We start from the raw sequence: 71,654 nt of genomic DNA, 5'->3' as shown, positions 1-71,654 counted from the left end.
CACCTAATGCAACTTTTGGAATCAAAGCAGTCATTTTGAATGTTTTACTCATTTTTTCATGCAGCATTTAATGTAACTTCCTGTTCATTTATGTGCCATTATTAGTTATAGGTTTTGCGTACTATGTATTTCGATAAAATATTGGCAGACCAAGCAAATGCTTTGCTTCGTGTCTCCAGTTAAAAGTTGTTGTTGACCACACTTCAGGAACAACACCTGGCAGCAGGAAGAACACTGGAGTTTGTAGACCCTTTTACAAACTGCAGACTGCCTGCACAGTGTTATTTTTTTTTACATTTTGTCGTGTCGTATTTTATATCACACAAAAATTTTGATAAGATGGTTTTGTACACCTGAGTACACACATCACTCTGAGCCGAGTCTGTAGTTTGTTTGCTCAGCGTTTGCTCAGCGTAATGATTACATATTTTATTACATATTTTGAATCATAAAGCACAAAAAAAAATCATGGTGTGTAGATATTAACTTAATGCTATCAATTACTTTACCCACGTTAGCATCACTGAGTTGGCACTGGGCCCAATTAGCTTAACGTTAGCTGGCCATCAGTACTTTAGGAATGTGTATTCAACTATGCTGAGTTATCTTAATGTTGTATTAACTCCAATAGGATGGTCCCCCGCCAGCGGTGTTGGTGTATTTGTGACAAATTAAAAAAAAAAAAGAGAACATTTGAAAGAGTGGCAGCCCACCATTTCTAAATGAACACAGAAGAAACACTGCTTTGAGTCAAAAACTCTCAAGGGAAAATAAATCTTATTGCTCTCTTCTCTTCTGTCTTGACTGAGGTGGAAGATCAGAGGCCAAATTGGGAAAACCAGCTTCATGGCAGGAATCAGGGAGAGAGAGACATCTTTTCTCTGAATAAAGCCACCGCAAAACCAGTGATAGCAAAAGCTACTGCTCCCAACACCACTGCAACGTAGAAGCCGGACCTTCCCCAGCTATGCGACCTTGATTCTTCTTGTGTCTCTGGTCCTAGTTTCTCTTGCCCTCGTCTCGTAGGTCCAGGTCCCTCTGTGGGTCTTTCAGTTGGTCTCTTAGTATCAGGCGGGTCAGAAGTTGCTATTTAAAACAAAAACATGAACACGCATTGACAGGAGAAGACCAATAAGATATGAAAACGGCTAGCCATCATTTGGTTCCTGACTGAAATATCTCAGCTGCTATTGAATTAATCCAGAAACATTTTTCCAGACACACCTTTTGTTCCCACATTTCTCCCCAAAGCATCAAAATCATATCAAATCATAAAAAATGCAGCTGATGTAAATACGTAAATTGTAATATATAATAGCCATATAAAACACAGGAAGGTTTACCCTGAAATGACATGGCTATCTGCAAATCCTACTTCATAGTCCAGGCCCCTGGTCTGGAGACACGGAGGTGACATTTGTCTAATGTAGCTTCCAGGGCTAATTAACAGCATAAATACAGCCTCACAGAGCTATGAGTATAAAGTCTTTGTCTTATTTCATCACTAATTGAACTTACCAGAGATGTTGACTTGATATTGGCCAAAGTATGAAGCGCCATTTGTGTTGACTTTACACCAGTACTGTCCTGAGTCCTCAGTCCTCAGTCCTGAAATGTGAAGTCTGAATTGACCTTTTCCGATGGCGTGTTTGTCAGAGTGGACTCTTCCTGTAAACTCTTCGTCCTGAGACTCAGCACCAGCAGACAGTTCATACACGACTGAGGCTCCATGACCAGTGTTGCATTCACAGACGATATAGAAGGATTCATGTTCTGAGTGGTATTTGTTGGTGAAGTTCAATTCCAGCGTGATGTTTTGGTTCTCCTCTGCCTGAAAGGAGCTGTGTGTCCTTACTGATGTTCCTGTGGAGGAGACAAAGAGGGTAAGTGATGACCAGATTCACTGAGGACTAGGATTATTTCTGGATCAGAAAGTTTAGGAGTATACTCACCACACACACAGGAGGTCAGTGTGATGAGGAGCAGGATAGAGACCAACATTGTCTTCTCCCAGAGAGGGTTCAGCCCTGTCGTTTTATTTTGGACCACATTAAAGATGATTTTGGACTGTGTTTAAATTATGGACTGTTTGATTTCACAAAAGAGAAATAGAAAACACATGCTTCATCTGCTGCCTCTTCATGTTACTGCTCAACTTTTATAAAAATCCATAAATTAGCCGCATCGTTGTTTAACCAGCAGGGTGTGAAAAAAGTAGCGGTTTATAATTCGGAAATGAGGTTAGGTTTTTTTTTTTTTTTTTTGTTTGTTTGTTTCCTCCCTCTATTTAGAGGTGAGACAACAAATCCTTTTAATATCATATAAACTGGAGGATGTTTGTGTGTTTAATCTTACTTCCTGTGTCCAAAAGGTGATGCTCTGAATATGACTTAGTATTGACACATCTATTAAATCATTCATTTTTTCCAAGGTGAATATGTGTGCTACATTGTGACCAGAAAAAGTCCAACCTGAATCTGAAGCTTCCTCAGTCACCGCGGAGGGGCCGTGATTGTTGTCCTTTGTTGCTTTACTGCGGTGACACTGAGGTGTTGTTTGTTTTAATAACCTTTCTTTCTCACTTCTCGATCCTTCAGACTTCTTAGTGATCCTGTATCTCTGGTACTTCCAGCTTCTGGAGGGCTCCGTCGCTGTTTTCTAAAAGTGAGGAAAACAGTATTAGCTGCAGTCTGACCAATCCGTTTAAAACTGATACAGTTAGGATCGCTTCATGTCGGCCCTCATCATCACACCACGCTTTTTGAACAACCCACTTCATGCTGCGCTTCAACACCGGCCGGCCGGCAGACACGATTGAATGAAAATGAAATGTTAAAGTCTCCGAGACTGACATCGCAAATAGCGCTTAGTTTGAAAACTCTTGCAGAAATCTTACCTTCTCCGAGAGACTGACGAAATGCGGGAACGCTCACAAATTTAAATGGCAAACAGCAATATGACCAACCCAAACCATGGGGCGGGTCAATAAGTCTAAAGCATAGGAAGTACTCAAAAACGGAACACGTGGTAAATAGTTACACACTTTCACTGTGGAGTTACTTTTGTGCCTCAATTCTGAGCGAGTAATGGAGAACTTTGAACGCAGGAAAATAAGTTGTACGAGCGCACTGACAGTTTCTTTCTATGCTCGTTCACATTTTCATACTCCGTGCTGTCTGTAAACAGCCGGTGAGCTGCTGCTCCACCAACCAATCAGAGGAGTCGGGATTATTTATTTTTTTATTTTTTTTTTTAACTCTGGTTGGTTCGGCTGCAATCTGATTGCACACGCTGATAATACCGAAACTACTTACCCTCCTAGAGATGTCCATTAAAAAAAACTGTACATCTTTGAGATCTGCTGTCAACAAAGAATGATTTCCTTGCTTCTCAAAATAAAGTATATTTTAAAAAAGAATACGCCACCTTGGTAGCCTAGAGAATTAGATGCGGTTGCGGTACACATTACAACATTGCTCCCTTGTAGCACTCCACATCATTTTGAGCATTTTGTTTTACATATCTACTATCTCAGCAGTGTGATCTTAATTCTTCATGTTCTGCAGACTGCCTACTTACTGGGTATCTAAAATGTGCAACACTGGAGATGGTAGCTCCTTTTAAATGTGTCAGGCCGGGACTCAGGTAGGACTCAGACGCAGAGGTTTTGCAAGACAGACTTTATTCTGGGCAGCAGAACTAGGGTTATGAAACTTTGTTACGGGGATGTCACTAGGTTCTAAGTATACTAGAAAACAAAAATCGCTGCCGAAGGAGGTTGATAATCCTAAACTAGAAAAACCAAAAAGGGGAAACAAAAACACTACGCAAGGAGAAAAACCCTGACTAATAACACAAAAGAACTCACTGCTACTAAGCAGAGGATCAAAAGGTACTTCAAGAGTAAAATGATTGCTGGATGATGTTGAAAACATTTGGTTTGGGATCCTACAGAAACACATTTCTGTTTTGTTAGAAGATGTGAAACAAAAAAGGAGATGCCACTGTTTACCACCCAACATTAACTAATGCTTCTGAAGAATTTGTTACTTTCATGTGTTTGTTTGAAGGGTCCTGAGCAACTTATTGACATTAATATTTGACATGAAAAGTATTCACGTGTGATGTTTTTAGGGGAAATACAATATAATCTTTCCGACATATAATTATTTTTTGTTTGTTTTTATTTTATTTTTTTTTTAGCAGAAAGAGAGAGAGAAAGAGAGAGAAGGCATGCGAAATAGTGGGAGAGAGGGAGCAAGGGGGGCCACGAGAGAGAAAAAGAGGGGGGCTGTGTGAAGTGGTCCCCAAGAGCAACCTTTTGGCAACTTTTGATCATGGGGACGGATTACGCTGAGGTCGCCTAAAGATCCGGCAGAATCGCCTCCAGGCGGATTTCTTCTTTGGTTTGCTCTGTTCTTCCTCCACCTGTTGTTCCAGAGCTGTTAATCTTTCCATGAGTTCAGCTGTACTGTTGTCTTTGTCACCGTCTTTGGTTTGGACTTGGTTTTCGAGGAGGGAGGACCTTTCCAATCTCCTCTGGGACAGGTCTTCCTGCGCCTTCATCAACACTGACTGGAGGTTGGAGGTTTCCTGCAGGTGTTGATCCAGGAGACGGGATCTTTCTGTCTCCCACTGGCATCTGGACTCGACCAGTTGGTCTTTGGCTATGACCAGTGCAGCTTGGGCTAGAGAGGTTTCCACCAGCTGTGCAGCCAGACATTGTTGAGCCTTCACCCTTTCAGCTTGGAGAGTTTCTTCTAGATGGCGTATTTGCTGAGCAGCATCCCTTTCAGCTTTCTCCTTCATAGATAGCTCAGCAATTAAGGCTTCCTTCTCCTGGTTTGCTTGACTTGCTTGATGTTGAAGCTGCTCTTTGAGCTTCTCTACTTCATTAATTAAGTCAAACTTTTCCCTTGTCATCTCGAAGATGATCTGTTGTGTTGGTTTCACTGGTGTTGGAAGGAGAGCCGGTTTGTTTATGTCAGTGAAAGGAGCTGTAGGCTGTGGTCTTTCCAGGATGTGGGAGGCAACTGCAGGTTGTGGGTTGGTCAGGATTGTAGGCTGGACCTGGTACATAGCTGGAGGCTGTGGAGCAGTCTGGACCTGGTACATAGCTCCGGGCTGTGGAGCAGTCTGGACCTGGTACATAGCTCCGGGCTGTGGAGCAGTCTGGACCTGGTACATAGCTCCGGGCTGTGGAGCAGTCTGGACCTGGTACATAGCTCCGGGCTGTGGAGCAGTCTGGACCTGGTACATAGCTCCGGGCTGTGGAGCAGTCTGGATTCTGGGCTGGAATTGTTGGGGGTTCCAGAGTTTCCTCTGGTTGGTGTTTGCTGGTCGTTGCCAGTTGTTTTGCCTGGGACCTGGATGCTGTTGGTTCCTGCGCGGTGGTCTTTGGCCTTTGTTGTTAACTTGGTAGATACAGACTCCTGGACTGATCTCCACGTAGCCAGCTGTGGTTGACATCTTTGGCATTGGCGTGGGTCTAAGTTCTTCTTTGTGCTGTGTTTCAGTGGAAACAGCAGTTGAAGGAGCAGCTCCTGCTTCCATTTTGGTGGAAGTCTGTGTTTCGTTTTCAGGCTGCAGTTCAGTTGACTGGTCTTCTCTGACTCTTGTCTGGAAACTCTGGTCAAGTTCTTCACTTTGCTTTCTTCGGCTTGTTGCACTTGTGTCCACACAGAGATTTCTGTTCTCGCTAGATCGTGATGTGAATTCACCCGGAAGCTCTGACGAACTGTGCCGTCTCTGGACTGGGGAGCCGTATTTATGTGAAAAAGATCAAAGGCAAAGAAGATGTCACAAATTCTAAGACTCTTAAGATGTCATTGATCCAAAGGAATGATGATGATGTCATGATAAATAGAATCATCAGGTGCATTATGGGATATGGGCTCCATTAAGCTAACAACAAGGAACGCCCCCTGGCGGGGAAAAGACGCTACGTCCTCTGCCCGCCAGCTGCCTTTTTTTTTTTTTTTTTTTTAAACTAGTCTTGTCCTAACTTTAACCAAAATGCCGGATAGTTGCTGAACACAAATCAACGAGGAGACAAGAATGAGTCGTGTCTGAGAAAGAAAGCCCACTTCCCCCAAAGCTGCCATACAGGTGCACCAATCCCTGTTTCTCCACAGCGACCCAAGCTGCCAGCTGTGGGTCATTATAAATGTAGGAAAGATTTAGCTGACATTTGGGATCAGATTTATGTTATAAGGGACCGGGCCAACCTGACCAAAATATTCATGCTTTGTCTCTCCTGCCCTACAATGCTGACTGAAGAAGCCAACTGACACTGACGACCCATAGCAACGTTAGCTAACGCTAGCACTCACCAATGAAGAACTTCTTGTCCTTCACCTCCCAGACGGCAGCATTACTGACCCATCCAGACTGAAATATTGAATTATAACTGTCCGTACTTTTGTATGCTGTCATCCTGGTGGCAGTGTAAGAGGAGGGATTCTCCACCAGAGAAAGGCAAATACGGCGGCGGGTGCCCAAAACTTGCAGTTTAGTGTTTCCTTCTTCAGAGAGATGATGTAAATGTTGTTTGGACATTGACAGCTTCGCGTTGTTGTTCTCCGGCGTTTCCAGCGTTAGCCGCCATCTTGGAGCCGGTTTGGAGCGAATCCACTCCTTCGTTGTTAACCGCTCATACATTCTTTCAGCATTCTTTCAGCATCCGGTAAACTGCCTGATATCGAAGGAAAAATGGAAAAAGCACCTCCTCAGCTCAGAAAAGCTCAAATGTGTTTTGTTTTATTGAATTCATTAATATATGTGCTGATTATTTCTTTAACTTTTATATTTTGAACCGTGCACATTAAAGTTGTTAAACGACCAGTATTTGACGTGAGAGGTTTTTACGGGTACTAATATGATGATTGAAAAAAAAAAATTCACCAATGAGAAATCGCCGGTAATCGAATAATTTATGCAAAAAGTAATCGGTATGAAATCTGACGTCGCTGGTCAACCAACGCCATCATTGGCTGATGAAGCTGTCAATCAAATGTCTGTTTCTGATTGACACATTAATCAGTCAATCACTATGTCAATCTTCTTCCATTTATCCTGGCATCTCCAGCTTCATGAAAGAAGTGCTGAAAATAATTCTGAAGAAATGCATTCCCCACAAATCTATTATCTTAATTTGAATTGAATGTAAACAAATGTATTACTTCACAACAAAAAAGTGCAGAAAGACTCACATTAGTCAATCTAATGAGAAACAATAAAAAAGGTGATGCTCTGAATATGACTTAGTATTGACACATCTATTAAATCATTCATTTTTTCCAAGGTGAATATGTGTGGTACAAATCTGACCAGAAAAAGTCCAACCTGAATCTGAAGCTTCCTCAGTCACCGCGGAGGGGCCGTGATTGTTGTCCTTTGTTGCTTTACTGCGGTGACACTGAGGTGTTGTTTGTTTTAATAACCTTTCTTTCTCGATCCTTCAGACTTCTTAGTGATCCTGTATCTCTGGTACTTCCAGCTTCTGGAGGGCTCCGTCGCTGTTTTCTAAAAGTGAGGAAAACAGTATTAGCTGCAGTCTGACCAATCCGTTTAAAACTGATACAGTTAGGATCGCTTCATGTCGGCCCTCATCATCACACCACGCTTTTTGAACAACCCACTTCATGCTGCGCTTCAACACCGGCCGGCCGGCACACACGATTGAATGAAAATGAAATGTTAAAGTCTCCGAGACTGACATCGCAAATAGCGCTTAGTTTGAAAACTCTTGCTGAAATCTTACCTTCTCTGAGAGACTGACGAAATGCGGGAACGCTCACAAATTTAAATGGCAAACAGCAATATGACCAACCCAAACCACAGGGCGGGTAGAAATTTCTAAATAAACCAGGAAATGACAAAGCCACAAAAAAACCCTGACGAGACAACCTCGTCACGGTGTGACAAAATGATCTAAAGACAGTCCATCTTCATCCAAACCTTCGCCGTGGATAAATGACCGTGTCCAGGGGCCTCTCTTATAAAACTGAGCGTAGGACCGTGACTAAAAGTGTACTACTACTACTACTACTACTACTACTACTACAACAAACTACTAGTTGTCCAACCTATAAATTTGTAATTGTTTATTTCATTCATTTATGATAAGATATTTGATATTAGACAGCAGCAAAAGAGGGCATCAGTAAAAAAGAAAGAAGAAAGAAGAAGAAAGAAATAGAATTAGACAATAAATAAGTGTACAGTTTAGACAACATGAACAAGTAATATAGATAAGTAATATAAAAAAAGTATGTACAGTACAGTCAGTTTAAAAAGTTTTGTGTGTGGTCTGCTGGTTCTGAAGTCTGACAGCTGCAGGAAGGAAAGACCTGCGATATTGTTCCTTCACACACTTTGGATGAAGCAGTCTGTCGCTGAAGGAGCTCCCCGGTGTTGTTAAGATGTCCTGCAGGTGGTGGTAGTCGTTCTCCAACATGGATGACAGCTTAGCCATCATCCTCCTCTCTCCTACCATCCCCACTGAGTCAAGGGGGCATCTCAGGACAGAGTCAAGTCTCTTTCTGACAGGCGTCGAGATGCTGCTCCCCAGCAGACCACTCCATAAAAGATGGCTGATTCCAGAAAAAGGTCAGAAAAGGTCTTCAGGAGTGCCCCCGCACCCCAAAACACCTCAGTCTTCTGAGTAGATAAAGTCCGCTCTGGCCTTTCTTGTAAACTTCTAAAGTCTTTAGGTGACAGCCCAGGTACTTATGGGATGCCACCATCTCTATGTCTGTCCCCTGGATGTTCACTGGTGTCGGAGGGCAGGGTGCTAGTCTGCGGAAATTCACCACCAGCTCTTTAGTTTTCCCCGTGTTGATCTGGAGGCGGTTTCCCCTGGCACCAGTCCACAAAGTCCTGCATCAGTCCTCTGTACTCTTTCATCCCCATCTGAGATGAAGCCGACGATTGCAGAGTCATCGGAAAACTTCTGCAGGTGACAGGTGGGTGTGTTGTAGGAGAGGTCTGCAGGGCCCCTGTGCTGCAGACGACAGTGTCAGACACACAGTCCCGGGTCCTCACATACTGGGGACGGTTGGTAAGATGGTCCAGAATCAATCCAGTGTGTGAGGTGATGGTTCACCCCGGTGTGCTCCAGCTTCTCTCTCAGAAGTGTAGGCTGCATAGTGTTGAACGCACTGGACAAAAAAACATGACTCTCACAGTGCTCCCAGGTTTCTCCAGGTGACAGAGAACCCGGTGTTGGAGGAAGATGACAGCGTCGTCCACCCCGATTCCCGGCTGGTAGGCAAACTGGAGTGGATCCAGTGAAGGGCTCACCAGGGGGCGGAGATGGACAAGGACAAGCCGCTCCAGGGTCTTCATCAGGTGAGATGTTAGTGCCACCGGCCTGTAGCTGCTGAAGTCGTGGTCCAGTTGTCCAGCTGAAGTCACTTTATCCAGTGACATTACTTATTTATTGATCTTTCTAAAGTGAATTGTCTATATTTGTTTTTATATTTGTTGAGCATTTTCTAAAGATTTTTTCTTAAAGGTGCTATACAAACAAATCTTTTTATTATTATCATTATAACCATCATAACCTGACAGAAACAACATAAAAGCAAGAGTAAAATGATTGCTGGATGATGTTGAAAACATTTGGTTTGGGATCCTACAGAAACACATTTCTGTTTTGTTAGAAGATGTGAAACAAAAAAGGAGATGCCACTGTTTACCACCCAACATTAACTAATGCTTCTGAAGAATTTGTTACTTTCATGTGTTTGTTTGACTGAAGGGTCCTGAGCAACTTATTGACATTAATATTTGACATGAAAAGTATTCACGTGTGATGTTTTTAGGGGAAATACAATATAATCTTTCCGACATATAATTATTTTTTGTTTGTTTTTATTTTATTTTTTTTTTAGTAGAAAGAGAGAGAGAAAGAGAGAGAAGGCATGCGAAATAGTGGGAGAGAGGGAGCAAGGGGGGGCCACGAGAGAGAAAAAGAGGGGGGCTGTGTGAAGTGGTCCCCAAGAGCAACCTTTTGGCAACTTTTGATCATGTGGACGGATTACGCTGAGGTCGCCTAAAGATCCGGCAGAATCGCCTCCAGGCGGATTTCTTCTTTGGTTTGCTCTGTTCTTCCTCCACCTGTTGTTCCAGAGCTGTTAATCTTTCCATGAGTTCAGCTGTACTGTTGTCTTTGTCACCGTCTTTGGTTTGGACTTGGTTTTCGAGGAGGGAGGACCTCTCCAATCTCCTCTGGGACAGGTCTTCCTGCGCCTTCATCAACACTGACTGGAGGTTGGAGGTTTCCTGCAGGTGTTGATCCAGGAGACGGGATCTTTCTGTCTCCCACTGGCATCTGGACTCGACCAGTTGGTCTTTGGCTATGACCAGCGCAGCTTGGGCTAGAGAGGTTTCCACCAGCTGTGCAGCCAGACATTGTTGAGCCTTCACCCTTTCAGCTTGGAGAGTTTCTTCTAGATGGCGTATTTGCTGAGCAGCATCCCTTTCAGCTTTCTCCTTCATAGATAGCTCAGCAATTAAGGCTTCCTTCTCCTGGTTTGCTTGACTTGCTTGATGTTGAAGCTGCTCTTTGAGCTTCTCTACTTCATTAATTAAGTCAAACTTTTCCCTTGTCATCTCGAAGATGATCTGTTGTGTTGGTTTCACTGGTGTTGGAAGGAGAGCCGGTTTGTTTATGTCAGTGAAAGGAGCTGTAGGCTGTGGTCTTTCCAGGATGTGGGAGGCAACTGCAGGTTGTGGGTTGGTCAGGATTGTAGGCTGGACCTGGTACATAGCTGGAGGCTGTGGAGCAGTCTGGACCTGGTACATAGCTGGAGGCTGTGGAGCAGTCTGGACCTGGTAGATAGCTCCGGGCTGTGGAGCAGTCTGGACCTGGTACATAGCTCCGGGCTGTGGAGCAGTCTGGACCTGGTACATAGCTCCAGGCTGTGGAGCAGTCTGGACCTGGTACATAGCTCCGGGCTGTGGAGCAGTCTGGACCTGGTACATAGCTCCGGGCTGTGGAGCAGTCTGGATTCTGGGCTGGAATTGTTGGGGGTTCCAGAGTTTCCTCTGGTTGGTGTTTGCTGGTCGTTGCCAGTTGTTTTGCCTGGGACCTGGATGCTGTTGGTTCCTGTGCGGTGGTCTTTGGCCTTTGTTGTTAACTTGGTAGATGCAGACTCCTGGACTGATCTCCACGTAGCCAGCTGTGGTTGACATCTTTGGCATTGGCGTGGGTCTAAATTCTTCTTTGTGCTGTGTTTCAGTGGAAACAGCAGTTGAAGGAGCAGCTCCTGCTTCCATTTTGGTGGAAGTCTGTGTTTCGTTTTCAGGCTGCAGTTCAGTTGACTGGTCTTCTCTGACTCTTGTCTGGAAACTCTGGTCAAGTTCTTCACTTTGCTTTCTTCGGCTTGTTGCACTTTTGTCCACACAGAGATTTCTGTTCTTGCTAGATCGTGATGTGAATTCACCCGGAAGCTCTGACGAACTGTGCCGTCTCTGGACTGGGGAGCCGTATTTATGTGAAAAAGATCAAAGGCAAAGAAGATGTCACAAATTCTAAGACTCTTAAGATGTCATTGATCCAAAGGAATGATGATGATGTCATGATAAATAGAATCATCAGGTGCATTATGGGATATGGGCTCCATTAAGCTAACAAGGAACGCCCCCTGGCGGGGAAAAGACGCTACGTCCTCTGCCCGCCAGCTGCCTTTTTTTTTTTTTTTTAACTAGTCTTGTCCTAACTTTAACCAAAATGCCGGATAGTTGCTGAACACAAATCAACGAGGAGACAAGAATGAGTCGTGTCTGAGAAAGAAAGCCCACTTCCCCCAAAGCTGCCATACAGGTGCACCAATCCCTGTTTCTCCACAGCGACCCAAGCTGCCAGCTGTGGGTCATTATAAATGTAGGAAAGATTTAGCTGACATTTGGGATCAGATTTATGTTATAAGGGACCGGGCCAACCTGACCAAAATATTCATGCTTTGTCTCTCCTGCCCTACAATGCTGACTGAAGAAGCCAACTGACACTGACGACCCATAGCAACGTTAGCTAACGCTAGCACTCACCAAGAAGAACTTCTTGTCCTTCACCTCCCAGACGGCAGCATTACTGACCCATCCAGACTGAAATATTGAATTATAACTGTCCGTACTTTTGTATGCTGTCATCCTGGTGGCAGTGTAAGAGGAGGGATTCTCCACCAGAGAAAGGCAAATACGGCGGCGGGTGCCCAAAACTTGCAGTTTAGTGTTTCCTTCTTCAGAGAGATGATGTAAATGTTGTTTGGACATTGACAGCTTTGCGTTGTTGTTCTCCGGCGTTTCCAGCGTTAGCCGCCATCTTGGAGCCGGTTTGGAGCGAATCCACTCCTTCGTTGTTAACCGCTCATACATTCTTTCAGCATTCTTTCAGCATCCGGTAAACTGCCTGATATCGAAGGAAAAATGGAAAAAGCACCTCCTCAGCTCAGAAAAGCTCAAATGTGTTTTGTTTTATTGAATTCATTAATATATGTGCTGATTATTTCTTTAACTTTTATATTTTGAACCGTGCACATTAAAGTTGTTAAACGACCAGTATTTGACGTGAGAGGTTTTTACGGGTACTAATATGATGATTGAAAAAAAAAATTCACCAATGAGAAATCGCCGGTAATCGAATAATTTATGCAAAAAGTAATCGGTATGAAATCTGACGTCGCTGGTCAACCAACGCCATCATTGGCTGATGAAGCTGTCAATCAAATGTCTGTTTCTGATTGACACATTAATCAGTCAATCACTATGTCAATCTTCTTCCATTTATCCTGGCATCTCCAGCTTCATGAAAGAAGTGCTGAAAATAATTCTGAAGAAATGCATTCCCCACAAATCTATTATCTTAATTTGAATTGAATGTAAACAAATGTATTACTTCACAACAAAAAAGTGCAGAAAGACTCACATTAGTCAATCTAATGAGAAACAATAAAAAAGGTGATGCTCTGAATATGACTTAGTATTGACACATCTATTAAATCATTCATTTTTTCCAAGGTGAATATGTGTGGTACAAATCTGACCAGAAAAAGTCCAACCTGAATCTGAAGCTTCCTCAGTCACCGCGGAGGGGCCGTGATTGTTGTCCTTTGTTGCTTTACTGCGGTGACACTGAGGTGTTGTTTGTTTTAATAACCTTTCTTTCTCGATCCTTCAGACTTCTTAGTGATCCTGTATCTCTGGTACTTCCAGCTTCTGGAGGGCTCCGTCGCTGTTTTCTAAAAGTGAGGAAAACAGTATTAGCTGCAGTCTGACCAATCCGTTTAAAACTGATACAGTTAGGATCGCTTCATGTCGGCCCTCATCATCACACCACGCTTTTTGAACAACCCACTTCATGCCGCGCTTCAACACCGGCCGGCCGGCACACACGATTGAATGAAAATTAAATGTTAAAGTCTCCGAGACTGACATCGCAAATAGCGCTTAGTTTGAAAACTCTTGCTGAAATCTTACCTTCTCTGAGAGACTGACGAAATGCGGGAACGCTCACAAATTTAAATGGCAAACAGCAATATGACCAACCCAAACCACAGGGCGGGTCAAGTCTAAAGCTCAATAACAGCTAGAAATTTCTGAATAAAACAGGAAATGATAAAGCCACAAAAAAACCCTGACGAGACAACCTCGTCACGGTGTGACAAAATGATCTAAAGACAGTCCATCTTCATCCAAACCTTCGCCGTGGATAAATGACCGTGTCCAGGGGCCTCTCTTATAAAACTGTGCGTAGGACCGTGACTAAAAGTGTACTACTACTACTACTACTACTACTACTACAACAAACTACTAGTTGTCCAACCTATAAATTTGTAATTGTTTATTTCATTCATTTATGATAAGATATTTGATATTAGACAGCAGCAAAAGAGGGCATCAGTAAAAAAGAAAGAAGAAAGAAGAAGAAAGAAATAGAATTAGACAATAAATAAGTGTACAGTTTAGACAACATGAACAAGTAATATAGATAAGTAATATAAAAAAAGTATGTACAGTACAGTCAGTTTAAAAAGTTTTGTGTGTGGTCTGCTGGTTCTGAAGTCTGACAGCTGCAGGAAGGAAAGACCTGCGATATTGTTCCTTCACACACTTTGGATGAAGCAGTCTGTCGCTGAAGGAGCTCCCCGGTGATGTTAAGATGTCCTGCAGGTGGTGGTAGTCGTTCTCCAACATGGATGACAGCTTAGCCATCATCCTCCTCTCTCCTACCATCCCCACTGAGTCAAGGGGGCATCTCAGGACAGAGTCAAGTCTCTTTCTGACAGGCGTCGAGATGCTGCTCCCCAGCAGACCACTCCATAAAAGATGGCTGATTCCAGAAAAAGGTCAGAAAAGGTCTTCAGGAGTGCCCCCGCACCCCAAAACACCTCAGTCTTCTGAGTAGATAAAGTCCGCTCTGGCCTTTCTTGTAAACTTCTAAAGTCTTTAGGTGACAGCCCAGGTACTTATGGGATGCCACCATCTCTATGTCTGTCCCCTGGATGTTCACCGGTGTCGGAGGGCAGGGTGCTAGTCTGCGGAAATTCACCACCAGCTCTTTAGTTTTCCCCGCGTTGATCTGGAGGCGGTTCCACTGGCACCAGTCCACAAAGTCCTGCATCAGTCCTCTGTACTCTTTCATCCCCATCTGAGATGAAGCCGACGATTGCAGAGTCATCGGACAACTTCTGCAGGTGACAGGTGGGTGTGTTGTAGAAGTCTGCAGGGCCCCTGTGCTGCAGACGACAGTGTCAGACACACAGTCCCGGGTCCTCACATACTGGGGACGGTTGGTAAGATGGTCCAGAATCAATCCAGTGTGTGAGGTGATGGCTCACCCCGGTGTGCTCCAGCTTCTCTCTCAGAAGTGTAGGCTGCATAGTGTTGAACGCACTGGACAAAAAAACATGACTCTCACAGTGCTCCCAGGTTTCTCCAGGTGACAGAGAACCCGGTGTTGGAGGAAGATGACAGCGTCGTCCACCCTGATTCCCAGCTGGTAGGCAAACTGGAGTGGATCCAGTGAAGGGCTCACCAGGGGGCGGAGATGGACAAGGACAAGCCGCTCCAGGGTCTTCATCAGGTGAGATGTTAGTGCCACCGGCCTGTAGCTGCTGAAGTCGTGGTCCAGTTGTCCAGCTGAAGTCACTTTATCCAGTGACATTACTTATTTATTGATCTTTCTAAGGTGAATTGTCTATATTTGTTTTTATATTTGTTGAGCATTTTCTAAAGATTTTTTCTTAAAGGTGCTATATAAACAAATCTTTTTATTATTATCATTATAACCATCATAACCTGACAGAAACAACATAAAAGCAAGAGTAAAATGATTGCTGGATGATGTTGAAAACATTTGGTTTGGGATCCTACAGAAACACATTTCTGTTTTGTTAGAAGATGTGAAACAAAAAAGGAGATGCCACTGTTTACCACCCAACATTAACTAATGCTTCTGAAGAATTTGTTACTTTCATGTGTTTGTTTGACTGAAGGGTCCTGAGCAACTTATTGACATTAATATTTGACATGAAAAGTATTCACATGTGATGTTTTTAGGGGAAATACAATATAATCTTTCCGACATATAAATATTTTTTTTTTGTTTTTATTTTATTTTTTTTTTTAGTAGAAAGAGAGAGAGAAAGAGAGAGAAGGCATGTGAAAGAGTGGGAGAGAGGGAGCAAGGGGGGCCACGAGAGAGAAAAAGAGGGGGGCTGTGTGAAGTGGTCCCCAAGAGCAACCTTTTGGCAACTTTTGATCATGTGGACGGATTACGCTGAGGTCGCCTAAAGATCCGGCAGAATCGCCTCCAGGCGGATTTCTTCTTTGGTTTGCTCTGTTCTTCCTCCACCTGTTGTTCCAGAGCTGTTAATCTTTCCATGAGTTCAGCTGTACTGTTGTCTTTGTCACCGTCTTTGGTTTGGACTTGGTTTTCGAGGAGGGAGGACCTCTCCAATCTCCTCTGGGACAGGTCTTCCTGCGCCTTCATCAACACTGACTGGAGGTTGGAGGTTTCCTGCAGGTGTTGATCCAGGAGACGGGATCTTTCTGTCTCCCACTGGCATCTGGACTCGACCAGTTGGTCTTTGGCTATGACCAGTGCAGCTTGGGCTAGAGAGGTTTCCACCAGCTGTGCAGCCAGACATTGTTGAGCCTTCACCCTTTCAGCTTGGAGACTTTCTTCTAGATGGCGTATTTGCTGAGCAGCATCCCTTTCAGCTTTCTCCTTCATAGATAGCTCAGCAATTAAGGCTTCCTTCTCCTGGTTTGCTTGACTTGCTTGATGTTGAAGCTGCTCTTTGAGCTTCTCTACTTCATTAATTAAGTCAAACTTTTCCCTTGTCATCTCGAAGATGATCTGTTGTGTTGGTTTCACTGGTGTTGGAAGGAGAGCCGGTTTGTTTATGTCAGTGAAAGGAGCTGTAGGCTGTGGTCTTTCCAGGATGTGGGAGGCAACTGCAGGTTGTGGGTTGGTCAGGATTGTAGGCTGGACCTGGTACATAGCTGGAGGCTGTGGAGCAGTCTGGACCTGGTACATAGCTGGAGGCTGTGGAGCAGTCTGGACCTGGTAGATAGCTCCGGGCTGTGGAGCAGTCTGGACCTGGTACATAGCTCCAGGCTGTGGAGCAGTCTGGACCTGGTACATAGCTCCGGGCTGTGGAGCAGTCTGGACCTGGTACATAGCTCCGGGCTGTGGAGCAGTCTGGACCTGGTACATAGCTCCGGGCTGTGGAGCAGTCTGGACCTGGTACATAGCTCCGGGCTGTGGAGCAGTCTGGATTCTGGGCTGGAATTGTTGGGGGTTCCAGAGTTTCCTCTGGTTGGTGTTTGCTGGTCGTTGCCAGTTGTTTTGCCTGGGACCTGGATGCTGTTGGTTCCTGTGCGGTGGTCTTTGGCCTTTGTTGTTAACTTGGTAGATACAGACTCCTGGACTGATCTCCACGTAGCCAGCTGTGGTTGACATCTTTGGCATTGGCGTGGGTCTAAGTTCTTCTTTGTGCTGTGTTTCAGTGGAAACAGCAGTTGAAGGAGCAGCTCCTGCTTCCATTTTTGGTGGAAGTCTGTGTTTCGTTTTCAGGCTGCAGTTCAGTTGACTGGTCTTTTCTGACTCTTGTCTGGAAACTCTGGTCAAGTTCTTCACTTTGCTTTCTTCGGCTTGTTGCACTTGTGTCCACACAGAGATTTCTGTTCTCGCTAGATCGTGATGTGAATTCACCCGGAAGCTCTGACGAACTGTGCCGTCTCTGGACTGGGGAGCCGTATTTATGTGAAAAAGATCAAAGGCAAAGAAGATGTCACAAATTCTAAGACTCTTAAGACGTCATTGATCCAAAGGAATGATGATGATGTCATGATAAATAGAATCATCAGGTGCATTATGGGATATGGGCTCCATTAAGCTAACAACAAGGAACGCCCCCTGGCGGGGAAAAGACGCTACGTCCTGTGCCCGCCAGCTGCCTTTTTTTTTTTTTTTTTTTTTTAAACTAGTCTTGTCCTAACTTTAACCAAAATGCCGGATAGTTGCTGAACACAAATCAACGAGGAGACAAGAATGAGTCGTGTCTGAGAAAGAAAGCCCACTTCCCCCAAAGCTGCCATACAGGTGCACCAATCCCTGTTTCTCCACAGCGACCCAAGCTGCCAGCTGTGGGTCATTATAAATGTAGGAAAGATTTAGCTGACATTTGGGATCAGATTTATGTTATAAGGGACCGGGCCAACCTGACCAAAATATTCATGCTTTGTCTCTCCTGCCCTACAATGCTGACTGAAGAAGCCAACTGACACTGACGACCCATAGCAACGTTAGCTAACGCTAGCACTCACCAATGAAGAACTTCTTGTCCTTCACCTCCCAGACGGCAGCATTACTGACCCATCCAGACTGAAATATTGAATTATAACTGTCCGTACTTTTGTATGCTGTCATCCTGGTGGCAGTGTAAGAGGAGGGATTCTCCACCAGAGAAAGGCAAATACGGCGGCGGGTGCCCAAAACTTGCAGTTTAGTGTTTCCTTCTTCAGAGAGATGATGTAAATGTTGTTTGGACATTGACAGCTTTGCGTTGTTGTTCTCCGGCGTTTCCAGCGTTAGCCGCCATCTTGGAGCCGGTTTGGAGCGAATCCACTCCTTCGTTGTTAACCGCTCATACATTCTTTCAGCATTCTTTCAGCATCCGGTAAACTGCCTGATATCGAAGGAAAAATGGAAAAAGCACCTCCTCAGTACACTTTCTGGTGCTTTTATGGGGATCTGCACACAGAGGATGACAGGAGGGGTTGTTTTAAAAAATAATGCTGTTCAGCAAAAGCTCAGAAAAGCTCAAATGTGTTTTGTTTTATTGAATTCATTAATATATGTGCTGATTATTTCTTTAACTTTTATATTTTGAACCGTGCACATTAAAGTTGTTAAACGACCAGTATTTGACGTGAGAGGTTTTTACAGGTACTAATATGATGATTGAGAAAAAATTCACCAATGAGAAATCGCCGGTAATCGAATAATTTATGCAAAAAGTAATCGGTATGAAATCTGACGTCGCTGGTCAACCAACGCCATCATTGGCTGATGAAGCTGTCAATCAAATGTCTGTTTCTGATTGACACATTAATCAGTCAATCACATGGCTTCTTCCATTTATCCTGGCATCTCCAGCTTCATGAAAGAAGTGCTGAAAATAATTCTGAAGAAATGCATTCCCCACAAATCTATTATATTAATATATGGAAATGATATTGTGATTGGAATCACAAGAATGTGCTGCAGCTTTTAAAATCAATTCCAAGTTCCAAGTTAATTTGTATTTTCTTGACTTGTCTCAAAATGAATGCGAGCATTTACAATGAAATTTTTCATGTAAAATGAAATCACACAATTGTCAAAAGCTTTCATAGTAAAATCTTAATTTGAATTGAATGTAAACAAATGTATTACTTCACAAGAAAAAAGTGCAGAAAGACTCACATTAGTCAATCTAATGAGAAACAATAAGATGGCAACTGTTCAAGTCAGGCAACAAAACACACAAATGAACAAGAGAAGCCCGAGTTAAGCACAACAAACAAATAATTGAACAGTCATAAGTCAACATATAGTCAACATATATCTGACTTCACTTGTTTTAGCCCAGAACTTAAAAACCTGTGTTCAGAACAGATGTTTTCATGTCATAGAGAAAAGTCATTTTCAAACTCTTTCTCTGTTGTCCAAACTAAAGAAATACGACAAGATCGCTAAACTATATAAACAAATCACACAGCTATTATTTTCACAAAGGTAATAGAACAGTCAAATATGCCAGCCACTTAATGCTGCTTTTATACGGTGATGGTTGAGTGATTATCTCAACTACAATGAGTGAAGGTGTAAAGCATTTTGTGAGTCCTGTCTCCACTTAATGCCTCATTAACAGGTTCTTTGTATGCCGTATGAGTCCTGGCTACCAGTGCATTATGGGAGCTGTAGTGTGTTATCAGTGTGGACCATTGAGTATGTAGTGTGACTGCGGTAGTCCTCGCTTTTAACACTAGATGACACTGTGGCACAAAGATTTGAAAGGTGCAGTCAACCTTTCAAGCTTCTGGGTTTTTTAAAATTGATATAAACTGTTGGTTGAATTGTTTAAATTGTGTTAAATGAACTTTTAAAGCATTAATGGACGAACGTCCTAAGATCTGATAGTACACATTTTTTATGATCAGTGTACAGCAGATCAATGATGTACATTTTTACATCATTGTATTGTGAATGCTTTTTTTTTTGTCCTGTTTCTGAAAATCGACTACATAAGTACATAACATCAGTTTGTAAAATGTTTTTATCGTGTCATTATTATTGGGTTAAAAAATTTGTTTGTTATTTTTTTCTTTTATAGACAACCACTTTATCTGATTTGTGATTCAGGACGCTAAAGGTCCCTCAGTCAAAGGCCTGTCTTATAATTGTCAAGCTCTTATCACGCCACATGTGCTATATGTGTGAGGAGTCTGCTGTAGAAGAAACTTGTTGTAGATTCCATTCTACAACAAGTTTCTTCATAGGATATGATTCATTGGGTTTTAATTGAGTCCAGTTTTAGATTTGGTAGAAAAGTTATTAGGAATTATATTTTTGCTTTTTTTTTAACAATACACTCATCATCATCATCATCATCTTCATCCACTTATCCGGGGCCAGGTCGTGGGGTTAGCAGCTCCAAGGCGCTCCCAGGCCAGTGTGGAGATATAATCTCCATCATCCTCCAGCTCTGCCTCCACCCCAGAGGACGTGCAAGTTGGATTCAGGAGTTCCTCAAAGTGCTCTTTCCAACTTCTGTCTACCTCCTCAGTCGAGGTCAACAGCGAACCATCCTTGCCATAGATGGCTTGGATGTTCCCCCGCTTTCCCCTCCTGAAATGCTGAACGGTTTTCCAGAAACACCTTGGTTGGTCAGGCAAGCTCCGTGCCATGCCCGACCACCAGGCGCTCGCTGACGGGCCCTCCTTCTGGCCTACAAATGTGGGCCCTGGGCTTCCTCCGGGCAGGGTCACTATTTTCTTCCCTCGTTGTGTCAGGTTTAAACCACCTAGAACATTATTAAACACACAGGGAAGAAAGACAAAGGACAACAGCGCTCATTTTACTTGCAAGGAGAACAGACAGAGATGTGCTCAGTGACACTCTCTACCCGCTCTGGAGTATCTCTTCTGTTCTCCCCTCTTTTTATTTCCTTAGGGTGGTCCCTAATTACAAAATCTTGCAGCTCTAAAGGTGAGAATACACAGCTGGCAAGTAGTGAATGAATAGACGCTTGTTATATGATTTATATTCAAGTTATAAGTCACAAGAAACACAAACACATTGGGGGGATAGTTTATGAACGAAGTAATCTCGCTTCGACATCCTCCCTTTCTTCATAAATCTTCTTCAAAGGTAGAGGTATGACCTCTGCTCCTGCTAATAAAAACACAGGTTTCTGCATTCTTGCAGGGTCAGTAAAAGTTGAGCAGTACAGTGATAATCACTTAATGTACATTTATTCTAACACGTTGTTTCATGGGATCTTTTGAACCACTCTTTGTCTGGCCCCTCACCTGGGACCAATTTGCCTTGGGAGACCCTACCAGGGGCACTTGGCCCCAGACAACACAGGCCCCAGGTTTATAGGGGCACACAAACCTCCCCACCACGAATATAGCTGAGCAATTACAAGCTACAGGAATATCGAAGTAAGTTTTGAAATTAGATATGTTAGATAACTGATGCTAATGTTACACTTTTAACTTAATAGTATTTGTAGAATAACAAATTCATGTGAACATATGTACATTTTTCCTCGATATGTGGTACATGGGTCTATCTAACACTGGGTGCGTGACTATATACCATATTATCTGCAGAAAATGCTTTCTCCATATCTATCCATCTATTTATAAATAACATGCTCATGTCTCCCCATATTCCTCTCTGGATTGTTGATTCAGCTGTGTGCGTTTTCACCTTAACTGATAAAGCTAATCAGTCCACCTCCACACAGCTTATAATTCTGAAATAAATAACGCTTCCATCCACCTCCAGAGCCTTTGCAAATATGAGCTAGTAAATACAATCAATCAAGGCTGACTTTACAAATTCATTAATCAAAATTAGAATGAGCAGATGTTCACCAGACAGGCTTTGGCCGCAGAGTCATCAGGCTAATGTAAAGGTTATCACTTAGCATGGGCTAATAAGGATGCACTGCAGGACATGAACTCAAGGATCCTGACTGTGTAGGTGTGTGTGCGTCTTGGACATCATAAATAACAGAAAAACATTAAAGGTCCTATAGCGTATGATGTTATATACCCATTTATTTTTAAATCAGCTCTAGTTTCTATTAACCCAGTGAAAGTATCAAGGTGTTCAGTCCACAGAGAAATGCTTTGTGATGTCACAACGCATTGAACTGTCTCAGTCCCAAGTCTTACTCACCTGGACCCAACATCATGACATGCAAGATTAGTTTTTTTAAAGAACTCCCTCAAAATCGGCTTTATCTTTAAGAGAGAGGAGAGGTAAAACTGCATTGAAGGTTTTTGGTTCTTAAATCTAAAAATATAACTTCTTCTAAGTATTTAAATATTCCAAATAAAACACTAGAAATGGGTCAAATATTTAACCTTTAAAGGCATTGTGGGGAAATAAATGTATGTGCATCGATTCATACCACTCTAATTTATACATATTAAAACTAACAGTACATAACATATTGAATAGTGAGCTCAAGTAGGCGGATTTTGTTACATTTGAACAAAGCTACACCAAAACTGAATGAAATAAGATACATGAAAGTGACATTATTCCAATGAGCATCTTCCCAAAGTCTCAGACTTTCCCTTTCATATTTGAATAATTAGGCTGTCTATTCGTAAAATTACACAAAGTCAAGCTCCATGAAGGTAAAACCAGGAGCATAATTACTTGCATACCTTGTGTAGAAACAACACTGCCAACAGTACACAGTGGAGTTTGTGAGAGCAAACCAGTGTTTGTTTCATGAAAGTGCTCTCATGAAAGAAATAAGTGGTATTCATATCTCCTCCTGGCATAAATTGAATACATGTCAGTGTCTAAATATGATCAATTTTAGGTTAAATCCAACAACAAATATACATAAATGCTGCACATACATGCAGTGGTTAGTTACATGTTTGCGTATATGTGCAGCTACCAAAACAGTTGGGCAGGCTGCAACTACTTCTTAAGCCCACAACTTCAAGGAAGGCAAAGATCTCTGCAGCAGGTGATTGAATGATCTAATTATAAAGTGGTGGAAAGCATTCGGTGATGTTTACTACCAGTAGTTATTACCTGTAGCAGCGCTGCTCAGCAGGAGGGACTCCAGCCAAGGCCACTAACATATGGAGCAAATTAACACAATATGGATTCAGCACTTCTGGGCAAGGACTAGGTTTGGCAAGTTTGAGAAAGATACATGCGCGGCATGCATAAACATGGAAAAAGTCACATACTCTCCCCGAAGGAGCAAAAGCTGTTTTTTGCCTCTATTTCATAGACTGACAATCGGCTCCTTTGGCTTTGCAGCTTCTTCCTTTTTAATGAATCTGTAGGAATAATTCCAGAGACGGAACCAGAAGAGACTGAACACAACAATGCCAAAATTTGAAATATAGTTTGCATTAAGAAAGTCATCCTTTGACATTGGCTGAATCAGAGTGGTGCCATTTGAGCTGTTCAAAACAATGAGATGCTATACAATTAGAAATCATCATCCGATATAAATGTAATTGTCAGTGGAGAGATCGTAGATTTACCCTTTCTTGCACAATGCTAGCATCTGCTGGGCACTAAAGTATATAAGCCCTTCAGACTGACACTATATGACTGGAGACACTGACAGTATGCATTATTCCACTTTTGATTGAAAGGGCAGCTGTTCTCTTTATATCTGTGAAAGGAGAGCAATATTGACGAAGGTTTATTTACATGGTATCTTTAAGAAAAAGAAGAAAAAAAAAAAAAACACAACTTAACTAGACCTCCCAGTGCCTATTAAACCCGCACTCAGGACTGAATCAGACTTTCATGGAATAACCAATAAAGTACTCTACATATCGATTCTCTGGCAACAGTGGGCCAGTGCAAAGGCTTTTAAGTCTGACTTTTCTTCGAATGTCTTGGTAAGAATTGATTTTTGCATCTCTACTATATACTTTGCCTCCCATCTGCTTGCTAAATTGGAAATGAAGGGTTACTGTATTTCCAATTAAACCTCTTTGACTTAATGGACACCAACAGACGGTGAGTAAATCAGGGTGTGCAATCAGGAATGCAGTCTATACCACCCTGTGACCAGGTCAGCTATTTACATCTTTCATCATATATAGCCAGATTTCTAGACAGAACATACAGTTTTGCAGTGATAGAATTCTAGTTAGTTGGCCTAGGAATCTGTTTGACTCTGCTTTGTGACTGAGCATGATTAAATCTGTACAAAAATTGGCCAGCTTTGGTCACAAGCAAATAGATGGATTGGGAAATGCCAGAAGACAGATACAGACTGCAAAAGACCCTCTGATATAACGGTGCCACTTTGTATTATTGGTATATACAGTGGCCCAATCCTAAATGGAGCATTTTCAATAATTGTGATTAGAAAAAAACAAAAATATGACTAAATACTAGATATGTATTGACATTTAGTTATCTTTCAGCCCACTGGAGACAAATTCATTTGTAATTATTTCCTCAGCAAAGGAAAATTGATGCGAAGAACCAATGATTTTAAAATCACTGCTCATTTCAAGAGGTGAGTTTGCCATTTTTATGATGTGTTGTGTTAGGTTGTGCTCTGAGTGTGAGCAGAGACAGTGTTTGAAAGGTGGAGATAACTGTCCAACGGTCACACAGAGTGACATGAACTCCCTGGTAACTTTTGTTTCACTTGTGTCTTTGACCGTACTATTCTTCCTTTTCTTCTTCTGGGCATCATCACTGTGATTTAATATCATCATCATAAAGGTAATTGTTATTCTAAGTATCATAGTAATCTGCGTTTATTGGCTCTTCTGTTCCTCCTAAGCAGCGTGGTTATCAGGACATGGGAGAGAGAGTAATCAGCAATTATCCTTAAATGGATAAGAGAGATTTTGCATTGGTTGCACTTCATACCAGGTGTGTTGTATCCGCTTGTCCCTGGAGAAAGAGGTGACAACCAGAGTGATGCCTCTTATTTTGTCTGCCAAAAACTGCTCCCCTGGTGGTTAGCTGGATTTAATCTCTGCTGCTTCATCATTGTCCACAGACTGACCACAAGAGTCACAGTAACCAGTAAAAGCAAAGAAAAAGAAAAGCAGAAACAGACTGTAAGCTAGGAGAATGGGAAACATTTGAATCATCTCTATTTCATAAAAGACATTTTTGAAGTCTCTGTTGTGCCCTATAAAATAAATATAAAATAAGAAGCAGTTGCGATAATAACACTTGTGTGTGTTATCGATTGACAAGAGGCATCTTTAAGAGCTGCAGCGCTCCAGTGATCTGCGACTAGATTGTCCCGCAGCATCACCCTTGATGATCATTCCTACAATTTGGGCTGATACGCTTTCAGAAAAAAATCAGTAGCTCCAATCATGACTTTAAGAAATGCCAAATCCAATGATGCTCATGCTGCGCAGCTCACCCTGTCGTGTGGAACCTCCCCCACAGCTCAGAGCAAACAGCCAGCAACTCCAATCTCGGGATTTGCCTTCAGTGACGACAACTCGCGCGCTATAGGATATACATTTCTGTTAGATTCAAGTATTTGACACTATATATTGTATATAGAATTGTCTGTGCCACCCAAGGCCCTTCCAATGAATGTGAAAAGCCGCGAGTTTTAACTCAGAATTTATGCAGCAGGACTTGAATTAGTGCAGATACTGTATGAAACTCAGCAGCACAACCACAAACGTTTTCCCTAAGACGACTATCAGCAAGCAACAGCTAACATAATGAAGATGCAGAAGACTGCTTTCTCGGAAGATATTATTTCTATGTTGTACAGTGCTGTATTTATAACGCAGTATTTTTATTCTACATGCTTCTGTATATTCGTTCTGTAAATACTGCCTTTACTGCAGAGCGAGGCCCCTGTTGCCAAGCAACCTTGACAAGACAAAAGTTTTACACTACATGTTTTCAGGCCCTTGGCTTTACCCAACAGGTTTACCCTCAGCCTAAATCCAAAATTTCCATTCAACATTATAATCCTCAGGTTTGGGTGGCGCGGTGGGGCAGTGGTTGGCAGTCTCATCTCACACAGCAAGGACAAATTAGTGATGGAGGAGTTTTGAAACGGGAATTCCTTGTTGCAAAGAAGACATCGTCCTCATCGCAGCCTCTTTGGGATACAGTCCCTGAATTAGGAAAGGTGCAGACTGTCACACTACTGCTACCAAACAACAATGCCACTCTGTTCAGCTTTTGGATGGCTTGTCCTGGTCCCCTGAGGATGAGTGCAGGTGTCTTCTGTAATGCTGCCATAACACCAACATGTGTGATTTGAAATGAGACATCTGGGCAGCTGCACCTGCACTCTGATGTTTCGCCCTATACATATTTATATTTTGTGAATAGGATGCAGGATTTTTGTATTCTCATGAAATAATACAAAGCTGCAACAACACAACAACGCATGTTGTTCTTAAATATAGCGGCAGGAAAATTAATTATAACATTTGGAATTAGTTACAATTAAGCCAAACGATTATTCTGATTCACCAAAGCACATTCTGTTTTAACAACTAAGGCACCAGTCATATTAAACTGGACCATAATGAAAACATCACTCACAGTAACTGGAGTGAGCAGTTTGAAGGTGCAGATTGGAGCTATATACATATAAAAGCTGACATATTTAGTTTTCTATTAAGATCTTCTGATGTGAGCTTAGCCACACAAAACATCTATTAGGAAAAGACTCATCTCAAAGAGTTTCGACATTCATCAGTTGACATTCAGACAAACTGTCAATCACTAGAGGTGCGGGCCCAGATTCAAAACAGCACAAGATACTTTATGAGGTAGTGGGGTCAAAGTAGGGAGAAATACATTTTTAGGTATTGATGTCCTCCTGCTCCTGTACATGTCTTTCAGCACTGTTAAAAGCGCTTTATAAATTGGGAAGCACTACAATTTATGGTAGGTAAATCCAAACCATGCACATATAGGTTCATTTGTGACTCTAAATTGTGAGCATGAATGGTCACTTGTCTCTGTGATAGGCTGGAGTTCTGTCCAGCTGGGACTGGCTCCTGAACGGCTCCTGAAAGCTTGAAGTCAGCGCTGCCAAAGGAGGCTCGAACAGACGAACAGATTTTATGAACAATCAGTGCAGAAACACATTATTCCAAAGGGCCCATTTAGCTTTTCTTTTCATTTACATTTTCAGATTCCACATAGTTGTTGAGAAATTAAAATAATAATAACGATAATTCTGAGGATTGCACTGCCATTGGCTAAGGTATGCATGGAAGGCAGGGACACTGAGTATTACAAGTAAGCTATCAATGAAATCATGAAAGAGCTGTTCCTTTAACCTCCCGCCAGAGAAATGTTCATTGATACTCGTGCGGACACAGACGCATTATATATATTCTCTGGCTGTTACTATGATTTAAAGTCCACATAGATCCTCAAAACATCTGAACTCCCTGACGTCACTTTCAGTATGAACATTCATGTAGCTCATTTCATTATCATGGTAGAGTGGTTGAACATAATCGAGGTAAAGACTTGGTGATCTTGTATTGTTAACCATGCACTCGTCCAACGTCACATCTGGGCAGGTGGCCTCTTGGTAGTCAGCACAGTGCAGGTGTGCAGGAAAGAAAAGCAATATATATATATATATATATATCAATGAAATGAATGTCCTTGGTGCGATTTACATAAGAAGATAGATACCATTCTTACATCAATAAATATGAAGTATTCAAATAATAAACACATCATAGACTTGGGCCACTTGGTTTTTCAGTTTTTTTCTGGTGAAGCTTACAGCGATATCTGTGGCCCAAATCGGACCTATATTAACCATAACTCTCAGATCCACGAATACATCCAACAACACATTACAAAGAACATTTTAAACAAGATGAGTAAAAAGGCATGTGATGACTGAAGGCTGACTGCCTAATTGTCATATAAATAAAAGTGGAACAAACCAAAATAATGATTTCCAATTTGTTGCTTGAAACCTGTTATTATTTGTTTGGCATAAGCATGCAGAGCTTCTCTTGTAGCATGCTGAGATATTAGTCAAGATACACAAATGTCTGAAGAGATCTTATGTGTGTGTGTGTGTGTGTGTAAAAATATTGCTCGTGCTCTAAAAGATTAAGAGTCGGAGTGGCTGATCCCTGAGCAGCTGTTTGTGTAGGCAGATAATCCACAGTGTGTTCTTTAAACATGTTGATTCTTGTAAAAATGTTGAGGAAAAGTTAAAAAAAAGAAAAAGTTTTTAATTAAAGTTTTTCTTATGTGATTTTAGCATCCATCGTGTCAAAAGACATTTCAAGACTATATACTTAAGATGCATACACGGTTATTTCAATGCTGTTTTTTTAGATTTGCATGTTGGTATGCAAACCCAACAGTTAGCATACCAACATGCAAATCGCAAAGCCCAGTTGAAGCTGTCGGGAATGTTTGTAGATTGGCAGGAAATTGGTCAAAAAATGCAGCAAACATGGCTGAGCTCTGTTGGATGTACTGAGTGTAGTTCTGTGCAGTACAGCTTCATTTACTGAAAGGATAACGGTCTGCTCGGCCATGATTCACACTTCAGTTGTTTCTCCATTAAAGATTATTGAAGGGTTAGGGTTAACTCTTGTCTCCATCATGCCTTTCATCTTCTGAGGTTTGCTAGCTAAACAGCTGGCCCTGACACATCTCATCACTTTCCAGCGGCTTATTGGAGCCTCCAATCTGCCCTGAAGACGTTGTGGCACTCAAATGCAACATTACAAGCTCTTGTAATATGAATCAACAAGATTCTCAAGCAGAGAAAATGTAATGTAAATAGAACATTTTGGATAGCATGGCGTCGTCGAGAAGACAAGAGTACATAACCAAACGTCACAGTGCTATACTGTTTGATTTGATTTCATTCCACTTTCAGCAGCGGATCCATCAGGGTCATATGGGGTGCTGGAGCCAATCCCACCTGCCATCTTGATTGAGGGCGGGACTGACAGCCACCAACAGCTCAACAACATCTCATTATTGACTCTGTGCAATTCTGGAGGGTTAAAAACCATTCTTCTGATAGGTAAGTCCTCGTTTGATCCTTTGATAACCGTAGAGCGAGTTATGGTGGTTTAAAGTCTCCCATATGGCCACAACATCTAACTGACTATGTTCTCATTCTCATCAAGCCATTCAGTGACACCTTGTACTGTTGGGATGGGTACATTCTCATCCTGGAAGAGACTACTTCCATCAGGACAGGGACGGTTCTTCCAAGAATAAGGTGATCCCCCATAACAACCCTGTACCAATTCAATTTGCAGTGACCTTTTCCTATTATAAGAAAAAGAGCCCCCCCCCCCACACACACACACACACTTACCTAGTTTTGGAGACTCTGGTGAAGAATGAATCATCTGATCACCACTTCTATCCACATCAGATTATTACCACTGAAATACACATTCATCTTTGTAGGTTTCAGCACGGCAGCTCTCTCTGTATTACTGCTGACAAACTCTAACATGGAACATGAGCCAGTTGAGCATCTTTGTTACTCTATTTCAAAGTTCCTCGAACCACACATTTCTTTATTTATTTTCTTTGTTTGTTTGTTTTGTTTCAATAAAGGAGCCAGAGGGAAGAGAAGCATTGGTGTCAAAGGCGTGGGGCTGTTGAGATTATTTGAAGTATAAATTCATCATACGCCGCAGCACCCACCTGCAGAATCAAACAAAGCGTGAATATGTCACAGCTGAAATTCAAATAGCCCCTGGAGAAGGTGACACAAGCCATAAAGATGACAACAGCAAGATTGGGACCTAGTTCTAGTTTCAGGGCAGACTTGAAATTGAAGGCAAACAACGATATTATCTGAGGCTTGTTTTTTTTTTTTTTTTTTTTTAGATACCTGTAAAATAAAGTGTGTCCTGTCTTAGCTTGTGACCCTGTTTCTCTCCTTCCTCATTGGTCACTGACTGGTAGCGTGCATCAGCTTTCGTGCACCACTCTGTTCACTCCTATCACATTTGGCTGCTTGATGAGTATCAGTCATCGATCAATCATATAGGCTGAAGAAATAAAATCACAGGTGAGCAACAACCAGCAGATCAGCACATCCATCCTTCACAGCCTGTGGTCATTTGGCCTTGTATATGATAAAGTTTGCTCACTGACATCACGTCTGAGTCAGCCAAGGAAAAAAAACATGTGGAGTGCAGGATATATTCCCTTTAATGTGAGGCTGGTGGGGGAGGGGAGGGGCGACCAGGGGTTTATAAGAGTAAAGGGGGACCTCCACTCAGGAGCAGCAACTAACAAAAGCACACGCTGCTTTTGGTTTGAAGATACTCCACTCCTGCATGAGCTGGGGAAATTTTTCCTGACCATCTTTTATTTTGGCGAACCGACGGGAAGCGATGGAGGCTCTGAAGTTCGCGGTCGTGTTGCTGGTGGTCGTGTTCGTGCAGGTTTTCGGTGCGCTGGGGAGTTCGCTGTCCGGCGAAGAGGAAGACGGGGAGATCTGGACTGTAGAAAACTGGCAGGTAAAGAAAAGAAAAGAAAAATCTCATGCTTATTGATGGCTTTCTCTAGCTTCTCAGAAAGCCCTCAGAGAATGTGACCGGGAAAGGGTCTGTGGGAATTAAAGGCTGAAAACATCAGCGTTGTTTTCACTGTTGTCACAAAGTTGTGATGTTTTTTCCCTCTTCTAAGAAAGGTCTGCTTTTAGCCACCATTTCTCTGCATTTCCGCGCATGGTGAGATCACATTTCAAACGTCCAAAGGGGGGAAAAGACGAAGGAGCTTTTCGTTATTTTCAGCACCACGGAGAGCTGCCACAACTCTACCCGTTATAACTGAGCTAACCTGAACACACTGTAGCTTCAACACACACACACACACACACACACCTTATCAAAACCCAGCATGCAGAAAACTATTTAAGTGTTCTATATTGTTCTATTGTCACAAACGAAGTATAATTACACTGCTATTATATATTTAATGGGCAAAGTTATTAAAAAAAAAAAAAACCTACATCTGTGATCTTGCAAGCAGTTAAATCTTATAGATAGATAAATGGAAAAAAGAGAGGGAGAGAAACTGACTATATGTTTAGACAGATATGAAAAATTGAACAGATAGACACAACTTCGCCTGGGGTCAAGCAAATTGAGGCGAAGACGCACCCCTGCGAGTTGAGAACTTAGGCGTAAAACAGTCCTGGGGCTTTCTTTGTGTGTCTGCATGATACACAAAACTATGTGACAAGTGGAAAAAAAGTGGGAGAACAAAGAGAAGTGCACTTTCTGGTAGAATCAGACACAGAATTGGTCCGTGTGCACGGACATCTGAGAGCAGAGCAGAAGACACAGAGTTGAAACAGTGGACACGGTGGACAAAGAGGAGACAGTGGAGACACTGGACAAGGTGGACAAAGAGGAGACAGTGGAGACATGAGCCATGAGCTATCAAAGTGATGAATGGTGGAGTCTGTCTTGGTGAGGAGCCCCGGGCTCTCCAGGAGCCCATTACGGCTTTAAGGTTAAGAGGGAAGAAGTGCAGACATGGCAGATGAATAGGTAATGGATCAAGAAGATAAGTAGAGTTCATGAGCGACAGAAGCCGACTTTAATTTTAGTACATTCACAGAAGCTCATTAAATCTGAACCTGTGGGGATCAATCTCAGAAACAACTCGCCCAGCCCAGCAGACAACAAGAAGGGAGGAATTTGTGTATCTCCAAGTAATCATATGTGTGTGTGTGTGTTTTGTATGTTGTCAGGGCTACCCATTAGAGAGAGGAATAAGCATTCGCCTGGCAGACCTCATCAAGCGGTCCAAAGCACAGCAGTTCCACGGCCTGATGGGAAGAAGCACGGGTAAACAAGCAAATAAAAAAGCACCTAATTGTGTTTTATGGGGAGTTTATACATGATTTGTTGTGTTTGTGTAGCAGCCATATTGGACTTGGTAACCTGATATTGTACAGTAACATGTGTAATGTTCCCTCTGAAGCTCACAGTTTTCCCTGTTGAACTTTTAATCAGAACTCCAACATTTTTATCTCCTCTTTATTTCAGGTGTATCTCAACCTGTGAGACTGGGCAGGAAAGGTGAGTGTAATTACACTCAAGCACGGAAGCATTAATGTTGTTTTGCTGTTTCTTTCTGATATATATATATATATATATATATAAGTACAACCATTTTCAAGATAATTTAGTCTCTTTTAACCTTGAAGGTATTTTTCTTGTCTTTGTGCCTTTTTGTCTGCACCAGGAAATAAAGGGGAGATGTTTGTTGGACTCATGGGCAGAAGGAGTTTAGGAGAAGGTAATATAAACACTTTCATTTACATTTAGTTTTCCAGCCATTAAACTTTTGTGTAAAAAATGCAAACAAAATAAATAAAACAAAAAATTCCTTTCAACCGTGTCCATCATGCCAATCCATGCAACAGATCAGAAGACTTTCACAACCCACTTTAAACAATATCAATACGCCCTAACAGGCTTTGGGATTGATATCACACATGTCTACTATGTAAACATACATACTTGAACATTAATATTTGTCTGGGATAATATTTTCCTTTTCATCTCTCAATCTCGCAGATTTGGAAGAGGAGTGGAAATCTGATTCGTACTGAAGCTACAACTGGAGACAAACAGAAAATAATAATTACAGCCAGATTCAACTATACTGTCCAATGCAGTTGTGCGTTGTTGGCAGACAAGACACAAAGTATAACACACTTTGACTGGGCAGATGTTCTCAACAACTGACCATTGTCTCCAGATAATTCAAGCTGCTACAAATCATCAAGATCATTGCCTGTCCATCACTGTTGAACTATAATCTATCTTGTTATTGCTAATATTTTTGTCATATTTCAAATTCTGTACATGTAGGCCTTGTGTTTTTGAGGCCATTTGCTGATTTCATGCCAAATAAATTAAAGCTGATTACATTATGTACATGTGCTGTTATTGTGTGTTATTACAATAAAGTATAGCGCATAGCAAAGTGTGAATGGAAAAAAACTGCACCAATAGTGTGAGCCAATAAATTATTTGCTTTACTGCTACTACATAAAATTAATTTGTTTGAGAAAAGTTGCCAATTGTTTCAACTCATATATATATAATATACATAAATTTCTAACATCATTTTCAAAAAGGAAACTTATCAGCCCAAGCTTTTTGTTTTGGGACAACAATGGCTGCAGCATGTCCAACTCCACTTAGTGGGCTGTGGACTGACTGAAGGCAGAGGTCAGTCCTTAATATATGTCAAACTGCAAAACCCTGGAAACTGAATTTCCTGTAATGCAAATAATTATCACCCCTGGCTAAAAAAAAATTCTAATTAAAATAACTATAAATGCTATATAACAACAATTATAATTAATAATTTAAAAATCCATTGAGCTCTACATTTTATTTTTGGAGTTGATTTTAGAAACAGATAAAGTAGATGAAGATGAGTGAGTGAGTGAGTGAGCTGTTCTTGGTGGAAACAGCTAACACACAAACAACACATGAGGCAAATCTCGCTATTTTCATTTATTGAAGAGGAAGAAGGGTGAAGCAAGTACAAAAGCACAACTGAGCTACATATCAATGCTGCACTACTTCTGTGTGCGTAGATTATATAGGTAGCAGTACTACAACAGCTCGCTGGCCTGTGGATGGAATGCTTCTGGTTTTTCTAAGTGACTGTGGTCAAATGTGTCAACAACCAGCAAGACGCTCTGAACCTGCCTATCTATAGCTGCCACTGGCACAGAGATTAAGAGTAAGACAACAAGATTAAATAAGAAACGAGGAAAAAAAAGGGGACTGTGAAATCAAGAATGGTTCTCTGGAGCAGAACACATTCCAAATGTTTTGACAAATGTTCGGTAGTTCTCGTTTCACTGAGTAATTTCTGGTGAAGAAAAATGTTTATGTTGATTTTCTCCCAATGTGGACAAAACACTCTTTCTCCCTCCTTAAGATGGATTTTTTCCCCTGTTTGACTTCAAATATTGAAGCAAAAGACGATGTCATCCATCAGTTATGAGGAGCCAAGGCCGGGGTTTCACAGCTCTCATATACAGCCCACTTATGTTCACATTTACACTTGCCAATTAACCTCCATGTCTCCATACTGCGGAGTACCTGGAAACGCTACAGGCGACCCCAAACAGAGGTTACACAGAGGTTTGACCCATTGAACCCTTTCGCTGTGAGGCAGCTGAGCCTAAAGCGAAACTTTATGTTTACCACTGATCAATTCAATCAGCAAAGTTACCCTTCTATTGAACACCATCATCAGTATCATCAGGTGTATTTCAGGATTTTAACTGCACTTTCCAGTTAATGCACTTACAAAGTGACAAGAAAAAACACTCCCTACACTCAAACCGCTCAGGAGTAATTCTGCTCAGTAGCACGTTGCAGAGAGTTTTATTCAGGACAGGTACTAAAAGGAAAAATGGAGTTGTCTGAAATGGATGAACTGTTTGTATTGATGTGAATTGTGCCAGTCAGTGACATGAACCGTAACCTCTCTCATGTAAAACAAAAAAAGACAAACTAACCACAGAATTAAATAAAATATGAACATGTAAAACACAAAGATGACAGAATGAAAACATTATTATAAACATGAAAACAAGACAAAGAAAAAAAAAAAACATTGTCAATTGGTTCACTTTAAGGCCATAGGGAATAAAAAACCCTAAGTGACACGAAGGCCATGAAAAGAAAGAAAGAAAGAAAGAAAGAAAAAAAAAAAAACACTTAAAAATTGCTGATTTGATCTGACATTGTTGGCCACACACCTCCAATTTCACAGCCAACTGCTGTCTAAGCTTATATACAATGTTTAAAGGAACAGTTTGACATTTTAGGAAATACATCTTAATGTTTTTGTTGCCGGGGGTTAGATAGAAAGACTGATGCCACTCTCATAACTAAAGGATAAATATCTCAAAAGCCACTTAGCTTAGCATGAAGACAACCTGGATCCAGGAAGAAACTTGGCTCAGTCCAAAGCTAATCAAATTTCAAACACATACTTTAGTCTGTTTAACTGAAGAAAAACCAAACCGTAAAAGTCATGGGCCAAGGCTGTTTTCAATCTACTGCTAAGCTAAGAAAACTGGCTGCAGGCGACTGCTTCACATTTACCATGAAGGAAAGAAAGCGGTATCAGTTCTCTCGTTTAACTCTTGGCAGTGAATTAAATACACCAAAGTGAGCTGGTTAACATCTTGATGAATAAATATGGAGATTATCTATAAAAGAAATTCCAATTCAATGAAATGCAGTGAGCGATTAAGGACGCTTGCAGCAGCACTTATGTTGGTAACAAGCAGTGACAAAATGCAAAAGTGACACACTTTGATTCAATCACGTGTCATTTTTGATAACTGGAGCAAAAACCTCTGAAGTGAAACGTGTCTTTGTCGGGTGTGGGTGGATCCCCACTGATTCTCCCTGTACCTTTGAAGAGCTTCTAATCACATTCAAATCTACATATACATTTTTTTAAATAAATATTTCTGACAAGGAAGCAAGTCCTATGGAGTAGACATTCCCCTAGATGACTTTGTCTTTTACTTTCTACAAAGTTAACATATCTTTTTTTTTTAAGAATATAAATAGCATGTTAAAAAATCTAATAAAAACAACTTGCTTGTGAAACACAGTGACATCTTTTTATGTTAACACACAGAATAAAAACAGAAAGAAAACAAACAAACAAAAAATGGGCTGTTCTAGCATTTATATAGTGGCAAAACCTCAGAGGTAGAAGAAGTGTAAAATATCATTGAGAACTTTCAAAAAAAAAATAATAAATCAACACAAGAGACAAAGAAAACACAGAAACATACCCCCACACTCCTCACAGTGGAGATTCTCTCGATCAGAATACAAGACATCATGAAACACAAAGAACACTAAAAGTGAAAAAAGGGGATGTGGTAACAAAAGGTCCCATCCTGGTGAGACAGAACTGTACAAACATGGCCAATGGCATCTATAGCTTTCTAGTTAACGGGTGGGTTTGTGAAATGGGTGAAACACTGGATGTTTGTGTTAGTTTCATGAGAAGAAAGTGATTTTCTGTGAGTTCAAGCAGCCGCTGTTTCTTATTGCTTCTTGCACAAGAAGCACATTTGTGGAAGACTTGACTTGATACCATTCTCACTCCTCACACCATTTTCAACCACGACACTATTTCCGGACTAAATTGAAGTAAATTTATTTGACTGCACACTCTAAATATGTAAAATCACAGTAGTGTCAATATTAGATTTCCTCCCATGGAAATTACCTAATTCATTTGTTTTTCGGTTCAGTCATGTGACCTGGGTGGTAAATCAAGGTTAGGACTCCTATTCCTGGAAACTTGATGCATTTTGAGCCTAAGCCTTGTCCTATTTAATCACAGCCAGCTGGTCAGTGTCTCCCTCAATGTGCCACGAGTCAGCGTGCTGCCAACATTCGGTCTGTCTTGAGAACAGAATAAAATGCAGCACAGGTTCAACGCTGACTGCTGCAAATTGGATCACTGGGTGTGCCTGGTGGTCCGTGCTAATTAAGTGTGCAAGAGGAGGTGCGCTAGCAGCAGTCAATTAGTCTCAGTTTCCAGATAACAAATGAGCTTGACAAGATATCAGCAGCCCTCCTGATTCGAATGACATCACTGGCTGCGTCTGTGGCTAGTTTACACTTCAGCTACATCGTATGTCAGACAAAAATCTGAATCGAAACCTCAAACCGAAAATATGAACATAAAGTCTCTTTCTTATGGAGTCCTAAGTGTTGGATATTAAATCAACTTTTAAAAAGAGACTCTATTTCAAAAATTGTGTCAAATATTAGTGATTACTTTGAAAGAAAAACTTATTAAAATTATTATAACCTCATCATTCTTTGCTCAGTCATAATAAAATAATTTCATTGAATATAATTCTTACATTAAACATCTTTTTTTTTTTCTTTTTTCAGATGAACCTTCAGTTCATGTCACTTTTAATGATTGAAGTTATTTCAGCCAATCATCCCTGTCTTTCATTGGCCAGCGCCACAATTAGCACCTTCCATGCCAAAGTCCAAGAGGCTGCTGCTGTAATAAATGCAGTACAGAGACAGGAACAAAACCTCTTGAGCTCTCCAGTCCTAGTTTAATGTGCTAACTTCAGCATGGATCACTAGGTGGGACAGAATGTGGATTAATCAGAATAACAATCAGTCATTTTGATGTTGGCTGCTGTAGGACACTGATCAGCTTTGATTGTCATAGTCAACCAACACAATAGCCCAGCCTAGCTAGTTAGCCAGCACGTTGGATAGTATGTGCTGCCTTGTTAGGCTAAATTAGTAAAACCACAAAAAGTGAGCGAATATGTGTGTGTTTTTTTTGTTTGGTTTTTTTTTACAGTAGCTGCTAGAGTTCATTCAGACTTGTCATTGTTTATATTCTTGCTAACAGCAGCAAAGTGGCTGAGTTAAGAGCGTGTTAGTTTGAGAAGAGGGAATGGGTAGGGGATGGGATGGGATAGGATAAATGGAAAATCAGGAAAATATATTAAATAAAAAATGGCATGAAATAGGAGCATCAAATTTAAGCAGACTTTTTAAAAAGAGCTTAAAGTAAAATCAGTTCATTAGAAAAGAAAAGAAAATAATGTACAAGTAGAGATTTAGTAACTGTTCAAGTATTGAACCAAACTATTAGTTCATTTAAATGTTGCTCATTCTTTTCATGATTATTTTCTCTTTTTTTAAAAATGGAACTTTTCAGGACTCTGTACTTACCAGTTAGTCATTTAAGGGCAGTAGCCCTGTAGCTTTGATTCTCAAATGTTTAAATCATTTTAAATGAACTAGTGTTGAAATGGACAGTAGTGACAAGGAGAGTGGTATTGAAGAGAACTTTGCAAAATGGATGAGTTTTAAAATCTAATAAAAAGACATGTAATATATTGCTTTAACTTTCGTACCTTTTTCTTGCCAGCGGGAAGGTAATTGCTAATTGTTTCAAGTACTTAAGCAGAAATACTTCAATATGTAGAACTTGAATTTACTTGTATTCGTATCTGCAGTAATGTTTTTGCGAGGGCAATTAGATGTACATCTCATTAGAAGACCGTCTTTGACCACCTGACCACTGGTTAAATATTGCAGAACCGTTGAACATTGGAAGTAATTCAAGTTTATTTTATAGAATTTTTTTTGACTGAGGGTATTAACAAATGACTGCTTGAACCCACAGTAAGTGAATCTGTACATGGATGACTGTGCTGTAGCTGGCTCATAGTATATATGTTGAAAAGAGTGCATGTGGGAGTTTAGGCTCAGGGTCTGTGAGCATGCCAGAGTGTAGAGGATGATCTGTCTGTGTTTGTGTGCCATGGGCTTTTGTAGTGTGAAAAGAAGCTCCTCTACGTCCCTTTAGGTGGTGTCCATTTTAAGGCTGTGGGATCAATGGTCTTGCCATTGCCACGTTTTGTCTCCTTGGCCTTCCAGTCATCAATAAGGTCCTACAGGAAGAAAAAGTTCCTTAGCTCCAAAGATGAATGAAGCACCATAACAACATTTTAATATAACTGTCTGGAGAACCTCATACACTTGTTGACCAAAACTGTATTACCTAAAAAGTGGACAAGATAGCGTGAAGCATGTTTCCCACCTGTCTCTTTAAAACCAGGTGTTTTCCCTTCCAGTATTTGAGCATCTGGAGGGACTGCAGCGTGCTAACAATATCCACTGGATTCACTGCAGTCTCCTGACTGATCTCTGTGATAACAAAAGTTAGAAGGTCAAAGTGATGGCTTCTGAATTTGAGGCAGCAACTCCATGATCTTTTCTTTGTGGCCTAGTCATGCACGAATGAGCTCCAGACTGTCATTCAGCCAAGCTAAAGTTAAAAAAATAAAGGATAACAAATCACAAAACAAACATCAAATTCTAAGATGTTCATCAAAATATAGTCACAGTTGCATAGTGGTACAGAGTGGCCTTTAAAATATTTGATACAGTTCTTGAAAAATAAGGTGATACTCTAAAATAAACTAAAATAAAACGAAAATATGGACCATTTCTCCATGAAGCTAAAAACTACAGAGAAATCAAAGGAAGAATTTTGTTCTGTTTATGCCAAAAAACTGTATCATTGTGTACCTTGCTGCTGTTATTAAGTGTAATATAACCACATTCACAGCTCCTTCTATGAGAAAACTGCCATGAAGTTAGAGCTAAACCAAACTATACTAAATGATGATAAAGACCATCATCATGTCTAGCTATGAATAACAATACAGTGGGAACACATTTGGAGTGCATACTTAACTTGGATAACTTGGAGGGTACCATCTACTTAAATTTAAAATATAATGATCATGGTCAGAATGAAAATATAAAAGCCTGAGCTCAAAAGGAAAGAGGCTTGTATAGGTTTTAAGAGGGAGGAAATGCATTCAACATATATGCTGGACTTTTTCTTGCCACACCGTGTGTTCTGATAAGAAGTACCTAATGTAAACAGAACTGTTGTTTGTTTACGAGAAAACTTGACATCTAGCTGACAAGTACAGTGAGTAGGATCCCTTCTCTTCCTTGCTATTCGGCTGTATGGATACTAATGCTGGTCAGTATACTACTTTGGCCCAAAATCTGCATATCTACTGGATGAATTGCTATGTTTTTTATTTTAAGACACTGAAATTCCTCCCAGAGAGGAATACCTGCAAAACTATTATTTGTTTTTAGGTCATTAAAAGAATTGACACGCTCTCATGCTAAACTAAAAAGGTAAACATGATAAATATTAGCACTGTCACGGCGACTGTGACTGTGTTAGCCTGCTTGTGTTAGTACCCAAACACACACAGTGTCTCAAGAACTGCTGACCTTTTGGAGTGCTCACATTCCTTCCTGTGATTAACTTTGTTTATTCCACAGTTTCAACTTCTTATTAAACCTATTGGCCAACAGCCATGATCTAACTGGTGTGCTGTTTCAACTTTTTTTTTTTTTTTTTTAAATGAAAAACAGCAGTGGTGACTAAGTGATTTGGACAGACTGCCCAACATTCCTCTCTCCTGTAATCTTCATGAAACAAGACACTTTGGTCCCAATCTGACCTTTGATAGAGATCTCCTTGCCCTGGAAATTGTTCAGGTAGCGCAGCAGCACCTCCTTCCAGTAACTCCGGTAGCTGATGAGGCCCAGGTCAGACAGAGGACGCTCAGGAGAACCCACCTTCTCTTCCACCTTGGACAACAGGTAACCTGGTAGGACAGGGCAGATCGAACTTGTGTATTTTCTTCCTCAAAAAAATAACAGCATTTATGAGTGTAATATGTAAAAAAAAAAAAAAAAAAAAACAAGTGTTATTTTCAGACTGACAGCCTTCTAAATTGTATGTTATTGTGCTGAGCAGAAGCCCTGGCTAGAGTACATTTATGAAAGTAAAATACACAGACCAGGTGTCTATACTCACTGAAGTCTATGAGCATCTTGCCATACCCTTGCCTCATATACTGTGGCATAGTGAGGATGCAGGACACATTGTAATTCAGGAACGAATTCTTCTCCTGCAGACAGAAAATCCAAAAACACAAACATCTAAATGACTCAGGTTTTGTTTATGTGCTCACTGACATTTACTCAGGTGGAGTATATTTTATGCCCTGGGAGGACTATGAAATAACCAAAAGCAATTTCTCAACTAATTTTACTTAATGATTTCTTGTGAAGTAATCAATATATTTTCTGTTTAACTAGCTCCCTCATTACCTTAGAGAAGTATCCCACTAGGTGGCACCCTGTGTTGTCAGCTTCAGTCATGACGTAGAAAAGGAACGGTTCGACATCGTAATACAGTGTCTTGTGGTCCAGAAAGAGTTTAGCCAGCAAACACAAGTTCTGACAGTAAATCTGAGAGGAGGAACATCACAGATATTAGAACTGATCATTTGAATGCTGGTTCAATTCATCCAACACTGGTAAATTATCCTTCCCTCCCTGTGTGGGCTTTCAAATCGCTCACAGAGACAGAGACAGATTTCTGTCTCTAGGTTTACAGGAGCCTTACATTTGGGCGTTAATATACTGATCATAATTCAAGTTAGAGCGATAACTTTAGAGAGGGCCAAAGCAAAGTGCAGGATTCAATGTAGGTGTAACCTGTCATGTAATCAACATTAACATACCCAGGATAGTTTGTCTATCTCCACAGGATGACTTTTGACTGTCAGATCCTTTTGACCATCTCCAATGCACTGCTTGATTTGAGTCACTGCCTAACTTGATGTCAACCCATCCTCTGTTTGTGTCACAGTAAAATACTGCTCAGGCATCACATCACTGGCATAGTGTCAGTGTAGATATCAGTAGAAAGTAGTCGATATCATTGGCTTCTGGCCACAAATTGATTGAAGTAATTCATAACAACTTTGCCCATTTGGCCAAAAGACATGCGAGAGCCTGACAACCTGTCCAGAGTGACCCCTGCCCTCAGCCAAAGTCACTGCCACCCCTGCATGGGTAAACAGTATGAAAGTATAAAAGTAGATGGATGAATGTAAAAATGTTGTTTTGAGAAGGACCAATGATGCCTCCTCCTCCTCCTCCTTCAGCACAACCTGTGTAGCAAACTCTCACCTTGTTCTTCTTCCCATCCACCTCAAAGACAGAGATATTCCCCTTCCTGTAGATTTCATCACCTGGCGGATGCTTCCACACACACTTAGCCTTCATGCAACAGAAACAACAAAGATGAAAAAGCAGGCAAAGATTAGTTTATTGGCTACTTACTAAAACATTTCACTTCAGTTAGTCAGCACTCACAACTTGTACAAAGCCTCTGTTCACATCTCTGGTCTGGCAGATTTAAGCTGTGCACATGACTTTTGTATTTCATTTATATTTACCCAGTACCCAGTTTGGGAAAAACTCCTTTTTTTGGATCTTTAACCTTCAATATAGAAGCAGCATGAACTGGCCAATACTGAGGCCAGTTCTATGACAGCAGTGTCCATTTTGTTAACATTTGCAAAAAAAACAACAACAAACAAACAAGAAAATTACACATCAGCGATGTGTTGTCCGAGCAAACAAGGTAAGCAGTGTTTTCCCAGCTGAATCTGAAAATAGACAGCACTGAGTGTGACGAAGAAGGGAAGCTAGTTCTCCATTCTCTGCCTCCTTTTCACACTCATCATGTGAGTTACTGCTCTCCTGTGGTGGCAGCAGGGTATTGTCAAGCTTGCTTCACTTCCAGTCATAGTACCTGTTGTTTCTGTTATTTTTTTGGGCAGGGAACACACTGTTACCTTCCCAGCATGATGCTGTCAGACCAGAGACATCACAGCGACACTCTGCTCAGGGGCTTTTCAAAAACACCCAAATCATAAAGACACCGGCATTTACAGCAGCACAACCCTGGGGATGAGATGTTCTGTCAGTGCCTTCAGCCATGTTTTGATCAACACTAAAACCCATTGTGCTTGCCTCCCATTCTGTAGGGGAGAATAATGCTTGCTGATGATGTATAATCGCCAACTTGAGTTAATTTATCCACAGTATTTCACCACGGTTAATAACAGTGGTGATGACACACAGTTAAAGCAGTAAAGAAATACTAACATGAATCATCCAGCATTTCTACCATGATTTAGCTTGAAGCCAGTAATCATTTTATCTCCAGTCATGATGAAACTGAGCAGAAGGGACAAGCAGAGCTGAGGATCCATCTCACCATGTGCCTGCGCAGAATAGTCTGGCTCTTCATGTACTTAAGGCAGAACTCGCACATATAGAGCCTCCCCAGGCGGGCATATTCTTCTGGATATGGAGAGTGGTACCAGGTGTCCAGCTCATAACGACCAAACACAATGGTCTTTATCATGTTACTGCCCTCCGACACCTGACCGGCCAGACGGAGCTTCTCCTGCACAAGCCAAGATAGGAAGGACAGAGAGAGAGGAAGAGGAATTGAAAAAGTATAAAGAGGATGAGAAGAGAGGGCAGGTGAGGAGGCAGAGGGAAAAGAGGAGAAAGAGGAAAAATATGTCAATTATTAAAGGAACAGGATCAGGTGAGTTAAACCTCAGTGGAGGAAATGACTCACAAAAGTGAAACAACAAAACAATAAACAGATGAGGAAAAATAATTAGGATGAGGTAAAGGCTCAATATGATGGTACCAATTGCTTCAACATATGTTATGTGCAAGGATTTTAAGAACATTTCAGTGATAGAATTTGTTCTTGAAACTGAGAGAAGATAAGACTTGTATCAAAAAGAGTAATTTCATTTTTGTTATCAAAGGTAAATGGAAGTTCAGACCCTTAATTCAACCTGTCTTAAGTTCCAGGGTTTTTAAGATGGCTTTTATTTTCAAATGAATAATAGAAAAAAAAAAGAAAAAGAAAAAGAAAAAAAAACTAAGCTTGACAATCTTGTTGAATTGAATAAATTGGTTGCTTCTTTTGGACAATTATAGGCAGAGAAGAAAAATAACCATGCTCTCTATTCCGAATGGGTCAAAAAGTAATAGAGTAGGACAACAAACAAATCCAAAAGAGCAGGAAGGGACTGTCCAAACTACCAAAAATATCTCACACTCCTCCTGTGGCTGCAGAGAATGGATTGCAGACTGAAACAGAGAAGAAGAGGAGTAAGGCAGAAAGGAGGGGAAAAACAGAAGGGGGGAGGCGAAAAGTGTAAGGGAGGGAGATGGTGATGAGTTTTCTCTCTTACAAGGTCGTCCGAGGCACGTGCCTGCGCTTTCCTGAACAGCTCAAGGTCGTAGTCGCTGGTGATGTTCTCCAGCAGCGGCTCCCGGCTCGTCCCATGGCTTTGACGATGCTCCTGGCAAAGGAGGGGGGTCATGAGAGAAAGAACAATTACTCTAAATTTATGATATTTGCATTTGCTTATATGCCTGTAATATTTTACACACATTAATGCCCCAATCACTTACCATGTACTTTTCCTTCTGCTCCTTGTTGAGGCCAGAATTCCTCTTCCTCCGCAGCTCTGTCACCTTCTCCTTGTAGCGCAGCTGACGGTCTGTTGGGGCCTGTGACCACAGACACAAACGCTTCAACAGAGAGATTCTGCACTTGCATTTGAAGCCCATTACATTACAAGCCCATTAAAAAGAAAGCAAAAAATAGATCACAACCTTAATTTAAAGCTGTGTATGAAAAGAGAACGTCTTACTGAGCTGTATTGGTTTTCATTCATACATGCATATAGATGTTATTTTGACAGCCTGATACATAAAAAAAATTGACAGAAAATGTGACGGTTCAGATTTCAGTTCACTTCACACATCTTTGACCACTTTTATGTAATTTCCACCCATGTGCTGATAATACTGTGATATATCACGTCTCAGTTTCGTTTGTTCTTCTCCTCAGGCAGATATGATCTATCAGCAGAATGAAAGTTACACGTTCCTTAGCTAAAAAGGAATCTGTCTTTACATTTGGAGAATATGATGCGGAGGCTGGGGAATCTTTGGCACCAGAATGCCCCGTTTACGGTCTGTTGTGGCACATTTTACCTTCTTCTAAAATGATTGTATCTCCTGAAATTTATTTTGGGGACTTATTTATTTTATTTAACAATGACATACTGAGCTGAGAAACCTTGATATGATGATCTTACAGGTTAAGCTTTGTCTTCTGGATGAGCAACTCAAAAAGAGTTAATCATCACATTTGATTTCTTGATAAAAGAAAAAAGAAGGCATTTACTTTAGAATAAAACACTTGATGTTTATTTGTTTATAATATACTGTGTATAGTTTTATGCTATTTTAAGGGACCATTTATTGTCTGGTGTAGGAAAATGAAAATGTAGTCTCTAGCTATAGTAGATCAATTAAAACTGTACCAAACAAGTTAATAAACATAACAAACAAGCAAATAAACAAAAAACCAAGAATGCAGGGATGAGTCAGACCACAATTATTGTGACTCAACCTACAGCAATGATTCATCCCTTTTCAGAATGTCTGTGGTTGCATCTGTGTTTTACATGTGAGCATGCATCACTCTGTTATGCTTGTCTGATGCACTTCGTGCAATTTGTGATTTACCTGGTTTCTTGTGGAGTGTCTGTTTTCATCCTGACGGTGTGACAATGTCCTCTCCTCTGTCTGTTTGTCACGCGTTGATGCCTTTCCCTGACAAAAACATCAACATTGTGTACCACCAACAACCAACAAGCATCCCTGCAGCAGCAATATCACAGTGACGGCCTCTATGTTCCTGGCGCTTTCACAGCATGACAATATCAATTTCAGTCTGCTGGGATCCTTTGGTTTTCGTCCACTGGATATTTGGTCTCAGCGTGTTGAGGAATATTTAAAGAAGTTAAAAAGAATTTTAAAAATGAACTCCAGGAAGTACTAAGTATTTTTTAATCCAATGTACAATGTAACAGATGGTTATCAAGTGTGCTCGTACCTTGCATTCATCAGCAGAGAGGTTGTGGTAAAGAGGACATCCTGATATGGAGAAATGCCTCTCATGCCTCCCGGTTAGGTGACCTAATTGAAAAAGTGGCGGAGAAATGGGCTCAGAATTGGTCTAAAGGCAACACGTCTGATACAAAAGGTTGCAGTGCTTGCTTCCTTACCCAGTGAGTTGCAGCCAGGTGTGGGACACTTCATATTGAAGTTGTAGCTCTCATGGAAGCGCCGTCGTTTGGGCCGGTGAGAGAGGTCGTGGGCAGCAGCCTCTTTGAGTGACAGCTCTTTAGCTAATCGCTCGTCCTCCTCCTGTGAAACTACAATATCATTGCTAGAAGAAACAAGATCGTTGCTTGGGCTGGAAACCTCGATGTCTGACTCTGAGGATGGGGCATTGCCTGTTGGGGTGCGAGGAGGGGTCTCATCCCGGTCCGCCCCTTGTTTTAGGTCTGCTGAGCCAATCAGGAGAAGATAGCATTATTGATATTTAAACATTTGTTTCTATGCCAAAGTCTCTGGGGTTTTAACGTTTTTGTTAACAAATCTACCTTCTCTATTGAAAAAAGAAATTATAATAGTTTGCAAAATACATATGCCCTTAACGACCAGCAGTGGGCTACCAGGGGATAGTCAATAATAAAGACTGATGTTACTGCAACAGACTATTGTTGGAAACAGACAGGCTGGCAGAGGATCAGATGAACAAACTCCAGGCCATGTCTTTCCATAAACTTTCAGTTACACTGGGCTATGCAAGATGTTAAGCAAACTTAATTTATATCTTTGATTGCAAACTTCTGCCAAACTTCTGCCAGTTTTCAAACTGACTTCCTTCGCTGACCAGAAAGACAAAACTTTCTGCCACTCAGTGTTTCCATACCATTTTTTTTTATCTTTGCAAAGATTTAGACAGATGTGACCATAATAAATAGATGTTACAGTGGCAAGGTGTGGTTGATAGTACTTTCCAAAGGTTTTCGTCACATGCCAAGAAATTAACTTTTATCACTTCCTTTTTCTTCCTGTCTTTTTTTTTTTCAAAATGGTATTGCATAGCATTCTGTTTCTTTAGGCCTTTATCGCTTTTAATTTACCTAGTTTGTGAACAGACATCTAATACTTTAGATTGTAAGCTATACCTTAAAAATTACCTGGCAGAAGCTAAAGCACAGAAATATTTTTAATGATTATGAAAACCACGTTAATATAATTTTATTTAATTAAACAACAATAATTAATATACATAATAATTTAATATGTATATGTGACAATTATATATATATATTATATAATAATTAGAATTAAATTATTATTAAACAACAAATAAATTAAACATAGAAATTACTGGCAAAATAATGCACTTGCTCGACATACAGTATTTAAGGTACGAATATTTATTTAATGTTGGGAAAGTGGCAAACTTTAAAAATGACAACATAGTTATAAAAACAATAATTATACTATCTTGTAAGAAGTCCCAAAGTAATGCATAGTGCTCATTTTAAAACATATAAGTAACACTTAGTCTCACCGTTAGCCTCAGTGTCTGAGCCAGACGAGCGACTCTGACGCAGCGGGTATCTTTTAGCTGTGGTGTTTGTCGACCCCTGTTGGCTCCGTGTGACTCTGCGACCAGAGGAGAAGACAGACGCAGCCACTGCTGTTGCTGCTGTCGTCTCCGCTGCTGAATCCAGGCCTTCATCAGGACCCACAGCTGCAGGTGAACTGCTCCGTACTGAGCTGCAGTTATCTGAGAGGGGAAGGGAAGACGAATGTAAAAATACAAAACTCATAACCTAATAAAGAGCATTGGAAGTAGAAGTCTCCAGCCTTTAACTTTTCCTAAAGTCAGATTAAAGGCGAATACACAAATACCTTCCTCCTCTTTTCAATCACTGGAAAAATCCCCTATAAATTTTTTCTTTCTATGCAGAAAGTACTTAACTGATTAAATGGATTAAAAGTCTATACTGAGCTGAGCATTTGTCTGTAAGCACCTCAAAGCTAAAATGGCGAGAAGAATGCTGATTTACTTGTTGTGAGTGGCCTCAATGTTCATGAAATTTCCAAGTCCAGCGCCAAAAAAAGAAAAAAAGAAAGAAAAAAGAAAACTGAGCCTCTGAATCTACTTCTGTCTGGAGCAAACACTAAGCTGTGCCGCTCTCAGGACCAAGGCAGCACAGCCAGCTTTAGTAACAAAAAGCAGGGGAAGCAGTTTCTGCCCCTCATTTCTCTGTTGTAAATCCCCTCTGGCAGCCACAGCAGAAAGAGGTCACAGAGGGTGTGTTTGTGTGTCTGCGGTGGGGGAAGGTCAGCCTGTCTGAACCCATTCATGTTTTATCCCTGTCCATTCATAATAGAAGTGAAGGCTCTGTGGTCTATGAAGGAAAAATTCTTTCTCATTAAAATGCCTCACGTATTATAACCATTACACGAAGGCATAGTTGTCTACAAAGAATTCAAGTAGTTATGACTGAAAAAAGAATGTGAAGTTTACTAGAGTGGGAAACTAAACCAGGATATAAGAAATAGCTTTAATTATACACATAAGGAAAATAGCAAGAGAAGTTCCTCCTAACTTTCTGAAGTTGGTAGAAGGGTCCAAGAAAGGTCTTCCTGCAGATCTGAATGGACTGGTATAATCTTAACGGTGAAATAAAGTGTTATATTTACTTAATCAATGATGAAAGATTAATAAGCCTGACAGGTTGTAGCCTCTGCCTTTATTCATGTGAAGAGTTTTAAAGTAAGTTAAAAACACTAAGAGATCAAAGAAACACACCAGCCAGTAGGCCTACTTTGCAGTAACTTTCCAACGGTGTGACCTGTTATTATAAGGCCTGAAGTCCAATGTTGAATGCCCACTCGGTGTTCATCTTACAGTGGAGTATTTTTTAACAAACTTCCCATGTTTACCTTGGGAGCTCTGACTGAGGCGCAGTGACGCACGAGTCAAGCGCGTGCTGCTGCGCCTGACTCGCGCGATGTCGGAAACTTCGGTGTGTTCGAGGTCGGCGGAAAAATCCGAATCCTCAGTGCCGTCCGAGCTGCTGCCTGCGGTCCTCTGGAATGAACAGTGATATGAAATACGTGTTTTTAACTTAGATACAGCAGTGCAACCGGGCGGTACAGTTTGGAAATTTCAGTGAAAGTGACTTGAGTAAAGCTACGTTGTTGTGACACACACAAACACACACACACAAGCGCATATTACCAGCGGGTAATTCAACAAAGATCCCATAGTGAGGGGGGAGGAACACCTCCTTCACATCTCCTCCGGCTCTGCTCTCAGCAAATACTCAAATAAGCCTCAGCAGCATCACCATGGACACTCCTTGCTACGCCGATTGAATGAACCCCTATCTGCCACAACGCCTGAATGAACCCTCCGTGGACTGTCTGTCTGTCAGAAAGGCCTTTTCTCCAGTAGACTCCCTGGCAGCTCGGTCAAGCAAAATGAACTCATGAAATATCCCAGAAACCTGTTTTACCGCACTGTTTGCTAAATCTGCAGGCTGCCACGCAGGAGGAGTGGGGTGATGTTGATAACAGAGGCGTATGAGGGGTTCACCCTTCCCCACTGTAGAGACCAAAACCCAGCTGGGTGGGGGTGGAGTAAGGAGGCTCTAGCTGCAGCCAACATGTCATTTGCATTTCACAAATAACATACTGGGGGCTCACGGATCCGCTAAAATAACAGCGCATTAACGTCACTATATGATCGCATGTAAGTGGTAGTGTTATAGGTGTTCAATAAAAATGTGAAAACAATGTCCAAGCTAAGAGTATTATTCATTTCCTGTTATATGATTTAACATTATATTAAAAAGGTCACGCAGCCTATCGGTAAACACATCTTAGAAAATCGGAATACTTTGTTGAGAGGCTAATTAGTTGCTATCGCAGCACAAGAGACAATACAGCACAGTACAACGGGTATCATGCCACAGGGAGTAACTTGTAATGTCTTGTCCACACTGGCCACACCCATCTAATAATTCTGCCTTCATTTCTCCTCAGCTGTACAGCTCTTAGTTTCGTGAGGGCGCCGGGGTCACAATTTAACGGCAGACTGGCCTCTTTCGGTCAGACTGAGGCTGAAATACAAAACTCCCGCAACGTAAGATGGCTTCAATACTTTATGTTGTTATGACTGACAATCAAACACACAAGATTTAAGTAATGCCAGCCAAACAGAGAGAGGAAATTGACAAATAGCAGCGCGACACATGGACAAAAAATTAAATAATAAATGACAACCATAATAGATTAAACATTATTACAGGGGATTTTACATTAAAAGGAAATGTAGGAAAAAAAACCATACAGAAAAAAATGAATTTCTAAAGTTTTGTATAAACTGACATCATAGGCCAGTAAGCAAAATGTACCTCATGTGCATTATTATGGCCTAACGTGCAAAATTTAAAAAAGGCTACTTTTAACGCTATTGAAAAATAAATATATTTGACTGCGCTGAAAGTTAAAAACAAAGTTGCAGGAGAAAGAAACAAATAAATAAATAAATATCAGCCTACTTTATCCACCACTAGCCCACGTTACGGTGAGCGCGTTTGACACCATCACAACATTAAAAACGGAACACCTCGTTTGCATACCACCAATCACATTGAAGTGGGGGCGTGGCCCGGGAGAAACGGACCAATGAACCCAACGCTTTCCCGATCCTGACCAATCACCGCGTTGTTTTGGTCCGGACGCTCCGTTTGATACTGGCACCCAAAGAACAGCCTGTTCCTTCCTAAACAGTTAAATCTGCCGTTACAGACGTTACCGGCCTCAGCACCTCTTTGCAGCTTCAACTGCCCTCAAGCTGCCGAGCAGCCATTTTCAAAGCATTTGCCACTGTATCTCCAGGAAGGTGCACTCAATAAACAACAGCACATTCTTGCAACTCAGCAATAAACATGAGCTAGCTTAGCTTTAGCAACAACACCAACCGCCAGCTCAGCTGAGTTTTTCTCCCGACACCGATATTCAACACACATTTAAAACTCATTAAGTGCAAATGGCAGAGCTGCATTTCGTCTTACAGGTGCTCACATATTTTCGCACATAAGCCTGATCGTTAACTCTAGGTTGGCTAACATTAGCTATGACGTTATGTTGTGTGTCCGAGCAGCAGTCTGCTCTGAGTCTGCAGCAAACGTCTTCCTTACCTTTCTCCGGGGCATTTTCAAAGGTGTGACGTATCGTCTGAGGCAGATTATTAATCTCCACTTTGGGAGCAATTTGATTCTTATTATGAAATCAATAAATCACCCGCTTTTGACATGAGCCAACTCAGCTGGAAAAGCGCACCTATTTCTCCGCACTTCCGCGAGAGTAGAGCGCAAACCCGTCCGTTTTTTTTTTTTGTTTTTTTTTTTTTTTTTGGAAGGGGGGTGCGTTGACACAATGACTCCGGGTGGAACATGCAGCTAATATTTTTTCCTGATTTCAGCAGTTTGACATATTTCAGCGACCTACACCCTTATATGAATAATTAAAAAAAATGTTAAAAACTCAAAAAAAAGATGAAATTATTTTTGCTGAAATGACTAATAGCCGAACCCTTGGAAACCGGACACAACGGACACAGCACAGGAAGTAAGAAGGGGTGAACCCTCCCGCTCCGTGTAGCTTAAGGTTCGTGTGTTATCGCGCAAGTCTCAAAGATCCTCAGGAGGGAGGCACGTTGCCTTTGACTTGGGCACCTTGGTCGGCTTCTTCTCGCCTGCTGCTTGCACTATTCATTTGTCAGTACCGCTGAGGCTCCAAAACCAAAGTTTCTCTTCCTGATCGACCCACAGAAAGGAATATATAGCTGTCGGGGGAATTTCCTGCTCTTTAGGTTTGCATCTATTATGGCTGGTAGCACCGACAAGGCAGTCTTCGATATATTTCTGAGCATGGAGAGCGGACCTGCAGCAGCTTCCAGCACCGCCACTGCACAGGTAAAGTTACCAACCCTCCGTCCGACAGGGGCGCAGAGGCTGCAGCTGTGGGGGGGGTGCTAAACTAAACATCACCAACTTTTCCCCGCTAGCTTGCAAGAATTGCCGTGTACACGTTAGACCATGTGAACTTCATTTACTGTTAGCTGGCTGTAGAGCGCGAGCCAAACACGTGACGTGGACTGTGCAGAGGTTAGTTATGAAATGTCAGCGGCCAGGCCCAGACAGATGTTAGGACACATGTTTGCACTAAAAGGAACTGAACCTAACGTTAGTTTCATTTGCTCCTCAGGGTCAAATCAGTGCATTAGTATCAAGACTTCCGGAAGGAGCAGACTTGCTGGTTCCTTTGCTGTTTGCTGGTCCATGTTGTTTTGGAAATTGTGAAAGTGTTGTCGTTTCCCAGTACGGTCATTTTGCGTGTCCTGGTAGTTATTCAGTTATTCACTTTCTGATGTTTCCCTGTCCCCACTGTCTTCCTGTTACGACTGATTCATCAAATGAAAAAATAGCTTGTAATGTTATGAATATGCCATCTATTTTATGGTGAATTTCACCTGTAGCTTTCAATAAGCACGAACTCATTAACTCATTGACAAAATATCAGAGAACATACAGTTAAAAAGACAGATGATTGTGGAAAGACACTGTCTATGCAGTCAGTTCAAATTTATTTTGTCTCCAAAGAGAAATGTGTCCTCACATCTTTTTGTGTTGTCCACTAGAAGATAATATTATAATATTAATATGAAGACAGCGGACCAGACTGCCAGACTGTGACCCTCCTTGTGGTCTGACTAGACTACTTTCATTTCCAGTCTGCTACACAACTGCTGGTTGTTTGTCCCAGAAGGAGAATCACATGTTTAAGTCAATCTCTAATTTTTAAGAAGTTAAATTGATTATTGTCTAGAACAGCAGAAATGGAATAGACCGACCTTGTATACAAGGTTACTTAGGTGGAGCCAGGGGACAAAATATCAGAAATACCTTTCAACATGAGTGTAGTTAAGTATGAAAGGCCTGTTCAAATGCTGTTAGCCTTTAGCTCAGTGGCTCTTTACAATTTTATTTTAAACTGAAGACTCACTAGGTTTAACAAACAATGTATATCATCCTATGGAGGCATTCCCTGGCCTGAGGATGAGCTGTGACAGGTGGATCATGTCTTCTGAAGCGCAATACAGGTGATGTCATCCGGGCTATTTCTCCACTTAGTGGAAAAGAAATGCTAAACCGCTGGAGACTCACCTCAGCAAAGCAAGTCAATGTTGTAATGAAAAGTGACTGTTTGAAAAGAATTATAAAGTGACTTTAAAATAATTGACCACCTCTAAGTACGACTCATTCAGTGAGAAAATCACAGCCATGTTCGACTGCAGCGCAGCGGTTGTCTTTGGGTATGAGCTCCTTGGTTCACCTCTGTACTTTGGTCTTCTGTCTGTAAATCGTTGACACTCTCTGCCTGCCCTGTCTGTCTTTTATCAGTGATTGTCCAGCAGAGGTGTCCACTTCCTGATGAATATATGCACGTCTGAATGATTTTTTTTTTTCAATAATTTTTTTGTATGTTTTTTCATCGTTCATCCCATAGCCACAAAATTGGCACCTCAGCAAGATTAATACCAACGTAATTATTAAATTAATTCTTAATGAGCTTGATGCCATACTTATTACGGTTCTGGGTCTGAAAACTGAGGCCAGTGCTGACAAGCCTTAAAGCTAGGGTTTTTAAAAAGAAGTCAGATTGCACTGACCTGTATGTGAAAATGAATCTACTTCTCAATTGATTTATTAGCTCAGTAAATGTTTTCCTAATGAGTTTATGGTGTCTGTCTCTAGTATTAAGTGTCCTTGAGCAATGCAGATTCAGCTCTCACTCCTCACTCTTTTAGCACTATATTTCTTACATTTTGATCCAATGTAACAAAGATAACTGTTATGCAAATGATAAATGTAACACAAATTGATGTGATGCCTTGTTTGTTAATGTGGTCAACAAAAAAAATCTGCTTCCTTCACCCAACATACCATGATGACCAGTTTGACTTGAGCAGGTCCTAAATGGGTTCACTTCCTGCACTTTAGAGTTTCTACCTGTCACCAGATTATCTGAATACAATAGAAAAAGCTAGATGTGGTTTTGATTCTCTCTTCATCTTAAATAATGTCTGTTAATGTGACGTCCATCAGGCCTGGCTGGAACATCATTCTTGTTCTCTGGGTCTGTTCATCGATGGAAAATTTGTCTGTCCAGCAGACAGACAGACTTGCTCCATTGCTGATTCTAAAGGTAATTTAGTGGCTTTGTTAAAGCTCTAAACATTCTTATGGCATGTTAAATAGGGGTGAATTCAAACATGTTAAATGCACAATGTTCCAAAAAACTTTAAATAACAAGTCACCTGTCCAGCCTGTTTGTGAACATGCTTGAAAAGAATCATAAAGGCTTAAATAGTTGAAGCCTTGATTTTAATGATAAAACTGACCACGTGTCCTGTTGACTCCTCTGCTATGCAGGTGGGAATGTTTGCAGCACTGTGTGCGCTGCAGATGACGATGTCTCACAGTGTGCCTCCTCAGCTGTCAGTGGCTATAAGGCATGGAGTGGGATGAGCTGCTATGCCAGGGCTAAAGTGCTGCTCAGGTTGGACAAACTCAGCACTGACTCTTCTGCCATACAGATTAAAAGATCAAACCAATGTTGTTAGTCAGTTAACCACCAGTCTGCTTGACGCTCACAATATATGTACTTTGTGTGTCCTCACAGGTTGGTGAGCCTTCTCGGGCAGCACAGTAAGTGTGTCTCAGAGCTGTGTGATCTGTGTGAGGCGTCCTGCTCACCTGCCAGCTTGGTTAGACTGCTGCAGTACTACAGCAGCTGGGCTCAGCTCAGGGACTCTCTCATCACCAACTGGACACCACTGGGTGAGGCGACAGGCATTGACATGCTTGTTCACATGCGGACACATATGAATAGAATACATTTTTATGCCTCCAGTCTCGTCTCCTGCCGGTGCAGAGACTTTATGTGGTCATGTTGTCTGCCCCATTGTTGTGAGCTTGATGTCTCGTAATACCTTGAGGGAACCTGGACTCAAACTTGGATTTAGGGAAGAACAAATAAGATTCTCATGGCAAAAGGTTACTGTGGCCTCACAAAAACATGTTTTGCACTAAATTGAAGTTAATACACTAATTATGGCACAAACAACATTCAGGATGAGTCACAGCTGAACTGGACCATCATAATTTCTGGTTTTTAGGACATTCTGCAGCCGCAGGAATGTAGACCGGCTCAAAAGAGTGTGAGCACATCAGCCCAGTCTTTGCCTTCCTTCTTACATCACAGAGCTTATCATTGGCATCCAAGGCTGGTGTAAAACTTAATGATGACAGACCTTTTGCAGTTGCTTTGAAAACAAGGCAACCAGCTGCCGAACAACGTCTGATTTGCTTCCTGTACCTTTGCTTCCAAAATAAAGGTCAAAAGCAGGCAAATACCATACACATTAATGCAAGTGAAACCATATTCACGTGTATTTGTATATTGAAAATAGAACTCAGATCTCTTCAAGGTGAAAATAAAGTGATGGCATTTCATAACCAAAAAGTCAAAGGTCATTTCAGAGCAATGTTCAGCGCGCACACACACACACACACATTTGGTCATTGTTGAAAGGTGAAAGTCAGTGAGAGGAGGTTGTGAAGATGTTTCCTGTAATTTGAAATGTTGATGGAGATGTAATTCTGGTTTGCATTTTATCGACGCCAACTGTCAACCTCATTAACATTTGCACATTTGCACCATATCTTGCAACAAATATTCCTAATAATTCTCATTTCAATGTGTATATATATATTTCCTTTTATATTTTTTGTCTTTCCTTTGTCCAAGATAGAAACACCGGTGTGTTTACACATACCTGGCAATGCCTGCAAAACTATTTCTGACTCTGATTCTGATTTCTAATTGTGTTTGTTTTTATTGTGTTTCCTTCAGGTGTTGTGGTAGTGGTTGCCTCTGATGACTGCTCTTTCTATTCCCTGATGCTCAAAGCAGTACCAGCACTGGCCATGGGTAGGAAACAAATACTCATGTTTTTTGTTTTTTTTTATTTTTATTTTATATCCAGTATGTCAAACATTAGAATACAGTAAAAATTATCACCACTCAACACATTCATGCCAACAAATGGGAAAAGATATTAGATAAGAATAAAACAAAGTACTCAAATCATATTGCACTTAAAAAATAAATCCATATTGTTGTTTGTTCATTTTAATTATTTAAGTGAGTGTTGAATAATTGATTTGTGTCTTCTTCCAGGCAACTCTGTCATCATTGTCCCAGGTCGGAGCACCGCTCCTCCCGCACTCCTGTTGGCGCAGCTTTTTATGGGTGCAGGACTTCCAGCTGGGGCTCTTAATATCTTAACAGGAAGTGACATGTCACTTGCTGTCAAAGTCGCTCAGAATTCAAGCATCAGCTACATGACCTACAGTGGCAATAAGCAGGTGTGTATTGCTGGCAGGAGAGTGCAGAACCTATGGACATGCTATGTTTGTAATGCTAATTTGATGAAACATTAACCCAAAGTTTCTCCTGTCTTTTAGGATGGTATAATGTTGCATAAGGCCACTGCAGGGATAGGCATTCCTGTTTCCATCTCCTGCATTGGTGCCACATGTCCCTTCATCATTTTTGAGTCAGCTGACATTGACAGCGCAGTGGACGGAGTGCTGGAGGCAGCTTTCAAAAAGAAGAAAGAGGTAATTCATATAATCATTTACCTTGTGTCATCACGTCCGAACATCTGTTATCATTTTCTGGATCAGTCCTCTCCTCCTATCTCCTCTTCAGGTCCACTGGGTGTTGTATGTGCAAGAGAGTGTGTTTAAACTCGTCATCCCCCGTCTTAAGCAGCGTATAGCTGGGAAGAAGTGCGTCAACCTGGCCAGTGATGAAGATAGGATCCTGGTGGATACTGCAGTACAAGAGGCTCAGCAGCAGGGCGCTGAAGTGAGTTTATTGCTGCTTTGAAGCCTCCAATTTGTAGTTTGTCTGACACCATGCTGGTTTTATGAAATCGGAAGCTGTTGCCCCACAGTAAGAAGGTTGCAGGTTCTGTTCCCGGCCTGGGGCCTTTCTGTGTGGAGTTTGCATGTTCTCCCCGTACCTGTGTGGGTTTCCTCCCACCGTCCAAAGACGACATGTTTGGGTTAATTGGTCACTCTAAATTGGCTGGTTGTTGGTCTCTGTCTGTCTCTGTGTGGCCCTGTGATAGACTGCTACCTGTCCAGGGTGACCCCGCCCTCACCCAGAGTGAGCTGGCATTGGCTCCAGCAACCCTGCGACATGGAAATGGATAAGCTGGTGAAGATGAATGAATGAAAGATTGAAATGCAATCTGACTTACTCTTTCAACCAGTGGAGTCGTCCCCTGATGGACATTAAGTAGAATGAAGGTTTAAAGCCCTTCAGCATTGATAGTTTTTTTTATGTTGTTATTTGTTTGTTTTTTCAGTTATTTCTTTCTTTATGTGATATTGATGGGGAAAATGTCTCTGTTTTCAGCTGTTACAGTCCTGCGCTGCCCCCCCTTCAGGTGCGTCATACCCTCCCACAGTTCTCTGTGGTGGCGCCCCCTCCTCTCCATTTGTGGTTAGTCCTGCTCCTGGGCCGTTGTTGCCTGTCATGACTTTCAGAAGCAACACAGAGGCTGTGACTCTGGGTAAGGACGATACAATCTGTGGAATCAGATATGAGTTAACATGGTTTAATATACATAAAATCTGCAGACAATTTGACTTTTGTCTTCAACGAGTGCGTTTCTTTGCAAAACTAGAAGGTCATGCTCAGTTTTTATGAAATTAAGTTAAACAGTGATGGGGTCCATATGATGTAAATATCAAATAAATGAGCTTGTGGTCGACCCCACTTTGCATTTTCTCTATATGTTTTTGTGAAGGCTTGTTTTTTATTACAAATTTCAGATCAATATTACACTTAGTATAGGAATGCCACCCTGGACCACAGTAACGGCCTTTGTTCTCCACAGGAAACCACAGTCCTCATGGTCTGGCAGCTTCCATCTGGACTGAAGATCTCACCCTGGCTCTGGAGACAGCTAAGAGGTTCACACTCTTCTGCCTTCTATTTTTTTTTTCTGTCTTATCTGACTTCATTATTTTGTGTCTTTTTTTGTTTTTGATGTATTTGTCTTCTTTCAAATCATTTATTTCTTTTTGACTTGTGGACATGTATTTTGTTAAGTCTGTTTTCTTTCTTCAGGGTCTTTTGTTCCCGCTGATGTTTTCCTCCTCTTCCTCTCTCCACAGTCTGTCAGTTGGCTCAGTCTGGGTAAATTCACACTCAGTGACTGACCCTGGTCTTCCCATCTCTGGCCACAAAGATAGTGGCACTTGCACTGACGGAGGACAGGCGGTGGGTTCCCCTTATCTCGCACACTGAAAGGAGAAACCCCAAAAACTGACTGAAATGTTGAAACTCACTTGTTTCTTATATGGTCCTTTTTATAAAGTGATGAACTTCACATGAGCATAAATGTTAGTTGTGCACCAAAATCTATGAGCTGCCCAACTTACTTAGCGTTAGCCTTAATCAATTGTTAGCCTGAATCAATTGTTTGAAAACCATTTCTTTTAAAAGTTTCTTTTAAAGTTTTCAGCTGTTGCAGGGATCAAAACTTAACAGAAAGAACTGCACTCACTTCTGTGTTATACTGTATGCTGATCACATCTCTGTTTTTGCACAGGGTCTTTACCAGTTTCTGCGCTCGTCTTGTACTTCTTCTCCTCCTCTTCCTCGTTCCTCCCCTGTCTCTATGGACTATACAAAGTTTGGAATAGCAGCATCCCCAGTTCTTATTCCTGATAATACAGATGCTGCCAGGTATGTTTGTCAAAACTTGTAGCATAAACACATTATGTTTATGTAGTAACTTGTATTTAATATAACACAAACGACTTTTTTGGGGGGTCCAATCTCTTCCTCCCCTCTCTCCCCTCAGCGCTCCGAAGACCTACCTGCAGTTTGTCGGTGGGAAGGCGTGTAAGTCTGACTCAGGCTGCAGTGTGGCTGTGCAGGCACCAGGAGGTGGGAGTGTGTTGGCTTACTGTCCAGATGGAGGCCGTAAAGACGTCCGTAATGCTGTGGAGGCAGCTATCAAAGTCCAGCCTGGGTGAGAACCTCTCTAGGTCACACTCACACACACACACACACATGCACACATAAAAAAACAAAACATAATTCACAGGTAGGATTCTTCACATCAACCACAGCAATAAGTTAGCACTACTAACCTGTAGACAAGGGTTGGTCAGTCATTTCATAAGATGAGTAGAAGTTTATATGTTTATTTTACACATTGATACATGCTCATCATTACTCAGTGAATACACTGATTCAATTGACCAAAGACCTGTAATATCAACTAGAGCAATGAGGAAAAGAGAGAGTGAGTTAGATGGTCCTTCATGCTGAGTAGAGGGGAAAGAGACCGAGAACCTGGAAAAAAGCTTAAATTCAGATCGAAGATAATGTGACCTATATGTGACTCATCTCAGGGCTAACAGTGAACACTTATTTTTTTTTATTTCATCACAATTCTTTTCCTCAACTACAGGGTTATCTTTTCTGGAGGTTCACTACAGATCAAATTATACATGCAGGTCATTGAAACAACAAAAAATAAAAGAAAATCAGGCTTAACTACAGTTTAATCCCTTTTGAAGATTTACCTGTAGATACCATTAGTTTTGTTGTGCAGCTGAATCCAGGTTCAAGTTAAAATGTGGCTAAAAACAAGCTGAAACTTGTCATAAAACTGTGAGGTTAAATGTGGCCTCCACAAAAGGTATTTATTCAGACTTTCACGAGGACAATAATGTAAGAAGTGTATTTCGCAACCCAGAAGCCTGCATGTGTTTGTCACCAGTCAGAGTCCAACTTCACTTTGGTTGCTAAAAAAAAAAGGCACATTTGCTGAGTCATTCACAGTAAATCAACAAAGTCGGATGCTCTAAAGTCCAGAAATAAGCAGCTCTTCTTGAAAGCAATAAAGTACAGTTTCTGTTCACTGTGATTTTATTTTTATTTATTTTATTTTATTTATTTTATTTTGTTATGTGTATTCCCATGAAATGCAACGAAATAAAGACATACAGATGTTTGGCACCAAGATTTATTTATATTTATATTTCTTTTTACATCAAGATGGATGAAAAAAAGTCCAACTGCACGTGCTCAGTCCCTCTACTTTCTGGCCAAGGGCCTGGAAGCAAAGAGGCGGGACATAGCTATGTCAATCACCAGTCAGCTTGGTTTGTCAATGGATGATGCTGAGAAGGAGGTGGACCTCAGCGCTGCAAGGCTCAGTGACTGGGCAGCTTACTGTGACAAAATCCAAGGAGAAACTTTGGTAATGCTGTTGATGTGATATAGCATATATGTGTAGAAACAAATGAAACAGAAACTCATTCATTTCGGAACTTGGATCAGTTTTATCCTGAATAAATCTCTCTCCTTCAGCCGATGCCACAATCTGGCACTGCTCTCTCCATCCCTGAAGCCCTGGGAGTTGTGGGGCTCGTCCTCCCAGACAAGAACCCCCTCCTCTCCATGGTAACACTTCTTGGGGCAGCCATTGCCACTGGCAATGCCGTCGTCATGGTTCCCAGTCAGAAAAATCCACTACCAGTCTTGGCATTCATCCAGGCAAGAAGTGTGAATGAGTGAATGAGTGATTTAATTGAATCAACAGATCCAAATTTATCATGTTTGACCACAAATTCTGTTAATTGTGAAAAAGGAATGGTATGATTGTTAAGTTGTTGTTTTTTTTTTTAATCCAGACATCATTTTGTGACACTTAAATTTTCAGTATATAGTTTGATCTTAGAGGCCATTTTTTTGCTAAGATCCTTTTTTCACTGGTAACCCAGTAATACCTGCCAACATCTGGCTTTTGTCAGCAATTGAAAAGACAACAATTGGCATTCAGACCTGGGTCAAATGACTCTGCTGTAGACAAAGGTATTCATCAGCATTGACATAAACACAACACCCAGGTCAACAGACTAATTGTTGCTTCTTTTTCTGTTGTAATGTCTGTACATCTGTAAGAACATTGTAAACACATATCACCTACTGCTTACATAAGAAAAATCACAGCTACACTGAGCTCGGGGATAATAGAATGACCTTTGGCTTTGTGTGTGCTCTTTCAGTGAATATGATGACATGCAGTTGTGTGTGTTTGCCCGTTTGTGTGGGAAAAAAAATTATTTAAGTTGCACTGTTGAAGAACATTAAGTAGCTCAAGAATACATTTTAAGTATGTTGTCTTCAAAATAGCTTTGCTCTTTGAAAACATCAGCTAAGTTCAGCTGGTAGTGCCTTTGTAAACACTGACTACTTACTCTTCCTTCTCCTCCTCATCCTCCTCAGGTGCTTCAGTCATCAGACCTGCCAGTAGGTTTGGTTAATGTAATTTCAGGAAGAAGAGACCAGCTTACAGTCGCTCTGGCCAATCACAGTGTCATTAAGGCCATCTGGTACTGGGGCAGCGCTGAGGTGAGGACGGAACAACAACAACACTTACAACTGTGTTCAATTATTGTGGGGAGGCACAGCTCCCCCTAAAGAGACCTGCCTTCCCCAATGCAGGATGAGATTAAATCCCAACTCTGAAATAAACAGTCATAATCCACCTCACCTCATTTCATGTCTGACTTCCTGTTGTAGGGCTGTCAGTACCTCCAGCATACCTGCACCAGCCCCCTGAAAACCCTGCGCCTTTTCTGCCAGAAGGAAAATGGTGGCATGAACTGGACCCAGTCTCATCCCTCACTTCTTGAAGAAATGTGGAGAAACGCTGTCCAATGGAAGAGTGTATGGATTCCCACCGCATAAGAAGGCACAAAGATGAAGATGGAAAGACTGAGAAGGAAGAGTCACACACATCTGCAGAGTTTTACTGTGACCTGTAGCATGTAGAGTAAAAAGGATTAAATACCGTGGCCATAAAATTCTTAAGACATTCATGAACTCAAAAGTAACCACACAACAAATACTCTCAGTACCTAACCAACAGTAACTTTGCTAACTACCCTTTGTAGATGCTGCAGCTGGACATTCAAACTCTCTGTGGCAGATTAATCATTTCTGAAATAATAGTTCCTTGATTTCAGGCAGAGGTTGAAAGCAAATCTCTCAATTCATCTGTTGATCGTGTCACCTGACTGAAAACTGTAATAAGCAGCTTTGTCAAATTTAACCAGGAAATGAAGCAAATATGTATAAAATAATAAAAAATATAAGCAAATACCAAATATACCTGGTAGAAAGTCCCAGTGCCTTTGGCTTAGTTTATATAACCACTTGGTGGCTACATGCATGTCATGCCAAATGGGTCTTAATTCACAAACTAATGCAGTTAGTTCATAATAGGCTTGTCCATGGAAGTGACACAGTCACTGCTATGATACCCCGACATGTTAAAGTTTACAGCCAACAGCAGAAACATCCTTTTATGCAATGCTGCTTTCAGTAGTTAACAGTTTTCAAATCCTGTAGTCACATGAAGTGTTCATAGAGGATCATGTGGTCATATAAAGTGTTTTCTTGTTAAGTTTAATTTTAATTTTTAATTTGTTAAGAGGAATTAACTTGAAATAAATGTTGGACTGCCTTGTAAAAAGAAGAAAGTTCCCCTAAAACCCCTTACCTCCTAAATGGCACTTAACGAAAACAAAAAAAATACTCTGCAGTCTGTTAATTTTAGTTGCAAAGGCTCAGGTCATGCTCACCATCAAAATATACTTTTAAATGTTCACAAACTGCTGACCTCTACTTGTTATTTGTAGAGATAAAAGTTTTTGCAGACTTAGACCAAAAACCTCTTACTTTTCTCATTTCCCAAGATGTTTTGTGAATGTTTCCCCTGAACAGTAATCTGTCAAACTAAAGTAAATTCCTTCATATAATGGCTCTGTCTTTATGTGCATCCAGGGACAGATACAGGTCCACAGTTCAGCCAACAGGGCTGTATTTTGCTGATGGATGAGTGAGTGAGCAGAGTTTGAAAGCCGTTAAATATATGATGAGTGCTCTACATCACAAAGATCTACTAGGGGCCGTATCTTCATGAGCACTTATGCTAGATGTGGATGTTGGCTACATGCATGATATTTTGTTGTTAATATGGTTAAACAAAATGGGTAGAAGTAAACATGTACAAGGGCTGTGTTTATTACACTTTCCTTCATTGCTACAAGGACAGGCAAGACGCCCAAAACCAGGAAGAAGTCCATGTGATATCTTGTAGACCAGCAGCAGCAGACATAGTTGCACTGTTTCCAATAAAATTATATTTAAGTTAAATGTATAGTATCGCATTTCTTGGGTTTTTTTTTTATACAGCAGATGACCATGAAAGATGACACTGGCTACACAGATAATACCTGCTAGCAGGGCCACTTCACTATTGGGTTGCTTTACCTGAGGACCTGATGTCTTTATTACCTCTACCTTAAGCTGTTCTGCTGTTCTTTTCTCTTAGTGGTTACATCTATACTTGGTTTTATACAAGTATCATTACAGTGACCTGAAACCTCAAATGCCTTACAGATCTTAGATCAATTGGTCCCATCTGAACTCAGTACAAATGTTGTCATCTACTGTTGGGACATCTTTTATTACTGTACAATAAAACCATAACCATATAAAAGTATTAAACTGAATGCTGCTGTGGTCCTCACTTTCCAAATGCTATAATTAAAACATAATTTTATAAATGTATGCATTTTCTTGTCATTATTTATTGCCATGCTTTTAACAAAATGATTTTGCCCACCATTTTGGTCCAAAGTGAAATACCCAAATAATTATTGGTTATTTTTTAACGTTTCATACATAAGTTCAGATTTCCCAGATGATTGGATAAATATTGCTGCACTCAGAATTCTTGATATACACCATGTGTTTATCATACGTCCACAGATGGTTGGTCTTTAGGTGCAATGTTTAAGTAACCCTAAATTCATTCCAAAAGTCTAGATAGATGGATTTAACTTATTTAACTTATTTTTTTTTATTTCAATGTTAATCTTAACTCGTAGAGTTACAGGATATGTTCATACACATGACTTATCTTTTCTCTCTGGTTGTGGAGAACCTGAAGGCGTTCTGCTGGCCTGAGGTGGATCCTGACTTCCCTATGAAAGCATAAAATGGTAAATGTATTAAATAAAATGGTTTTTCATTGCATCACAAACAAGCAGCTCTCCTCATGACCATGAAATGCTTTTTAACCAAAACTTCATTTAGCATACACTATACAAGAGCATGACAATGAACTAAAATTAACAACCAGCATAAATGACATTTAATCGCTGCTACAGCTTTGTGCTTAATATTTGTATTATATATAAGTGTATTGTGGAGGTTTCATCAGTCAAGTGCTTAAATGTTTAAAGCAAGGTGATGTATAATATACACTTATAAGTCCTGGTTATGGCCAATGCATTGGGAAATTAAGTGGATGTGATTATTGATGTATATGTAGCTTGATTATCATGGTTAAAATCCTTGGCTGGAAACCTACAACTTCTGTTATGGAGGAACTCATAATAATAAGAAAGAAATAATGAGGAGTTACTCAGTAGCAATTCTGATGCTTCTCTTCCTAAACTGTAAAAATAAGATGGAATTTAAGATGGAGTATGACACCAATGATCCTCTGAGAAAGTCCAGTCAGAGTTTACCTAGTGTCAGAGTCAACAATGGGAAGTAAAGTTGGAATATCCTGCCAGCTTCAACAGCATTGTCATTGTTAACATGCTTCCATGTAGACTGTTAACCCTAAATAGACCTATAAACCAGATTACAGGTGTCAAAGAATTACACATTACAACTAATAGGAAGGATCAAATGCACTGACTTACTGGCTTCCAACAATTCAACTCAATTTAACATTAACTTTCATACCTCAAAGCGCATCATAACCAGCTATAAAACACTATGACTTGGCAAATTCCCTTATCACTGAAAATCATCAACCCTCCACCAGACGGCAAAGCGGCTGGAGAGGAGACATCATAATGGATAAGTAATTTCTCCTAAGGATTTCATACTTCCAACAAGTAAAACTAGGGGAAAGTTCATTAATGCAGGAGAGAAGAAGGAAATATGCTACAATCCTACTGCAAACAGGATACAGTTTATAGCCAGAGATGCTTCAGTCCTTTGTGTCTCAAATGTGCAGTTTTCACAGAGTTGAAAATGAGAATTATATAAACATTAATGCACCTTCTTTATATTTGAATCAAACTGGTTCCTTCTTTTTCTTGTTACACAAACACTACACTGGATCGTGCATTGCTAACATCCAACGGTTCCTCTTTTTTCACAGTTTTTTCCTCCTTTCCAAACCGGCCCTTTCCAGCACTGACATGAATTTCCAGTCAGACAGTTCTTCAGTCACAAGATCACTGTAAAGGAAGGGGAGGGGCCTGAACCACAAGACAGACACAGCACAATCCACAGCGAAACTTCAGAGTGCTGACTAACGTGTTGCATGACATAGCAAAAAATAAAAGTAGGTGGTGTTTAAACTGCTGATTCATTTGTTGCAGTGTGATATGAACACAATGTGGTGTAATAACTGGTGCTTATTTCACTGAGCCAAACTCAGGTCTACTGTTCCAGGGTTTAGGAAAAATACAATAAAAGAACAAGAAGCAAAGAAACGAGTGAGTTAACCATATATCCTATATGTCCGGTTTGTAGCTCTGCATTTAGTTTATTTATAAACTAAAATATTTCTGTTTTCTGATAATAGAAATATTTTCATGAGGTCGACAACTTTAATATGAGCCTGTAGTAGTTTGGAGGTGCCACTGTCACTTCTATCAACAATGACACAGAGCTATTCCAATATAGACCTCATCAGCTTGTTTTAAAGGAATGTAATACACTGGATCTTCAGAGCAATAAATGTGAAATTCAAGATGTGCGTGACATAATGTTCACTGTCAGTGTTTGACAGCATTTTATCTTAAAAGAGCTAACCAGTTTCACTGTTTATTTTAACAGTGGACTTTTTCTTAGTGTTGACGCACAAGTTTGTGTGTATGTGTGTGTGAATGAAATGTTAAAGCTTAAACCTCACTTCTATTCTCCCCACCCAGAAGGCCTCTCTCCAACTGAGATGTAACTGAGGGAGAGCTGATTATGCAGAAATGGTCGGTCAGTATCTAGATGTAAGCAGCCTTTGTAAACACTATTCCTACAGTTTTGGCATTATATATTCTAATGGAGAGAAATAGCACTCCCCAATTTGATCTAAGCAAGAGAATTTAAATGATTGTTGTTGTGCAGTTTTATTTCACTGCCAGCTGCTCAACAGATGAGATGTGTGGTCCAATGGTTCTACTTTGTATTTCTTGCCATTTATTTTACTTAACACACCTGCAATGGTTCTTAGAATCCATATGGTTTAATGACTTCAGACAAATAGCTATACACGTGGAAAACTACTGGCTCACAGTGCTGTGTCTGTTTATTGTGGTCTAATGAGGACAAAGGTGAATATATAAGTTCAACGCTCAACCCCAATGTCATTGAGAACTTTAACCTCTTGGTAAAACTAGATGGGTTAGGTTTGTTTGAAGGAGCAGGTAGACAACTTTAAGTTTATGTTGTATAAAATACAGTTGTGTAAGTGTAACTGTGCCATTTGTGTTGTTATTTGTGGGAACCTTAGTAACAATAGGTGATGAGCAACTGAATACATCCCGTTTCCCTTTTTCACTTTAAAGCTGTGAATACATAAATTTTTATAACACATTATGTTTGGTTTTGTTCATCTATTGATTTTCTAACCAGCCTGTCTATCTGAGCTGACACAATTACTGGATTTATTGCAACTATCTACCTGCATTCATCTAAAAACAGACATATTCGGCTCAATTAATTTTCTTATTTAAATTCTTATTTACAAAAAGAGGACATTTTTTTAATGTTTCTCTCTGCCTTGTATTATGGTGAATCCCTTTTCCTTTAAATGTTAGACAGGGTGATCTTATTGTCCCTGAAGAAGGTAAATTATGAACAAATAGGATATAGACACAATGATTTCTAGGTCCCCACATTGTTTCAGCATGACTCTATATAAAAAGCCTTTCAGCTTCGACAGACTTTTCAATCGAAGTGTTTTGTAAAACTGTGCTGTGGTATTGAGTAATGCAATGACTACCTTGAAAACACCTTATCAGCAGTTTTTAGATATCAAGCTGTATATTTATGAAGTAAAACAAGTTTGCTTTATGCTGGCTGTGTGTGCTTTTATGGCCCCAAATATTTCTAATTCAGTTGATTGTTTAATACATAATGATTGTCGGACAATAAAAAATAAGTTACAGAAAACTACAATTTTCAAAAAGTCCACAGAAACTTTAAAATAATAATAATAACAGAGCACATCCAAGTGAAATCACCAACATCCAGGTCTACCCAATGATACTTATTTATAATTATTGCTTATTATCTTTGTATTTGATACGAAATGTACTTATATTGTTTTAGACTCAGTAAGGGACGGGAAATGTTTTTGTTTTGTCTTTATATTCGGCTTTATAGGTGAATTTGCTTTTGGATTCTGAGTTTTTTTTCTAACTCACCTTTAGTTTGACATTTAAATTACTTTCAACCTAAATCAGTGATCTCTTCGGCCTCTTCAGTCAGGTCAGGATAAAGATGTCAAACATTAACTTCGTGTTTCCATGAAAGAGAAGAAAATGCAACGTCATACTTTAGCTTTTTTTTTTTTAACTTTATCCCTTAGCTCATAGCTCACGTGCTAACAGAGTGACGCCCCATCGGTCACGAGGTCTGCCCGGGGTATAAATACACGGAGCGGCTGGTCTGCCATTTCACATCAGGGAGGAAACATTGAGGGGTTCTTGCTTCAACAGTGATTGAACGGAACTTCTTCTTTTTCGTCCCCGCATCTCAGCCGATCTGCCATAGCTCGTCTAAACTACAACAGCATTTTTTTCCTACTCCAACGCCAACGAAGAAGTCGACGTAAAGCTCTATTTTTGTACACTTTTGCTAAGAAAAACAGCAGCAGAAAACGCCAGCCAAGATGGACTCCCAAGTACGTCAGAACTACCACCGCGACTGTGAGGCCGCCATCAACCGGATGGTCAACATGGAGCTGTTTGCCTCCTACACCTACACTTCCATGGTGAGGGAAAATAACCGTGAAATGCCGACGACAGTTGTATGCATTAATGTAAAGCGTTATGTGGCTGTGCTATGAAAGCGTATTTACTGGGTACGTTAGCTAACTGACGCACTTAAGTTACCTTAAGGATTCAAAGTCTTAGTTGTATCTAATGGTGCAGGTTTGATTTGGGTCCTGAGTCTGGCTGTCCTCTGGGTTTCTCACTGATCGGCCGGTGGATAGTAATGTCTTTGTATGTTTTGGCTCCACCCGACGAGGTGGCCTGTCTGAGTCTACACCAGCTGCACTGAAGTCATGACTCATGTGTCTGATCACTGCTCGGCTGCATAACTGCTATTTGTCACGGTGTTTTTTAGACAAATAATGATGGGTGGTGTCTTCTAATAACAGCGTTTGTCCTGACTTCCTCCCCTTCTGTCCTGTCACAGGCCTATTACTTCTCCCGTGACGATGTGGCCCTCCCGGGGTTCTCCCATTTCTTCAAGGAGAACAGTGATGAAGAGAGGGAGCATGCTGAGAAGCTGCTGTCCTTCCAGAACAAGAGAGGCGGACGCATTTTCCTGCAGGACATCAAGGTTCGAATGGACTGGAGAGTCAGGACTGTTATGAGATGTTTTGCCACATCAGGAGTGTCTTGAGAAGAGGCAGTATATTTGACTCTTCCCTGCTGCTTGACACATCTCAATGTCTCTCAAAATACTTGACTTAACCTAATTTATTAGCGAGCTAATGTACTGATAAACCTCAGTTTAAGTATTGTGGCAGTCTAATTGTATAATACACTTTTATATTTAAAAACCTCAAAGGCTAAATCTAGTCTGAGTTAAAAGATTTCACCAGTAATCTTCATAAAGCAAACAAATCCTCTTTAATGGATAACAGTGGTGACAATGTAGAGACTGCTGGTCTGTGCTGGTTTACTTATTTTATTTATTTCTGTAGAAACCAGAGCGTGATGAGTGGGGCAGCGGGCTGGAGGCCATGCAGTGTGCTCTGCAGCTGGAGAAGAGTGTCAACCAAGCTCTGCTGGACCTGCACAAGCTGGCCTCAGAGCACACAGACCCTCATGTAAGTTCTAGTCTACTTATTTGAGACAGTAATTGCTGAGATAATGCAAAGCTGTCCACTTAAGTGCATTTTTTTTTTTTTTTTTTTAAATGAATTTTATAACCAAACTGCAACTGTTTTCATCCCATCCTCAGCTGTGTGACTTCCTGGAGTCCCACTACCTGAATGAGCAGGTGGAGGCCATCAAGAAGCTGGGTGACTACATTACCAACCTGACCCGTATGGATGCTCACAACAACAAGATGGCAGAGTACCTGTTTGATAAGCATAGCCTGGGCAGCAAGAGCTAAATGTACAAGTTGAGAATTGAGCCTCCAGTGCAAATCTTAAAATTCACTTGCCTTTCAGTTCCAGCTGACTTATTCTTAATCTCTAATCTGAAATGCTGACAAAGTGTCCAATGTTGTGGGTTTTTGTCATGGAAAGATGACTGTTCAGGTTATGGCTTTGTTCTTTGCCTATGAGTGCCTCTGACATTTAACAAAAATGGTGACTTTCTGATCTCACTGAATAAACATTTTGTGCTGGAGTTTTCCTGTCTCTCTGCATCTATTGTGTCCACGACTACCAGCATCTGAAATAGATATGTTAATGTTATATTAGAGAAACACTGTATTGGCAGTTGAGTTGCTCAGATATTAAAAGCAGCTGTAACTCAACTAAAATGCTATTAATTTAATTTTTTTTTTTTTTTAACTGGGTTGTCCATGACCGCAAGGGTCCTGGAGGAAAACCTGTTTTGCTGAAATGTTAAAGCCTCCATAGTCCATCTAGTTGGCTAGAATATGTTAATCTCTTTAGGCCCAACAGTCTGTTCTGCTTATTTCAGACTTTACATAGTGTATATCTCCTGGAGATCAGCTCTGGATGTAAACTGACTCCTTAGCATACGAGTGTGGATGCACTCCCTGTGTTCCTGCAGTACAGTCAGTACAACTGACTGTCTCACATTGCCAAATACTTAGTATGGATGGATGTAATCTTTTAATGCCAAATCACACTGATACAACAAAGTTCCTATAAATGGCTGATTACAAAGATGAATGAAGGAAAATATTTTCAGCATTTTAAATTTTTTTCAAAATTAAATTAAAACACCGCCAAAGTATGTAATTATGATTACATCTTCACATGGGCAGCATGACGGCGTAGTCACCTCGTAATGAGAAGGTTTCAGGTTCGGTTCCCGGCCTGGGGCCTTTCTGTGTGGAGTTTGCATGTTCTGCCTGGGCCTGCGTGAGTTTCCTCCCACTGCCCAAAGACATCTTATTTAACTGGTGACTCTATATTAACCGTAGGTGTGAATGGGCCACCACAGCTGTTCGTCTCAGTGTGTCTTTGTGTTGGCCCTGTGATGGACTGGTGACCCCGCCCCTCGCCCGGAACATTGGCTGGGATTGGCTCCAGCAGCCCCACGACCCGGAAAAGGAAAAGCTGTCGAAGATGGGTGGGTGGATGGACATCTTCACATCAAAGTGTATTGCAAATGATTTGGAGGCCCACTTGCAATACCCTTGCAGCCCACCAGTAGGCTCCTGGCCACTGGGAAGAACTGGATTAAAATGTTTTGCAAGTGTAATGTCTGAGTGACAAAGTGAGTGACTGTTTGCATCTTTGTGCATTCACAGGCACGTACAGATGGTCAATTGTGTCTCGGAATGTGCAGCCAAAGTCCAATTTCTCAGGGGGAAATCGAATCAAAGATCTGTTATAATTTATTCTCCAACTCAAGCAGCTCTGGAGGTTGATTGCCGAAAGTAGCGAAATGAACTTATTCACAGAAATAATTAACGTGTCTGTAAAAGCTGTGATATAAACAATCATCAATTCTAAACTAGCAGCTCAAAGCAGAGATAGCACTGTCCTGCAATTCAGAAAAGGTCTTTTTTAATATACCAGCCGGCTCATTTCTTGAATCTGAATGCAGCTGTTTTAACCAGCTGTAAAAAGAGTGGTGATTATGGTGGAAAACACCATTGGTACCGCACACGAACGCTGTCTGACCCCAGCCCATAGCATCATTGGAGACCCCACTCACCCAGATTGTGGTCAGTTTTCCCTTCTGCCCTCTGGCAAAAGGTTTTACAGCATGTGGTGCAGAACAAGCAGATTCTGCTATAGCTTCATCCTGCAAGCCATTAGACTCTCTGCTGAGCTTCCCTGCTGTGCGATTATTGAAATATTAATGTGACTTATAATTACTAGTGTGTTGGGATTTTTAGGATAGTTTTCACACATTAGTATTGTGTTTAGTTCAGTATTTTAAGATTCTAAGAGCCAGTGGAATATCCATTTTTTCAACATGCATTTCTTAAGGACTGGCAATACATAAAAACGAACAATAAAGTTACTTTCCTACCTACCTACCTGTCTGAGTTCAGCCCTTTTTGTATTTAAATATGATAATAAATCAATATATCTCCCTCACAATTTTTTTAGGTGATACAAGGAGAAAAAGGGAACCAGAATTTTTACACCATGGAAAAAAAATCTTACAATGACTTATACTAAAGTATCGAAATGTAAAGCCGCTGAAACATTGGCAAATTCTTTTGTGTTGAATTCAATTGCTAAATCTAATTTGACCGATCAGAAAAACATTATTATACAAGTTGTACAAGAATATAATAAAGCATCCTCCATTGTTTTGATAGAGACGATTTAAAGTCACAGTTGAGTCACAGAATTCAATGAACTGGCTCTTAAACATTTTATTTATTTGTTTTTCTGCAGTGTCGTAGGACACTAAGTTGTTGGCAGTGAGGGATATTGTGGAGATTAACACGGCAGGGGGGAGGGGGAGAGACACAGAGAGAGGGAGTTGGGTACAAGGACACCTCTTATGTCAGTAGTGGTGAATTTGACTAGAGAACATTTGGATGCAACAATAAAAAATACCCAACAAACAAGAGGGACTAAAACAAAACAGGGTGAGTGGTAATCTGGTTTCTGTTTGTATTATTATTTATTTTAAATTGATTCATTGGTCATCAAAGCCAATTTTATAATTTAAAACTGTTTATACAAGGGAAAAATAGAAAAATTAAGTCACAATGACTAAGGACAGAAAAAACATTTGGCTGTTGTTGTTTTCTTGTTTTGAAATGTCATAAAACTTGATGCGATTACATTTCCGTAT

General features: G+C 40.8%; 3 protein-coding genes across 9 annotated transcripts; 2 read left to right on the top strand and 1 right to left on the bottom strand.

The window, feature by feature from the left end:
* Positions 1–33,288: 33,288 nt before the first annotated feature.
* On the bottom strand, positions 33,289–50,563 carry kat7b (K(lysine) acetyltransferase 7b). Of its 7 annotated transcripts, XM_029508235.1 has the most exons (16): positions 50,397–50,563; positions 48,133–48,280; positions 46,748–46,882; positions 45,559–45,668; positions 45,384–45,519; positions 45,206–45,294; positions 44,842–44,922; positions 43,717–43,815; positions 43,494–43,604; positions 42,491–42,682; positions 41,395–41,484; positions 40,528–40,668; positions 40,232–40,325; positions 39,873–40,019; positions 38,420–38,526; positions 33,289–38,270 (listed from the first exon to the last, which is right to left on the bottom strand). In XM_029508235.1, the coding sequence occupies exons 1-16, from the start codon at positions 50,409–50,411 to the stop codon at positions 38,172–38,174; spliced, it is 1,794 nt and encodes a 597-aa protein (XP_029364095.1). In that variant the 5' UTR covers positions 50,412–50,563; the 3' UTR covers positions 33,289–38,171. The 7 variants fall into 7 exon arrangements, with proteins under 7 accessions (XP_029364095.1, XP_029364092.1, XP_029364093.1 ...); XM_029508232.1 differs by having other exon boundaries at positions 44,842–44,928; positions 45,212–45,294; positions 45,384–45,668; positions 46,748–46,966; XM_029508233.1 differs by having other exon boundaries at positions 44,842–44,928; positions 45,212–45,294; positions 45,384–45,665; positions 46,748–46,966.
* A 332-nt stretch (positions 50,564–50,895) lies between these two features.
* On the top strand, positions 50,896–62,984 carry aldh16a1 (aldehyde dehydrogenase 16 family, member A1). Its single transcript, XM_029509447.1, has 17 exons — positions 50,896–51,173; positions 53,367–53,466; positions 53,694–53,820; positions 53,944–54,101; positions 55,177–55,254; positions 55,504–55,691; positions 55,791–55,946; positions 56,038–56,196; positions 56,752–56,908; positions 57,236–57,311; positions 57,516–57,621; positions 57,953–58,089; positions 58,208–58,378; positions 59,413–59,617; positions 59,728–59,913; positions 60,646–60,771; positions 60,943–62,984. Exons 1-17 carry the CDS (start codon positions 51,084–51,086, stop codon positions 61,108–61,110), a joined length of 2,388 nt encoding a protein of 795 aa, XP_029365307.1. The 5' UTR covers positions 50,896–51,083; the 3' UTR covers positions 61,111–62,984.
* Positions 62,985–67,120: 4,136 nt separating this feature from the next.
* LOC115047141 (ferritin, liver middle subunit) lies at positions 67,121–69,044 on the top strand. Its single transcript, XM_029507885.1, has 4 exons — positions 67,121–67,447; positions 67,876–68,022; positions 68,390–68,515; positions 68,650–69,044. Exons 1-4 carry the CDS (start codon positions 67,346–67,348, stop codon positions 68,803–68,805), a joined length of 531 nt encoding a protein of 176 aa, XP_029363745.1. The 5' UTR covers positions 67,121–67,345; the 3' UTR covers positions 68,806–69,044.
* Positions 69,045–71,654: the final 2,610 nt, after the last annotated feature.

The sequence above is a fragment of the Echeneis naucrates genome, chromosome 8 (assembly GCF_900963305.1).
Source record: "Echeneis naucrates chromosome 8, fEcheNa1.1, whole genome shotgun sequence".
Taxonomy (NCBI): domain Eukaryota; kingdom Metazoa; phylum Chordata; class Actinopteri; order Carangiformes; family Echeneidae; genus Echeneis; species Echeneis naucrates.
Note: the sequence above shows the minus strand (reverse complement) of the source record. Positions and strands in the feature narration are given on the sequence as shown.

Bases quoted from the DNA above. Each gene is read 5' to 3' on its own strand.
- kat7b (XM_029508232.1), bottom strand. The intron at 44,929-45,211 runs GTACGAGCACAC...TGTTTTTGTCAG, and splicing joins TCTCTGCTGATGAATGCAAG to GGAAAGGCATCAACGCGTGA. The intron at 38,271-38,419 runs GTGGGAAACATG...TTCTTCCTGTAG, and splicing joins ACCTGGTTTTAAAGAGACAG to GACCTTATTGATGACTGGAA.
- aldh16a1 (XM_029509447.1), top strand. From the start codon at position 51,084: ATGGCTGGTAGCACCGACAAGGCAGTCTTCGATATATTTCTGAGCATG. The intron at 55,947-56,037 runs GTAATTCATATA...TCTCCTCTTCAG, and splicing joins CTTTCAAAAAGAAGAAAGAG to GTCCACTGGGTGTTGTATGT. The intron at 58,090-58,207 runs GTATGTTTGTCA...CTCTCCCCTCAG, and splicing joins GATAATACAGATGCTGCCAG to CGCTCCGAAGACCTACCTGC.
- LOC115047141 (XM_029507885.1), top strand. From the start codon at position 67,346: ATGGACTCCCAAGTACGTCAGAACTACCACCGCGACTGTGAGGCCGCC. The intron at 67,448-67,875 runs GTGAGGGAAAAT...GTCCTGTCACAG, and splicing joins CCTACACCTACACTTCCATG to GCCTATTACTTCTCCCGTGA. The intron at 68,516-68,649 runs GTAAGTTCTAGT...TCCCATCCTCAG, and splicing joins CAGAGCACACAGACCCTCAT to CTGTGTGACTTCCTGGAGTC.